At 41.1% G+C, this 72,089-nt stretch overlaps 1 protein-coding gene across 1 annotated transcript; it reads right to left on the bottom strand.

The window, feature by feature from the left end:
- Positions 1-38,082: 38,082 nt before the first annotated feature.
- wnt3a (wingless-type MMTV integration site family, member 3A) lies at positions 38,083-58,389 on the bottom strand. The gene is made up of 4 exons (XM_056265023.1): positions 57,968-58,389; positions 45,300-45,541; positions 39,944-40,209; positions 38,083-39,580 (listed from the first exon to the last, which is right to left on the bottom strand). The coding sequence occupies exons 1-4, from the start codon at positions 58,039-58,041 to the stop codon at positions 39,101-39,103; spliced, it is 1,062 nt and encodes a 353-aa protein (XP_056120998.1). The 5' UTR covers positions 58,042-58,389; the 3' UTR covers positions 38,083-39,100.
- Between the last annotated feature and the right edge of the window lie 13,700 nt (positions 58,390-72,089).

The raw sequence follows: 72,089 nt of genomic DNA, 5'->3' as shown, positions 1-72,089 counted from the left end.
CAACAGAACAGCTAGCCTGACTTTCTATCAGATTTTAGGCCTCACCCGGCCTCCCTGAAGGTGAGTTCCCAAGTAGGTGCACTATGTAGCCAGCCTACCGGTTATCAGTTAGTAGGCCTCACCAGAACTCCCTGTAAGTGGTTTCCCAGTGATACTGGGTTCTGGCAGCTAGTGGCCGCTTGCTATCAGTTCAGCTGGCCTTAGCAGGCAGCTTCTGAAGGCGAGCTTGCACCCTAGCATGATTAAAGTGTTCACTTTCTGCTACTGGTTCCCTCTCGGAATCTCTTTTTTAGCCTACAGCCTGGTTTGCCTATCAGGCAGGCCATGTGCTCCCCTCACTGAGGGTCACTATGAGTACTCGGCCTCCTGAGTCTGCTCAGACGGTCGTAGGCCTCTTGTGATGCCTGCCAGTTATATCAGTCCTTAGGCCTTTTCAGGCCTCCTCAGTGCTTTGAAATAAAAGCGCTGGGTAGATCTGTGGATTGAGCACAGAAACTTCCCTCGCTGGCAAGGGTTGTAAGCGCTATGCTGAGTCATGCTCTCCTGGATACCCCGTCTCTGAGATCCGGGCCGAGTGGTTCACTGTCAGCTCGGGTTGGATGCCTTATCTAAAGGCAAGTGTCCAAAGGCTCTGTCTTCGGACAGACAGGAAGTTGGCCAGACTGAAATATCCAATGTAAGTGACACCAGCCCAGGCCTTACTGGTGGCATTTCGGGTGAGTATGTTACCCTGAATAGTGATTGGCTGGCGCTCCTTCGGGTTCCCTAGCCACATTCCCTAGAAGGGACCCCTTCTAATTTGAAGCTGTGGTGGTCCTAGGCCCTTGAGCAGGCCTTTCATTAAACAAAGTTCATGGAGGTTTTCCTGTGAAGCGTATAGCTTGGACTATGACCATAGGGAATGCTGACACTGACATCCCAGTGTGACCTGAGGGTGGTTCTGACAGTTGTCACTGCCAATGGACATGCACTTCCCCTTTCGAAAGGGAACGTCTCAAGGTTACAACTGTAACCTTTGAGAACAGGGAACGAGACACTGCGTCTTTCTGCCATGCCTCTGGGCCTGGCTGCCAAACAGTTCCTTCAGACGATAAGGTGAATGTCATGTTTGCAAGGCGCCCTTATATACTTCCAGGGCGCACGTTGATGGTTCATGAGCTGTCGCCGGTCAAAAGGATTGCCGTGATTTGATAGTAATTTCAGACACCCGTCACGCCTGAGGCGTTCCCCCAATGTGTCAATCGACGCAGTGTCTTGTTCCCTGTTATCAGGGAACAAAGGTTACAGTCGTAACCTGAGACGTTTTCTGTTAGAACGGTGTCGTGTGGGTTTTCCGGTTCCGCTAGCGAGAGGATGGCAGCCTAATTTGGTAGCTCCCGATGATGTCTTAAGATATACCCCTAAGTTACTCTTTTTGTTAATACCTGGGAATTTTTGTCAAAATGGAAAAGGGGGTTTCTACCAGAAGTAGGAAAACCGCAATTTTGGTCGAGGACGAGACCACTTCGAGCCATGGTGACCGAGGCTACCCCCCGGAGCTAAGCCCTCAGAGCGGCGACACACCTGAGCCCAGCATGCAACGTATTCTGGACGAACTACGTGAATTTAGAAAAGATAATAACGTGCAGCTGGCGGACATTAAACAAAAAATACAAGGCGTGAACGACAGATTGGATGAAGCGGAAGGAAGAATAGAGGAAACAGAGACGGTGCTACAAGCGGCATCAACGCTAATTAAGAGGCTATCCCAACGTCAAGCTAAGCTGGAAGCTAGGCTGATAGACCAGGAGGGTCGTGCTCGTAGGGAGAATCTGAGGATCTACGGGATACCTGAGGATAAGGAAGGGGCCGATATGGTTCCTTTTCTGGATAATTTGTTTAAAAAAGCGCTAGACCTTCCTGACGACCGGGATTTGCGGATTGAACGAGTACATCGAGCACTGTCTCAAAAGCCGGACAGCGCGCAGGGGAAGCCCCGCTCTATCGTGGTAAAGTTTGGGAGTTACCGTATAAAAGAGGAGGTTCTCCGGAAAGCATGGCAGAAAAAAGAAGTATTCTGTGATGAAACGTCTCCCCATGTGTTTCTGATTAACCACGCCCCCTTGTTATCTTGTTTAGCTTGTTTGTCTGTGTATTTAAACCCCTGTGTTTCAGTTGTTGGCTGTCGGTTATTGTTTGATGTTGCGAGGTTCCTAGTTCTGTGTACCTTGTTCTCTGTATTTACCCTGGATTACTCATTTGTTGGAACATTAAAGTGCTTGCGATTGGATTCACTCTCTGCTTCATTCCTGCCTGATCACAACAGAATAACCGACCAAAGATGAACCCAGCAGCACAGATCCGTGAGTTCGCTGGACAGGTCGCGGCCTTGGCCCTAGATAGCCAAGACCTGTTTCAGTTCACCTGGGGGTTTGCTTCAGTTGCTGCCTCTTGCTCCCTGGGGGACGAGGAGATAAAACTTTGTTACCGGCTGGGGGCTAAGGAGGTCAGCCCGAGGGAACTCCCCGATTTAGCCGGTCTGAACTGGAGAGAGGCCCTCTCCATTTGTGAGGAGAGCTTCCTTCCGTGGTACGCCAGGTCATCACCTGATCTCCACATCCAGCCAGAGACCGTCCAGCCAGAGCTTCACGTCCAGCCAGAGACCGTCCAGCCAGAGCTTCACGTCCAGCCAGAGACCGTCCAGCCAGAGCTTCACGTCAGCCACGTCCAGCCAGAGCTTCACGTCAGCCACGTCCAGCCAGAGCTTCACGTCACTTCTGCCGATCCAGAGACTGAGCTTCACGTCACTTCTGCCGATCCAGAGACTGAGCTTCACGTCACTTCTGCCGATCCAGAGACTGAGCTTCATGTCACTTCTGCCGATCCAGAGACTGAGCTTCACGTCACTTCTGCCGATCCAGAGACTGAGCTTCACGTCACGTCTGCCCAGCCAGAGACTGAGCTTCACGTCACGTCTGCCCAGCCAGAGACTGTTCACGTCACGTCTGCCCAGCCAGAGACTGTTCACGTCACGTCTGCCCAGCCAGAGACTGTTCACGTCACGTCGGCCCAGCCAGAGACTGTTCACGTCACGTCGGCCCAGCCAGAGACTGTTCACGTCACGTCGGCCCAGCCAGAGACTGTTCACGTCACGTCTGCACAGCCAGAGACCGTTCACGTCACGTCTGCCCAGCCAGAGACTGATCACGCCACGCATGCGCCGCCTGAACCCTCAGTGACCGCAACACTGGCCATTATGGCCACAGCCATGTGGTGTGTGTGGGCTACGCACACACTTGAGTCGGAGCCCGCTGATCCTGCGCCGGAGCCCGCTGATCCTGCGCCGGAGCCCGCTGATCCTGCGCCGGAGCCCGCTGATCCTGCGCCGGAGCCCGCTGATCCTGTGCCGGTGTCTGTTCCTGCTGATGACCCCATGGCTGCCCCTAAGAAAATTTTGGGGGGGGGGCAGTAGGACCCTGGATGGGATTGTGAAGGCCGCACCGCCATGGCCGCCCGAGGGGTCTTCACCGCCGTGGCCCCCCGAAGGGTCTTCGCCGCCCTGGACCCCCGAAGGGTCTTCTCCGCCCTGGCCCCCCGAAGGGTCTTCGCCGCCCTGGACCCCCGAAGGGTCTTCTCCGCCCTGGCCGCCCGAGGGGTCTTCTCCGCCCTGGCCGCCCGAGGGGTCTTCTCCGCCCTGGCCGCCCGAGGGGTCTTCTCCGCCCTGGCCGCCCGAGGGGTCTTCTCCGCCGTGGCCGCCCGAAGGCTCTTCTCCACCGTGGCCACCTGAACTGCCTGCTCCACCCTGGTCGCCTGCACGACCTGGTCCGCCCACGCTTCATGGCCCAGGTCCACCATGACTATGTCCTGGTCCCGTTCCCCTGTGCGGGCCTGGCCCTCCATCCCTCCCCCAGACCGCCTCCGCTTCACCACCCTCCTGAACTATTGTTTTTTGTTTTTATGGGCGTCGGGAGCCGCCCATAGGGGAGGGGCTATGTCACGGTGTGGGTTTTGTGTTTTGTTCCTTGTTCTTGTCTGTCATGTGATTCCCTGTTTGTCATGTTATCCTGCCATGTGTCTTGTTTCATGTTCAGCTGTTCCCCGTTTTGTTGATTAGTCTCCCCATGTGTTTCTGATTAACCACGCCCCCTTGTTATCTTGTTTAGCTTGTTTGTCTGTGTATTTAAACCCCTGTGTTTCAGTTGTTGGCTGTCGGTTATTGTTTGATGTTGCGAGGTTCCTAGTTCTGTGTACCTTGTTCTCTGTATTTACCCTGGATTACTCATTTGTTGGAACATTAAAGTGCTTGCGATTGGATTCACTCTCTGCTTCATTCCTGCCTGATCACAACAGCGACGAGGTGGGTCGTCTCCCTATTGGGACCTAGACCATTCAAGGCCTTGCAGGGCTCTCTTGATACGAGCCTCAACCTTGGAAACACAGATTTTATTTTGGTTTCTTCATGATGATGATGTCATTGTTTACTTTGTTCGTTTTTGTTTAATACATGTTCTTTGGGAGAGATTTTGTTGGTGCATAAGCTTTATAAAACTGGATATGGTGTATGGGGAGGCCTTATACGGGTTCATCAGATAAGAAAAGTATGAATATACAGGACCTTAAGATAGTATCACTTAATGTGAAGGGCATTTCAAACCCAGTTAAGAGAAGTAAAATCTTATCAAAAATGAAGCGGGAAAAGGCTCAGATTGTTCTCTTACAAGAGACACATCTATCTTTAACAGAACATGAAAAAATGAGAAGAATGGGATACACAAGGACGTATTATTCATCCTATAAATCTGGTCGAAGAAGAGGGGTAATAATATTAATCTCACAAAAAATACCTTTTGAGTACATATCAGAGTTATCTGATAAGGAAGGGAGGTATATAATGGTTACTGGAAAGATAAATAATGTAATAATTACAATATGTAATGTTTATGTTCCTCCTGGAAGCAGTTTTGGTCTGTATAGGAACATGTTTGATTTAATGGTGAAAGCAACAGGACTTGTAATCTGCGGGGGTGACTGGAACCTTCGCCTCAACCCGGAATTAGATACATCCAAAAATGTACCTACTACATCATTACATAAGAAAGTTAACAATCTCATGGTGGAATTGGGCATACTAGACCTTTGGAGAGACTTCAATCCACTTAGACGTGACTACACTTTTTATTCATTCCCCCATAATACATATTCTAGAATAGATTACTTTTTTGTGTTTAAGAGAGATCGCTCCAAAATAAGTTCTTGTGATATCGGCTCTACGGATCTGTCTGATCATGCATCTGTCTCTTGTGGAGTCCATATCAGTGATAATCCACGTAAAACATTGTGGAGATTGAACACAAGTGCTTTAAATAATCCACAATTTGTGGCTCAGATGAGAAAGGAAATAAAACAGTTTCTGGAGGAAAACGATAAGGGAGAGGTTGATGCGGTAATAGTGTGGGATGCCTTAAAAGCAGTTATTCGTGGGAAAATTATATCTTGGAGTGCTTACAATAGAAAAAACAAACAATTGAGACTTACAGATCTTAACAAAGAATTAAAAAACCTTGAAGTGCAACACAAAAGGGCACCAACCTCTAATTTGCTGACCAAAATTAAGAAAATCAGAAATGAAATTGACTTATTATACACCCAAGAAATAGAAAAAAAGATGATTTTTGCTAAACAAAAATACTATGAATCCGGACCTAGATCGGCTAAAATTCTAGCAAGGAGGTTACAAAAACAAAGAGCAGATAATACTATATACAAAATAAAGCATCCAACTTCCAATAATTTACAGTATAAACAAGAAGAGCTACAAAATTCTTTTGAGAAATACTACAAAATGTTGTACTCACAACCGCCGTTGGAGAATGAACAACAAATTGAAGCCTTTCTTAAATCTCTTAACTTACCGACTGTCCTAGAAGAACATAATACAATTTTGACTGCTGCAATAACTGAAATCGAACTAAGTAGAGCCATCTCTAGGTTGAAGGCAAATAAGTCACCTGGCCCAGATGGCTTCCCTCCAGATTGGTATAAAGCATTTCGAACTGAGCTGTTACCTAGCCTTCTTAGGGCCTGCAATACTGTTCTTAAGGATTCAAAGATGCCTCCCACCTGGAGGGAAGCAGTCATCTCTATTATTCCTAAAGAGGGAAAGGATCTTTCAGACTGTGGATCATACAGACCTATTTCGGTGCTAAATGTTGATTATAAGTTATTCACGGCCATTTTTGCAAAAAGATTAGAAAAAATACTACCTCACCTCATACATACTGATCAAGCCGGTTTTATTTTACAAAGACAGACGCAGGATAATATTAAACGCTCATTGCATATTATGGATCATATAGAACAGAATAAGTTAACAGCCCTTTTGGTAAGCCTCGATGCGGGAAAAGCCTTTGACTCAGTCAGTTGGGCTTTCTTATACAAAGTTCTGGAACGATTTGGTTTTCTTTCAAACTTTTCTAATGTCATACGGACACTCTATGACAAACCATCTGCTCAAATAAAAATTAATGGCAATATTTCAAACACTATTACATTACACCGCGGCTCGCGACAAGGGTGCCCCATCTCCCCTTTACTTTTCGCTCTCTATATCGAACCCCTTGCACAATGGCTGAGACAGACAGAAAGTATCAGGGGAGTTAATATAAAAGGGGAGGATCATAAGGTAGCTCTATACGCAGATGATATCTTGATATATTTAAGCGACCCTTCTAATACATTTCCTAATTTAATGAACCTCTTACAAAAATTTGGTAGTTATTCTGGTTATAAATTGAATGTACAAAAGACTCAATTGTTGGCTTTTAATTACTCTCCCCCAACATGTCTTACTGATAAATTTAAGCTAAACTGGGATAATCTTTCACTGAAATATTTAGGTATACACCTACCAAATAATGTTTCACGGCTTGGGGAGATGAACTATGACCCCCTTTGGATAAAAATTAGAGAAGATATCAAAAGGTGGAACTCTGTTTCCTTTCTTAGTCTAAGTCATAGAATTGATTACGTGAAAATGAATATCCTTCCACGATATCTTTTTTTATTTCAAGCCCCTCCTGTAGAAATCTCCTTAAAAGAATTTTCAGAACGGTGTCGTGTAAGCGGCCCCTAAGTTAATAACTAATGATCTCTGCAACGGAAGTGAATCAATCAAAACTAACTTTAGCTGGACAATATAGCTGTGCAATATATGCAATATAGCTGTGCTGTGCATATAGCCCTTCACATGTGTTTTTTTAATATGCTTTAAGACAAACCATATGCAAATTTATTGCTGAGTATTTTCTCATTAAAACTGCAGTGAACCAAAGTCAGTACAAAAACCTAGGTTTGAAATCGCCATTGTTCTTAACGTCACAAATATGTTGTAATCAATCACGTCAACATGCGGGTCGCACATCATTAACTGCTGCGAAGCAGGGGAGTCTTAGGGGACTTAACAAATAAAATAAAATAGTTTTGCTATTACATTACTCATTACTTCAGTAATATTGATGTTACCACCTTGTCATTAAGAAATGTAGTAAAACGAATAACTTTCCTGAAAAAAGGGGTTTCACGCTATTCTAAGGTGTCACTGTTTCAGTGTAATTATAGATTTAAATACCAAGTAATATTAATTAACTACATGTACTCACAGGGTTAGAGTTAGTATTAGGTTTGGTTTAGTTCCATGTAACTATGCTTAATTTAAAGTTATTACTATAGTAACTACATGTAAAATGTAACAAGGACACTGTAAAATTAATTGTTTCAAAAATGGTATGAGGGAAATATATAAGTGGAATAATTGACTGAATTATTGAAAATGAATGCAATTTCCAATCATTTATTAGTCCATAATCAATTATTCCTTACTAAGCACATTCTCCAACACATATTTAACAGGCATCTTAAACAGACAGTTGACAGTAAGCCTTTAATTTCAATAGTAGGAAAAAAAAAATACTATGGAAGCCGATGGCTACTGTCAACTGTCTGGTTATCGACATTCTTCAAAATACTGTAAATTATTTTGTGTTCAGCATAAGAATGAAACTCATACAGGTTTGGAACAACATGAGGCTGAGTAAATGATGACAGAATTTAAATTTTTGGGTGAACTATCCCTTTAACAGATTCATTAGCATTGGAGAGCAACACAAACTTAAGATAAAGGGTAAATATGTAGAACAGCAAATCATTCTGTACAGGCTCATCAATCTGTAGCTACTGCTGGTTTTATTTATAGGGTCACTCACCACAAAAAGAAGATAATCCCCTTAGATTTGTGTATTGGTAGCATGGAGCGCCGCTTCAATGGAGGAAGACCGCCAAGGGACAAAACGGGCCTCTCAGTAGGAAATGGGGCTTGCATCTCAGTAGGGTACAACCACGTTCCCCTCTGAGACGGGGCCTGGAGAGCAGAATATTGCACAGTGTGAGAACAGTGTGTTCTTCAAAGGGATTGTGGGAGAATGTGTGTGCATTGAGATGAGTTTGGGGCATCAAATACGAGCCGTGCTGGCTTTGTCAATTGAAAATTGGGCGAAGCAATTCGCTCCTGGTGTGCTAGGCGTGTCTGTCATAATAATAACGTGAATAACGACAATAGCAAAAGTGCATCACTATTTGTTCTCATTGTAAAGAACTGACCAGGGACAGGAACAACGAGACTTGCTTAATTTCTCAATGGGAAGCGAGCTAGCGTGTAGCTTTTTGACAAAGACTGACAGACGTGGAAGCACCCCTCTGTTCTCAGACGCCCAAGAGATTGTGCTACAAAAGAACCTAAAGACGTCCAGGTTAGGAAACAAACAACATTATGACCACACCTCCCCTTCCCTTCCCTCGCTGGCTCCCAGTGTTGGCAGCAGGAGTCGTTGGGCACTCTACCCCACGCCTCGCACAGTAGGGGTCAACGTTGAGAGGGGCTGGGTTCAGCGCGAATAAATGCGCCTCTCAGTGTCGGCTGCCAATCACCTTTGTGTGCTGATTACTGATAGCCTGAAAGGTCGTTAAGGGGATTTACATCGCATTTTGCACCACTTCCGCAGTCCCGTCGAGAAACGTGCGCAGCCTTCGCAACATTTCACTGTCATCGAGTTGAGTTTCCACCCACAGCTCGAACACTACTCTTTGGACTGCATAACGAATTGCAGTTAGAGCACAAGGCTTAAAGAAGTACTGGGCCCATAAAATGTTTCCCTTGAAGGATATAGCATTGTGAAAAACATCTTGATAAGCATCAACTTTCAGAACTCCAAACTTCCTCTCAAATCCAAGACTTTTCTTTGAAACTAACGGAAAAAAATGGCTTTTTGCAACCATGACATCACAAACATTAATACATTAACAGTGCTCACATTTGCATGACACCTATTTGGTGTTCAGCCACTTGGCCCATGCAGTCGTGGTGAGGTAATATCCAGGAAGTAAGGCATGTGAGGGAAGTTTATTGAATGTATTTCCTAAGTGTAAGTGTAGCCCATGTTTTATTTTCTACCAGGGTCCCTGAACAGTCTTTGGAAATTGTCATGATGTCTGGTTTACTTGGCAGATTGAAGGCAAGCCATGGTGGAATGACACGAGGATGTTTAAATATTGACATAATTTTCATTTTGAAGTGAACATGTTTAATATTTACATTTTTATAAGCAGTGTAGGTACTTGACTAAAAAAATCGACATGGCCTTTAGTGTCGCCTTGTTGGGCATGCTTTGTAAAATGTTTAGCTTGTTGAAACAAACCTGAGACCAAAACAATTCCACTTGGCACAGTGTGCCACATTTTCATTTTGATCTGTAAGCCACCCTTGCCTCACAGGTTTTTGTCCTCTCAGGATGAAGGCTAAGAGATGGCAGTCGAATTCCCCTAATGGGGTTAAAGGGAGTTTAACCATGTAAAGAACCTCTCAAACCGTCAGAGATCTCATCGCTCTAAGGTGGTCCAGGCGTGTCTCCTCAGTGCTTTTCACATCACACCAGTGTCTCTTTTGATATGATCAAATCCCCATAGACAGGCTTTTCTCCTTGATGGGCATAATTTCTGTAATTATATTTAATCCTGCACTTGTGGCAGAGTCAGTATATTGATTGCGAAGTATGAATCACTTTTGACACTTAAGAATGCTGTAATGTTGTCAGCATTTCCTCCATGTCACAAAGAGACTTAGAGCCTCCTGTTGTGTTTATCGGAATCAAAAGACAGCACAAATAAAATGAGGACGCATAAAAATGCTCCTTGATAATGGAAAGATTCATTTTTACGTTAATCTTGTCTGTGCGCCAACACCTGTAGCGGCTTCCAACTAGAAGACCTTTGGCATTCCCTCTCTCGTGCTATTGCAGAGCACACCTGTCCTCCTCAGGGCTAAATAAAATACCTCAGTACCTGGCAGGCGGCAACAACCACTCATTGCCGACTGACATGGCGGTGTGGTAACGTCTCTGGAGACTTGTCATTTTGCTTTATGAAGCCCCACTGACAGGCTGTTTGACACTGTGTGTGGGGTCAAAGGTGTCAGGCCACTGTGAGTGAGATGTGGGTTATACTGATTACTGCACAAATTACAGCTGAGGAGAGCCGAGAAATTGAGCTTCATAATTACAAGGGATGCTTTCACCATGAAAGGCCTCTTGAGAGACTTTATCTACATGTGTGTGTGCGTTTGATCTGTGGGGTGGAATGTCAGTCCAGGGAGTATTTGAAAGATCTACAAGCACATCTGTACGAAATGCACCATGCATGATGTTCGAGTGCAGTATAAACGTTTGGAGCTTTACTGGAATTTTTATGCATGCCGTAACTGATTTGAAATTGGGTCTTTGCACACGGTATCCCAGTGTTAATCTTCAGTTTTAACTTGTCCTTCAGTCATACGCAGGTCTTTCTTAAAGGGTTAGTTCACCCAAAAATGTCATCATTTACTCTCTCATGTTGTTCCACATCCATAAGACTCGTTCATTTTTGGAACACAAATGAAGATATTTTAATGAAATCTGAAATATTTCTGTACCTCCATTGAAAGTCTATCAGAGGGAGTGAAATGGTGCATATAATGGCCAAAAAGGATCGCCAAACAGGCACGTTTAACGGTGACAGGTCCCGAGGATGATGTATTTAATGGTAATTAATCACCAGGTAAGCGAATATAACGGTGACGGATCAGTGGCAGGTGCTTTTTACGGTGACGGGTCAAGTGGCACTGACCCGGCATCAAGAAAGATTTTACCCCAGTTCATATCTTTTCATCCAAAACTCAAACCGGTCATAAAGACATTGTACATGAAATCCACATGAATCGAGCGGTTAAATCAAAGTTTTCTGAAGAGATAGGATCACTTTATATGATGAACATACTTAATTTAGGCGTTTATTAACATTTAAACATTGATCTGCAAACAATGTTTGCAACATTCAAATTTGTTCAAGGAAGCTGTTCCGGCTTCGTACCCAGGAAGCTAAACAGTTCTAATCAATATTATGTCTTGACACCAGGAAGTCGTCATGCAGATGATTTAATAAGTAAAATTTGAAAAACTGTAAAATTAAATATAAAGATTCTATAAATAAACTGTTACATGAACATTTTTGAGTCCAATTATGTTCAACATGAGATAATCATGCAAATTGTTTACACTATATAAATATACTGAGAGATATGTTTTTCCAAACCTGTATGAGTTTCTTTCTTCTGTTGAGCACAAAAGAAGATATGTTAAAGAATATTTGTAACCAGACAGTTGACGGAACGGAAGCCACTGATTCCGTAGTATTTATGGTATTACTAGGAAGTCAATGGCTACTGTCCAATGGCAACCGTCACCTGTCTGGTTACCAACATTCTTTAACATTCGCTGTTCTTCAAAACTTAACCCCGGAGAGGGAATAATATAAATTTAAGCAGTAGAATATAAAATGACCAGTAGGGGGAGCAGAAACTATAGTTCTGTTTTGTCAGAACCAGAACAAGAAGGTCAAGCATACATGATAGCATACAAGAAGCAATGAGGTTCATTCTCGTGTGTCACATACGCTAATTTGTATTCGCTTATCAATGTTTATATGTGATCAAAATTAAATGAAATCTGTTCATCATATAAAGCAGATTAAAATGCTCGATTCACGTGGATTTTACGATCTCTTTATGAACGTTTTGATGCGTGGGAGTTTGGGGTAAATAGACTTTCAATGGAGGGACAGAAATCTCCCAGATATCATTAAAAATATCTTAATTTGTGATATACAAAAGTCTTATGGATCTGGAACGACATGCGATGAGTAATTGATGACAGAATTTTCTGTCTTTACTAAGGTTTTTCCATAGCTGAAGTTATAAAACAAATCTTGACAAACTTTTTTCATCTAGTTATTCACTTCTATCCTTAGCTATTTGTGTGTTGGTAATGATGAATGATACTTCAAATCATGTGGTTTGTTGAGGAGTAGTGTCTTAATAAATAAAATTAAATCTTTCTTTGGGGACCCAAGTCAAATGGGACAAGAATATCATAGAGACTTGGAGTGGGCTATTTTGATTTGGGCAAGTAATGAACCCTAGCAACAAGTTAACAACTCAGAACACTTTAGCAAGTGGATTGCCGGTGTGGGATGTTATGGGTGTCTGTGTGGTCAGAAAAAATGTGCCAACATTCTACCTTTAGGGGTACATCACTTTGTCACTGGTGTACCCCTAAAGGTACCTTTTTTTTTGAGAGTGTGGCAACCACCACCAGTCACCAGTCATTTAGTGACTGTTCAGAAAATATAAAAAATTCAGATCCACAATATAGGATGTAGTTTGATCTATGCTCCTCACATCTGTGCAATTACTCTGTGCATGACCACTCTTAGTACCAAAAAAGACACAAATGTCCTCTACTGTGTTAAATAACTTGCCATTCCAAACTTCATTGACTTTATTGAATGTAATTTATTTTGAATTATTACATTTAAGCTATAACATCCCAACTATGTTGAGAACATTCGCATTGTGCTCAGCACTCAAAAATTATTATTCCCTTTTCCCGTTTACTCATTGACACAATATAATACAAAAAAATGTCAATTTTGGATCATTACAAATTGCACAGCCATGCTCTATAAAAACTCTACAAAGAGTTGTGAGGTCCAAAATCCTGGTTAAGACTCTCCATTTTAAGCTAAAATGGATAACACCAAGAATCTTTTATCCTTTTATCCTGTTCAGATCCCTTAATCCTGTGTCCATTTCAGTTTTCTGCAGTTATTTCTATTCAATGCAAACAACACTTGCTTGGTTGTCCAGCTCTGGAATGTATCGAATTAGAAGCAGGGACTCAAGAAGAACAGCTCAATGGTGCCAAGAACAAAATTAGATCTCTTTTAGTATTTTAATGAGATGAACTTCAGCATCCACATTTGAACAAACCTCTAAAAATGGTTAAAACGGTCATTGATTCAGGGGTACACTGTAAAAAGACCTCATATGCAATTATTAACTCAAGGTTCTGTTTCTGCTAGATTTAACAACAGATTTAACCTAATGTAATATACATTTTTTTTTTTCATATAAATAACACAAATTATTTTAGATTGTCACATGAAGCCCATTTTAGATTACCTGACAAAACATCTTTAAAAGATGTTATATACAATAACTTTTGTTATATACAACATGTTGAAAACCACAAAATTGTAATATCTATTTATTTAGTGTTCTATCTATAAACAGTGTTGCAGACATTGTACAATTTTAGAAAGTCAATTCTTTTAAAGGGATCGTTCACGCAAAAATGAAAATTCTGTCATTAATTACTCACCCGCAAGTCGTTCCAATCCCTTAAGTTCGTCTTCGAAACACAAATGAAGATTTTTGATTAAATCTGAGTGCTTTCTCCCTCCATTGACTGCTACGCAACTACCAATTTGACTCTTCAAAAAGTTCAGAAAGACATCATAAAACTAACTCATATGAATTGAGCGGTTTATGAATTGAGCAGAATTGTGTTTCGAAGCCGAACGGAAGTCTTACATGAGGATGAGGGTGAGTAATTAATGACAGAATTTAAATTTTTGGGTGAACTATACCTTTAAAAGAATTGACTTTATGAAATTGCACAATGTCTGCAACACTGTTTATAGATAGAAAATTTAATAAATATTACAATTTTGTGGTTTAGTTTTCATTTTTGGGTAAACTATCCCTTTAATGTCCCTTTTTTAAAATATAAATCCTTAATTAACCCCTAATTTAAACCGCCCAATAAACAAATTATTTACTCTCTATTTACCCTGTGTTCAATGGCATCCCTAGTGTTCAGTGGTCAGACCGGGGGGCTGGGCAAGCCGGCACCAATAAAAACGGCACTAAAATGCAATTACAGTGCCTGAAGAATGGCCAAGCTTAGCAATTTGCCTGGGTTTAAGCAAGGAGATTGCAAGTCTGAGGCCACTTGGAATTCTGTGCCTGCCCTGTGTGGGAAAAACAGTGGGATGGCAAAAACCACCCTTTGTGAAGTAATTACTGGAACTAGTCGTGAACAGCAGCAGCAGGCTTCACTGATAATAACCCCTTTCCTCTACCCCCTAGTCACCTTGTCATTGATATACTTACGCTGATATAAGCACACTTCACCGCAGGGTGGGGTTCACACAATGGATCTGAGCTCAAAAAGTGAATTAGTTTTCTGCTCATCACTGTTGTTTGTAGGTAAACCAATCCATAACCATCAGATTTGACCCTTAATGCATCACCCACAAAAAGACAGAGTGCTAAGTAATGGAACATTTTAGTGTAACATTCAAAGACAACACAGCTTTTCAGTTCATCAGTCATTATATTGCAGAATATTAACCATCACAGACTACTATATGCAAAGCAAAAAGGGTCAAATATCTTAACACAGTTATTAAGTTCAATTTTACTATATTTTCCACACATGGAATCTTTTGGTTAGGCCACATGTTTGATATAGCTTCGATAAAAAAAAAGAATTATGAAGAATTATGTTATTTAGCATATACAATGAAAACACTGCTAAAATGTGACACCTCATTTCAAACTGCTAAATGCTTCTCATCTCAAACTGACCATTTACCTCGACCAAGAGGGTGAATGTGATGTCATCAAGACCAACCTGGATCAACATCTTTGACATTCCAATCAACCAATCAGATTTAAGGGACTTAAAAGTTTACAATTTATGTCAAGTTTAGGCTTACAATCAGGGTTAGGTGCTTCTACATCGTGTTATTCACCTATCATTTTGGGACTGATTTTAGGGATAAGGAATGGATGGGTTAGTTTTTGGAGTTGGGATAGGGTAAGGACTAAACTTTCGAACAGGAATGTTGTTCTAGGGTCAACAAAATATGTTGATCTAGGAGCATGTCTTACTTGGCAAAATCACAGTGACCCTTCTAAGAGCTATTTTTATGTGCTCTTTTTTATTACTTTTTTATTATTATTTGCTTGACTGATACACGGAACACTGACCACATTCAATAACTTTGTTAAGTATCGCTCAAACTGTAATTGACAAAAACAAGATTTATGAGCTGTATGACAAATAAAGCAGAAAGACATACCATTGATAAATAATAGCCATAAATCTTTATCTAAATAGAAATGTATATCAACATATATAAATAGTCTCTAGCATCTTCAAAATAGACCCTATGACCCTCAAGCATCCTCTTACGATGTTACCAACGAGTCATCGAATCGCAGTTGGAGAATTTTAACGGCTATTCATGTTTTGCTTTAAATTATTTAAACTTATTCTCTTAAAGCTAATGTTTGTAGTGTTTTGATTGTTAAAATAAATTGTTTAAATTAAAATAATTTGGGTAAAGGAATAGGCACACTATTCTTAGCTTCCATTTTTGTGCACTCATGTTGTATATTGCACTCATAAGACGAATGAAAATATTTTTAATGAAACTTGAGGGATTTCTTAGCCTGGGAAAACCCAGACAACTTCCGGCAAATTTAGATTTGCTCTGAAAGTTAGTCTGGCAAAGAGCTCATTCAAGCCCATTTCCAATCCGTCGAAATCGCGGCACCAATCAGAAACATTGGGGCGGGCTTTACACGATGACGACAGCGCTGGGATTTTGAAGCAGATTTTGTAGCCTACATTACAAAGATGGATGCCGCCGTCGAACATCACTCGTTCCAATCAGCTATCGCGTCTGTTTTAAGCGATGAGAACGTTTCCTTTTTGTTAAAAACCGAGCAAAGAACAACACTCGGAGATGTTTCTTCGCCGCTCTGCATACGTCATCTCCTTCATCGCTCTGATTGGTTTAGGTCTATCCGCGACGTCCGTTGGTGACGCCCCTCTGGAAATGATTTGTCTATGACGCTTTGCCAGACCATAACTCAGTTACAACTGAGAATGGTCTGGTTTTAACCAGGCTAGGGATTTCTGCCCCTTAATTGAAAAATCCATTCTCCCAAAACGCTTTAAAAAGTTCATAAAGAGAATAGGATGAATCAAGCAAGTCTTTTGAAGAATCACGATTGCTTCATGTAATCAACATATTTAATTTAGGCTGATTTTGGTAGGTGGATTTAAACTCATCAATAACTAATCACTGTTCTGTGTGTGTGTGTGTGTGTGTGTGTGTGTGTGTGTGTGTGGGTGTGTGTGTGTGTGTGTGTGTGTGTGTACACAGTCATTCACTGCTCCTAATGTGTGTGCACTAACTTGGGTTAAATGTAGAGGACAAATTCCGAGTATGGGTTAGCATACTTGGCCTTCACTTCACTTCACTTCACTTCACTTCACTTCACTTCACGGCACGTCACTAAGGGCATTCTCTGCTGGACACCCAGAAAGATGCCAACTGGATTTTGTTTCTGGTGTTCTTGACCTCCAGCCCACAAACCTCAATGACAGAAGACAGGTCAGTTACAAAAATGCTCTCTAAACTCAAAGAAACAGTTTCAAATGCAATAACAATTGCAGCATCATTGCAATAACATAAACGAAAATATCTGAAAGCAGCAACTAACGTGTTTCAAGCGTTTTAAGACCTCTATGCCATCTATGCTGTTAGGGTCTTGGGCGACCCGAAATGTAGGGCTGACACCATAAAATATGCACAAAAATGAATACGCTAAAACACACAGAAAAGAAAGGCTTAAACAATAATATTTAATACACAATAAGAATGCTTAAACACACATGTACAAACATATTGTTGTAGTAGATACAGATATTTGGAATAAATGATGGACAACAAAATCTTTACTGCAAGTCTCCTCTGTATAACACCATTTTCAGGTTTCACTACTCATTATATGGCACATGTGATATGTGATTGTGTTATAATAATGATTTTATAATGTCTAAATGTCTAAATACGAATGCAAAAGCAAACCCTGTGAAAAGAACTTTATTAGTGAGTAGAATGACAAATTTACGATTATAACCAGCATGGTATGGCAGATGGCAGCAGAGGACCATCGGCTCATCGGCTCACTCTCATGTTAACTCCATTAAGCATTACACACACACACACACACACACACACACACACACACACACACACACACACACACACACACACACACACACACACACACACACACACACACACACACACACACCAATATGTCTTCAATGTTATTGGGATATATTGTGAAAATATCTTTCAATGGTCTATTGAAATCTAATCTAATGATATAAAACTGTTTTACCAGTGCATCATAATAAAAATGGTTTTAAGCATTTATTTATCAGTCAATGCTGGAAACTGTTAGAAAGATTTGAAAAAATATGGTTGAGCCAGTATTACAGCCTTCATCTTTCAGTTGAAATGGCTGATAGTTTAGAATGTACTATGAGCCCTCTGACTCGCTGCACCTGCACTCCCTCATCAACACACCCTTTATAAGCCCCGTTCACCTTTCACTCCTTGTCTGGTCTCGTTGCAGTATACACTGCTTTATGTCAGACTCCTTACCAATCTACTCACCTGAGATCGTCTCGTCCTATATCCAGTCTTCCGTCCGTCATCCTGATCCAGATCTCCTGTCTTCGTGTTCACTCATCACCTGCACACAGAATCCACTTCATTCATCGCCGGCTAAGTCACCATCATCATTCTACAAGTCACCATCCTCTCACCATCATTTGGTTCCCGTTGTTCCACCACAACTCTGCTTTTAATAAACACTGTGCACACAACATATAGACATGTTGCATAATGGGCCATACAAGACAAAATTTGTATCTGCTGAACGGTTTAATAGATCAAAATTCATTTGATAACTTTTTCCCATGAGGGTCTCTAGATGATGCATGTCAAGTTGAGCAAATCGGACAAATGGCCTACAAGGCTTTTTTTTATATAATCTCAAATATTTAATTAATGATTTGATTGACAGCAGTGGTTCTTGAGGCAAAGTCATGATGCGATTTAACATTTGATATAAATATTGTGTATATGTGTGATACGTTGCTTGATACTTAGGGTCTAAAATGTGATAGCGCCACCTGTGGACGTTTTCTTTCAAACCTCGCACAGAACTCTAGGACCATGAGTCGAACAGGCCCACCGAGTTTCGTTCTGATTTGCCTCCAATAACCTGGTCTAATAGGTGCTCAAAGTTTATTGGCCAATGGCAGCCATGTTTTTCACGAGACACAAATGTCCTCATAACATATACAATAAAGTATAAAGTAAAGTAAAGTAAAGTAAATAAATCATCGTGGCAACTTGGACAAAGACACTGAATGACAATTTTCAAGTCAATCGGACCGACGGTTGCATATTTATAGCTGTTTTTAGGTTTTTCGTATTATAGCACCACCAAGTGTTGAATCGCCACAGATATTTTTGTGTGACCACAGAATGAGCTCATACATGAGTATAACAAGTTAGGTGAAAATATCTCATTGCATTCAAGACTTATAGCCATTTCAGTGAAAGTGGCCCTGTCTACTTCAAACAATCTGGCGTCTCATCGTGAGCGTGAATCACAGATCTAAATTATTTTAAAGACCCCTTTAAAACACACTGAAGTGAAAATCAAGTTTTAAATGTTGTTTATATGTCTATGTGGTGTTTTTAATATGCTTTCAGACAAACCATGTGTAAATTCATGTCAACACCATATTTTCTGCTTAAAACTCCAGTGAACCAAAGACAGTCTCAAAAACACGGTTTGATATCGCTGGTATTTCTGACGTCACAAACTACCTTGTAACCAATCAGATCGACATGTGGCCGGTTTAAGCATATCATCAAAACTATGCTGCGAAGCAGGGGAGTCTCAAAGAGAAGCCAGATTATCCAGGTATATTTTTCTGTTGATATGAAAAATCTGGTAAATTTTGCAATATAGCGGGTGAATTTTGTATATTAGGTATATTACAATGCTATCATATGTGATGAACTATATGCCTTTCTCCACTGACGTTCCTAGTTGTTTAAAGCGTTTCTAAGGATGCTGGTTTTTAGAAGGCAGCTGTCTGACTCTGAGAGGGCGGGAACATGGTTTGTTTAACATTAGGCAAGGCAAGGCAATTGTATTTATATAGCACGTTTCAGCAGAAGTGCAATCCAAGGTGCTTTACAAAAAACATAAAATATAAAAGCAACATTTAAAAACAGATTAAATACAAAAATAAAAGTTACAATACAGTACAATGAATAAATGAATTAAAAATAAGCAACATTAAAAAGATAGGTCTTCAACCTTGATTTAAAAGAACTTAGAGTTGTTGCAAACTTACAGTTATCAGGGAGTTTGTTCCAGATCCATCCTCCTGGTCCCTGTAAGGACCCGAGCAGCGGCATTTTGAATTAGCTGCAACTGTCTGATAGATTTTTTCGGGAGGCCTGTAAAAACACTGTTAAAATAGTCCAGTCTACTAAAAATAAAGGCATGGACAACTTTTTCCAAATCCTGTTGGCACATAAGTCCTTTAACCCTTGATATATTTTTAAGGTGGTAGTAAGCAGACTTTGTTACAGCCTTAACATGATGAGTAAAATTCAGGTCTGGGTCCATAGTTGTTTTTAGCATTGTTGTTGTTTGGAGATAAGTGCTGACTTTTAGGCGTTCGTACCTCAGTTTTTTCCTCATTTAATTTTAGAAAATTCTGGCACATCCAATAATTAATTTGTTCAATGCATCTAGCCAAATCTTGTATTGGCCTGTAGTCCCCGGGTGACAAGGTTATATAGACTTGCGTGTCGTCCGCATAACTATGATAGCTAATGTTGTTGTCTTCCATAATTTTAGCTAGAGGAAGCATGTAGATATTGAACAGTAGAGGTCCCAGGATGGAACCTTGAGGAACTCCACACGTCATACTTGTATGTTCAGATGCAAAACTACCTATGGACACATAATAGTTTCTATTCTTTAAGTAGGATTCAAACCACTTTAGTACTGAGCCGGAAAGGCCTATCCAATTTTCCAATCCTTTTAGTTGTATGTCATGGTCGACCGTATCAAAAGACCGAACACATTAACTGTTTGATAACATAGTCAAACAAAAGGCTAATCATATTAATTACTGTTATGTGTCCGATGTTGTAGAGAGCGATACATAAAATGCATTAACATTCTGATACATCGACTTGTAGACGGGCCTGTATGAGTGAGTGGAGGCGGAGCTCATTTGCATATTCATCAATCCGCATATACTAAATCAAGCAAGGGTGTAGAGTTGCATTTAAGCTATTTTAAGGCATGAATAGATTTTTTTTTCACAGAAAAAAGTTTAAATATACAATTTTGGTGATTAAAGGATAAAATTGACTACAGGGGGACTTTAACTACTTTTTGCCACACACACACACGCACACACACACACACACACACACACACACACACACACACACACACACACACACACACACACACACACACACACACACACACACACACACACCATATCTATGTATGTGTAGTGGTCACAATAGGAGCTACAATAACAACAACAACACCTTTAATGATACTGTACATTCAGGGGGTTTAAGCTCAGGTTCCTTTCGGGTGAATCCAAATGGAGCAGGCGGTCAAAACATGACATGTTACTGGAACAACTGTGAGTGTCAGTTGCCAACGTACTCATTACATACTGTTCATAGTCATTCATCTAGCAATCCAGAAAGGCTTGCTGAAACCTTCCATAACACCAGCATACTAAACCCCGAAAAGCACTTCTTAGTTGCTCCAGTAAATGCTCCAGTATTGCAAGTGGTCTAGATGCACTAGATCTGCTGGCCCATTGCTTAAAACAAATATTGAATATGATTTTTCAAGTCAAGGCACTTTTCACAATACACATTGTTTAAAAGAAGCTTTACAGAAAATCATGATGTTAACGTTTATAATATCTTAATATCTTTATGTCTTGTATTCGCATTTAGAAAATTAGAGCTCTGTGATAATATAATTGACATTTTGTGACGATACAAGCAGTCAAGCAGTTGAGATTTCCCATAGCATATATTACCCTATGTGAGTACATTGTATGTACAGTATGCAGTTAAAGTTTCTATATTTTTGGCTCAATAACCAGTCAAAAGAGCCCACCTTTGAGACATGTGTCATTCATCGTTGTAGCACAGATGGTGAGGGATTCCATGATATAGAGTATTCCATTCTGCACTTTTTAATGAAAAAAATAATAATTCTAGAGTATACCGTATACACAATACATCCAGATATTTTAATCAGATCCGCAAATTCATTTGAAGAACCAAATTAGCAAGAGATCAATTATCCCGATTAAAAGATCTGGCATCTGTCAAATCATCTGATGTATTAAGCGAGGCATGAATAACTGACCCCAGGCCTCTGAGGATAACATAAGAATTGTTTTCTTGAACACATCCATTTTTTCTTCCTCAACATAACTAAAAGAATCGTTCAGGGGTGCATTTCCCAATAGCATTATTGGCCAACTATGTTCGCAAGTTCCATCGTTACCAGCATAGTTCAAATGAACATTTGCAGACAGAATTGCAAAATTGTGTGGTTGGAAGTAAAGCTCTCGACCTGTGGTTAGAAGCACATATGGTTAGACATAGATACTGCTCTTGAGGAAAATAAGCAAGCAACAAGTAGTATTCAATATCTTTTATTCCAAATACATACAAATTCCATTCTACGTCTTTTAGTTTGTCAAGAGAATTGAAGTGCTGTTTTTGAAGCGTGTGCGTGTGTGTACGTGCTCTAGTACGCCAGGGGAACCCCAGAGTGATGTAAGAGGGAACCTGCAATTGAATGAAACTTGGAGAACAAAAATAGGGAAGTAGTGTTCAGATGCCATGTTCGTTATTTACAGTAATAATCTGATTATTAATTCGATCTAGATCTGATTAATTAGTAGACATTATTATTACTCCACCAACTGTGTGTTTTCGTAAACTATTATTATTGAACCAACGTGGTTCGAACGACGGATTTGCGACAAAGTTAGTCTACTATGTCAGGAAACAGTTGAGTCTATCTAATTAGTTTCTCCCAAGATGCATCGTGGTTAAGCAGTGAGTTATGTCATTGTAAAGGAAACACACCCCTGAACCATGGAACCAAAATAAATAGGTGGAATCAGAATGATAATGATTTTATGCACTAAAAAAAGCAAACATTTAAACTATTTTGCAGGCGAGTTTTAGAGGAATTCACAAAATGCAACAAGCCCGTACACATAGTAAAATATAGAGATATTGTTTACCATTTCTGTGTTTTAATTATCAGTTTGTATTTTTGTTGCAAGGATATGATGGAGAAGTTACTTGGCAGGTGCTAAACCTTACTCCCTTTTATTGTACATCATTACTGACCTCTCACATATCACTAGCACCTACTCCTCCACATTTTGTTGTCCTTCAGAGACCAGCTGAAAATCCCTTGCTCTTTTAACGGCAAAGTAATTTCACTGCAAATACCTCAGACATCAAAAGACTGTCAGGTGTGAAACAAGAACCGTTTGAACAGAGGTGTGACTTTTGTGTTGCTCCACCTAACCTTACTACGTTCACCCAAGAGAACATCTATCCATCAACTTGTGTTGGACCTCAATGCATACGAGAGGCCCTGCATTCAGATGCATTGAAATGCCATTGTAAAAGTCTGCTGAACTCCAGGTCATTAGAACAACAGTGAGTGAAATGTAGGAACATAAAGACAGTAGAGCTGGAGGACACTGATTGCAATTAGGTCCATTGTCTTCTATTTATATGGTTATTGGGTGGTACCACTTTGACTGTGTCAAAGTTCTCACACTCGTTGAGTGAAGTCTCCCGCACTGGAGCTGCCAAGTCCTCCAAAGGCAATTACCTGTTAACTAGGTTGCTCTCACCTTGGTGACAAGCTTGTTAGGTGGGTTTCTGCTCTGTGAAAGCAGACAATTTCCCTCAGCCTGAGGGTGAGGTGCTCAGCTACCGGTCTCTTCCGGCTCAGATTTTTCCTTTTTTTCCCTGGTTTCTATCTGGCTGATGGGAGTTGGGATCTGGGGCCAGATATACGAAAATCTTCTTAAGAAATAAATTAAGACATTTTTTAAGACACATTCTAAGAACAAAAACCCTCATCGTATCTCATCTCATCTCATCTCATCTGATCTGATCTGATCTCATCTTATTGTATCTTTTTTTTCCTGTTGGAAGAATTTCCCGGCTTTGGTGTTATCTGATTGAATGTATTATTTTTGGCGTTAGACTCGATGAAAAACACCTAAAAGATTGTCTTTTTGCACTATCTGCAGGTTACAGTGGCTATCGGAATTGATTTTTTGACATGCGCACACTGCACAAATATACAGAGTTTCCTAATGGATTAGGATACATGGATACATGCAACCAAATAATCCATTAGGAAACTCTGTATATTTGTGCAGTGTGCGCATGTCAAAAAATCAATTCCGATTTGAAGCTTGTGACATATAAACGTTAACATCAATACGATCACTTGTTTAGCGTTCATGTAAACACTACATTCAGATTCATTAATCGGAATGAATTATCACAATTATCACAGTGATAATCACAATAAGTGCACAAGACTGTTTTCGTTGAGACTGGCTTGATGGGAGTTCATCACCAGGTGTCACATTTTTTAATGCGCCATGTATTTTAAATAGTTTTTTAAGAGCCTGTCTCAAGATGGAGCTGTATGGTCCATGTTTGGTTGTTATGGTCCATGAGACAGTAGTGCACATGAAATGTGCCTTTTGGAACAGGGCCTATCTCTCATATCTCTCATATGTGCTGAATGATGCTGAGAATTATATGAAGTTCCTAAACGTAAGTTAGGGAGGAGCGAGCCCATCCAATCTTTCAATCAACAAACAGAGTATATAAGCAGCCGCTTACCTCTCCCTAGTATCAGCTGTTCCAGTATGCATTACTGCCGCAAGGAATAATGTCCGACATCCCGGAAATCCAACTCTTTCCTTCAGACGACGAACTGACAAGCATTCCTGGGTGTCACACGGGGTGTCACAGCCAGTCACACCCCGCGTGAGATCGAATCTTACGGATCATCTTCATGAGCGTTCTGATCGAGAAATCCAGCGCTCATATAAACCACTTTCCAAAAGGCAACGCTCTCCTCCATCTTCAAGATCACCAGTTTTAACTGAGCCTCGTCCATCTTCTCTCCATTCTTCCGCTGCTAATACACCGATTCCACCCATTTCAAAATGTTCAGTCAACAGCCTACGTCAAGTCCTCTCCAGCTCCGGAATCCATTTCTCCTGCAGATCAACAAAAGCTCAACTCTACGATATTTTCATCAGTTCTTACAGTTCCAGCATTCCATCAAACACTTCAACATCTTATAAAAGCAAGACTCGCACCTCTTTTACCTCCGTTTCTCTCCCGGTTCGGCGTTCTGAACCCACACAATCCCAACGCGCCGATCCAAAGGCCGCCGGCGCCGCCGCGGCTCACACTTCCTTGTCCGCCGGTATTTCCACCCGGCCAGCAACAGCGGCCGCAAAAAACAGTTCCGCTTCTTCTCCAGCTCTCACAAACTTCATGCAGTCAGCCCCACTCCCCAGGCAAGAACCAAACTCACAAACACATTCCTCCGACTTCCCTCTGCTTCTCCAGTTCTCTCTAAACTTCTTTATAATAACCCTTGTGCCAGGTCACCCTCGCACACAGTTACATTTTCTCTCACCCTCAAACCAACCTACTCAAAGAGCGGATCCTAGCGCGAGGTTGCCTTCGCTAGCCATCTTCCCTCTTTCCTTCCATTCCAATTCGCCTCACCCCTTTTTCCCCTTCTATCTTCCAATTGTCTCCTAATATTCTTTCCAGTTCACATCAGAGCGTGAGGTTGCCTCATCAACTGATTTCTACACTTTTCCACACAAACCTCCACTTCCTCTCACTTCAGGCCATGCCAGCCATCTTGGACACCAGCAGTGTTCTTCTGCTTCGTCTTTTACTGGCGACTTGCAACCAATTGGAGCATTATTGCCACCTACTGTATCTTATTTACTTTTGCTTAAATCCTTAGGTTTAGTCCAGTTTGTTGTAGATAAGATGATATGATTTTAAGCACCATCTTTCTGGATTTATTTGAGAAGATATTTGTAATGTTCATTTGTTTGATTCCTTCATGTTCCAGTCCATTCCTTAAATCCATTCTTTGATTTGAGTATTTAATACACTCAAACAGCACATGTTCCACAGTTTCCACCAGCAGTGTTGGGGAGTAAAGGAATATATGTACTGGCGTTACGTATTCAGAATACAAATTATGTGTAGGCCCATCTGTATTCCGTTACAATTTAAATAGTTGGTATTTAGAATACAGTTACATTGTTGAAATCATTGGATTACATTACAATACTTCTGTTTCATGAGTTTAGTCACTCTCTAAATAAATTAAGGCAACTCAGCATTTCCCAGAAGCCCCAATGTGAAAACGAAAAATGCGCGGTTTGCGTGATCAGTCACAATGAGTCGGAAGAGGAGCAGCGGGAGCTAGAATAGAGATGTAGCCGGAACTACAACAGAGACAGGGCAAGAATGCGTTTCGATCTCGGAAATTCAAACAGCATTTCACATTAAAGAAAGAGAAGGGAGAACGAAATATAGCCTAACTGTGCAGTGCAACCTCTGCTTGCCAGCAACCAACCTCGTTTCAGCGTCCAAAGCAAGGGGGTAATCCATCAGCCGGAAGTTGAAGCTGCCTCCGGGGGCCGCCATTGTAGCTGGCTATCACCTGCTGTTAGCATCCCATTGACTCCCATTCATTTTGGCGTCACTTTGACAGCGAATAACTTTACATCTGAGGCGTCCAAAGACTCCATTTGTCCATTATTTATTTCTAAAGAAACACGACAATGTATAAAAGACTCCATTACTTTGTATCCGTAGAAGCCATTCTTGTAAAAATAGGCTAACGATTGCGTCATAACCACGGGACGCTCTGTCGCACAGTAGAGAAATTACCGTGTAGACAGAAGTAGAAGCTTGTAGGCAATCGTTTACTGTCTATGAGGCAATCGGGTGGACATGGAGGCATAAAGTCAAGGGAGAAGCCCATAGATAGAGAGTTCATAAAAACAACGGGACACAATATTTCAACAACAGATTTGTTTCAGATTTCAATTCAGATTTGTCCCGGCACAGCTACTAGAAGGTCAGATTTGTCCCGGCACAGCTACTAGAAGGTCAGATTTGTCCCGGCACAGCTACTAGAAGGTCAGATCGTCGTCAAGCTCAGTTTGAGCCTGCGCAGTGCGCTTGGCTATCAGGAAGTGAGTGCCCATGTTGGGCTTCAACTCTCTCTGTTGAAATCAACAGGGTCGCTGTGTCCATTTCTTTTACTGTCTATGGTCCAAAGACTCCACCTCCAACCTGAAGAAGCATCTTAAAGTACAATCCGCTTGCCAGCCCATTCACTCTCAACAGCAGTCCATCTTCCAGCTCCTAACAATGCAATCGCCATGGAACCACTACCAGTCCCAGCCCATCTCCGTTCCCTAATTCTCTCAGGTGCAACTATCGATCTTCCTTCTCTACTGACTTTCGTCCCTGTCAATGAATCCCACCGCTCGTTTGACTTAAATCGTTGATCTTACAAATTCTGTACAACCTTCAAAACGAGTTCTCACACTTTCAGAATTCTGCGTTGCTTTTGCCAGATACACAGAAGTAATTTGCTCTTCATTTCCAGCCAGACGCAAGGAATTAAATGACTACCTCTCTACCATAGCAGAGCTCAGTCTCTCTTTCGGAGGTAGTAATTTTTATACATACCATAAGCTTTTTCCAGCTAAATGCGCCGCCCGCGTCACACCCTGGAACCAGTGTCCTTACTGGGGAGCCTTGGACCTCGAACTATATAACAGGGTCTTCTTAGGCGTTCGAAGCCCTTCTTGCGCCATCTGCAGGTCTATCATTCATTCTACTTCAGAATGTCCCCAAACCAACTCAGATCTTTCGAACCATTCAGCTCCTTTCCAAGAAAAATCCACTTCATATGTCCCTCAATCAAGGAATGACCGTAACCAGATTTTTACCTCAGTTCCAGGCAGACAAGTGTGCAACAGCCTTAATTCATCATGTTGCAACCGACAACGATGCCACTTCCTCCATGTCTGTAATTTCTGTGGCGGAGCTCACGCCCGTTCTATGTGCCCTGTGCGCCGCTCCTCAGCTAACTTTAACCGTCGACATTCTTAGCGCCTGCCTAACCACTCTCCGCTCAGGTCTTGTTCTCCTAACAAAACAAAATGCTAGGTCGATGGTCGTCCCTCGCCTTCGAAACATACGTTCGTTCAGATCTGCATAACATTAGACAAGCACAGCAAACACTAGCATCCCTAGCATAAGTCTGGACCGCTTCTCCCTACTATTTTGCATTTCCCCGCTTACCTAGCCCCGCAGGGCGTGTATTCATCTGGTTGCAGTGAGAGCTCTCCCTTTTCAGATGTGCGTGACCTACCACTCCTGGAGTGGGGTCTCCCATCTGAATCGCTGTGTGGGCTCTTCCGTTCAGATGCATCATAGGCTCTCCCGTTCGACTTGCTGTGTGGGCTCTCCCGTTTTGATCGCCGAGTGAACTCCCTATTTATACATATGGGGGGGCTCTCTCCTTCGAAACGCAGCGGGAGCTCTCCCGGTCGAATTGCAGTGTGAGCTTTCCGTTCGGGCGCCGTGGGGGCTCTCCCTTTCCGAATCGCTGTGTGATCCTTCATGTTTTTAACCATGGAGGCTCTCCCGTTCGGATCGCAGTGTGGGCCCTCCTATCCGAAAAAATCAGGACTGGAGGTACCAAGGATCGTACGTCCCTCGAACGCGACGGGCCATTATGTCTTTATGTGATCTTCGCCCCCTGCGTCAGAAGGATGGTAGTTCTGCATTTCCTATGTATACCGTAGGCTCCCTCTTGCTGCGTAGGGAGTTTCGCTTCAGACACCGGTGGCCCGTTCGCCTTTAGGGACGAGGACCTTCTTCCCCATTTGTGACATCTGGAAGCCCCATGTGCTCTAACTCCATGGGGCTCCATGTCATGGATGTGGCAGGGCGTTCTCCAACCTCGTACTCAAACCTCCAGTCCCAAGATACTCCCGCAGGAGTCATTTCTGAAAGTCACTGCCGCAGCAGTGCAGCGGTGAGATGTACCCCAGTCAAATTTCCACAAGCCCATGTCGTTTCACTCCACAACGAACGCAGGCACACTCTTTAAAACACAGCTCCCGCCGGAGCTCCACTCATAGCCCCACATGGTGGGCATAGTAGGGAGACGCAGTTCCAGCCAGGAGCCCCATTAAACATATCACTGCCGCAGCAGCGTCCATCCATGCTCCATACAGCTTTAAATTTCCACTCTTTTTGGGGGGTAACATACTTTAAGCTCTTAGGCATCCTGTATTTGATCACGTTATTCTAACTTGCTGTCCCAAATATTCATTCAACACTTTTGGGGGGTATATCAGAGCTCGAGTTGAAGCTGCTTCATCGAGCCCCTCTCCAGCGGACAGCAAGCCAAATAAGTTTAACCTAATATCTTAAAGATTTTATGGGCAAACGAACTCGTTAAATGAAGTTCCTAAACGTAAGTTAGGGAGGAGCGAGCCCATCCAATCTTTCAATCAACAAACAGAGTATATAAGCAGCCGCTTACCTCTCCCTAGTATCAGCTGTTCCAGTATCCCTCCACCTCCCCAAACTCCACCTTCATCTTAGGTACCTTGCCCTTTAATTAACAGGTCCTACATTTAGCCACTGGGGGGTATATCAGAGCTCGAGTTGAAGCTGCTTCATCGAGCCCCTCTCCAGCGGACAGCAAGACAAATAAGTTTAACCTAATATCTTAAAGATTTTATGGGCAAACGAACTCGTTAAATCCTAATTATACAATTAAAAACGATGTCCCTATTGGAGTCATTTTTATACAATTGTTACTGAATTTCAAATACAGCAAAAAGTCACATCAGGCATAATCATGACAGATTATTCTTTACATTATGGATCAATGGTGTCAAGAATGATGTTATTAAGATGTTATTTATGATGATATTTCACTGATGATTCAACATTTTCAAAGTTTTGTCTCTAGTCTTCTTTAGACAAGACCATGAAGAAATACAAACTATTTTTTACTTTATTCTTAAGCTAGAAGCAGTTGAGAAGAATTGTATTATTGTATTATTAATGTTTTGTGAATCCAGCCCCTGGTATCAACAGATTCATATATTTAAATGAAATTAATCTTTATCTGGGGTGCATTACCCAAAGCCAACTGGTCGCAAGTTCCATCATTACCAACACAATTCAAAGGAACTTGCGACCATAGTTGGCTAATGATGCTTTTGGGAAACGCACCCCTGAAAAGTATAACTGTTTTTGACTATATGTATTTGCAAAATGGCACACTATGTTTTATTGAAAGAAAGTAGTGTAGTATGTGTATTGCACATGTTATGTACATTTTCTGTAGGCTCTACTTTCTATGAATATGCTACCTTACTACCTATACTAATTTGGTGTCCTCTGAAATACCTGAAAGAATTAATAAGAATAAAGTAGGTTTAAACACACCAGATTGCTGGATTACTCTGTGTAAACCTATTTTTGATTATTTAATTTTAATTACCAATTGATTATTTATTTTAATAAAAAAATGCATCTATTAAACATCCATTTTGCTGTACGATTTCAAATGGAGCATTCCACAAAATGTTTAGAGAAATAATATTATTTGTGCCCTTTCTACAGCATGGCAGGAAGACAAGTAAATAATCTCAATTCCTTTTTGTCAATTTATACCCAAATTTTACACCCATTCTGGACCTAAAACTGGATGCCATTCACTAAATAAGAAATGCAATCTAGAAAGGTCGTTTCACAGGCGTAGAATCTATGGAACTTTTTTTTTTAAAGGCCATACTTTGCAGTATGATATAATCAATATGCTAGCATTCCATTCTAAACATTGCTTTAAATTAGCTATATAGACATGAGGGGTCCATGTATGTCAATATTTTTTGGGATAGTGGGATAAGGCGATACTAAGACCTAGCTTCTGGCAGGGACATTGTGAGAGGAAGAATGAGTTATCAGGGGTCCTCTATTAGCCCCTAGTATTGGTGGGCTCTATTCACTTTGGCCTATAATCTGCTTCAGGGGCTGATCAGCGATGCAGTCCTGTCCCTACAGAGAATTTTTGCCCTTATTGTCCCCCAGAGAACTAAGCTGGCTCCTGAGCTTTCTCAAAGGAATCAAGTTATTATCAAGGGATTTTTCCCCTTCCTTTCTCTCACACAGAAATCAAGAAAGAATGATGGTATTGTGTCCTGTTTGTTCCCAGATCCTAATTGTGGACAAGACTGACAACTATCCCAAGTTTTAATCTGGTCTATTTATTGGATGGTTTGCTCTTCAGTGAGTCAGTGGGGGACAGATTCCATATAGACAGATGTTATAATGACCTCTACGCTCTATAAAGGCCTGTGCATGGTTTTAGCTTTTTCAGTTTCAGCTAATTCAGTTGATATTTTTCACTCCTGTTCCTGATCTTTTTCTTAATTTGGACAGAATGGCACTTGCATCTGCCAGGTTTGCCATAAGGTGCTCCCAAGAGCAGAATATTACTGAAGTGAAACATTATTGAGTTCGAAGTGAAAACAACAAAAATCAGGCTGGTCACTGAGTCCCTTACTAGCTCAAAACAGCAGGGAAAAGGATGAAATGGTAGTCCTACTCAGGCAAAGGTCAGCATCGAGAGATCAGTCTCAATCCATCAAAAGTACCAAAGGTGAGGCAGAGAAAAAGTCAATGACAGGAAAAGTTCAGTACCATAGCCCAGTTCATGATAGCAAACAATCCAGAGGGTAGATCACAGACCAGAGTCAGACTGAAGTACATGCTCGGAACCTGATCGACAAGCAGGGTGAGCAGATCAATAAACAGGAGCAATCTAGTGAACTAGAGAGACAGCATGAGAACAGACCAACAGGAAACAATATCCCGATCCATCAAAAACTGGAATCTCCATCCACATTGCCTGAACCAACAATCCTTCTAACGATGCACCATCACCGGACCGATCACTGTAGTGATAAGTAATGACCCGATGAACCAGGGAGCCAACTTACGTGCAGTAACCCAAATAGGCCATCCTTGGTGGAGAGATACACCCTTTGTCCAAAGATGGTACAGGTCACCCAACGCATTCTCATCCTAGAGCGTCATATTCGTCATATTTTGACATTTCATCTACATCCAACGCACATGGCACCCTTTAGCGTCAATATGAGGCGCAGATAGATATGGGTAGGTTTAGGTCTGGGGTAGGGTTAGGGTTAGACCGCTAGGAGGCGCCTTCTGGCCCATATCTATCTGCGTCTCATATTGACGCTAAACGGTGCCATGTGCGTTGGATGTAGACGAAATGTCAAAAGCGTCAGTATATGACGCCTTGGGATGAGAACGGGCTGGGTCACCACAGTCCAACATTGGTCAGCCATTTTTTCACGTGTTCCTCGATCTGTAGCAACGTCTCACTGTACCTGATCCATGTGCAGCAGCAGCATTAGATGAATACCTGGACTGAAGGAATAGCAGGCATTAGGAAGGAAACATTTGTACATTTGGTCATTTATCTGGGGACTGAATCCTGATGACAGACTAGTGGGAGCACCAATCTGCCAACATAACTCCCTCCAAAAGTGAGAGATGAACTGGAGTCCCCTATCGGAGACCCTGCCGTCTAGAAGACCACAAAATTACTTATTTTGAACACAGACTGAGTTGCACCCACAACCTGAAGGACATCCTCTGCCGTGGCTGGCCACAAAAAACGGAGACTGGTGGCTGCCTGTGACCTCCTCACTCCCAGGTGGCAGACCAGTTTGGAGTAATGACAATTCCCGGGCATCTCGACTCCGCTCAAGTCCGGCCTTCCATGACCCTCGATACCCCAGGCAATGGCCCCCCATCAAGATGGTTTTAGGATAGAGAACATCGCCTGAAGCAATGAAGCATCGCAACAAGGTATCTGGCTTGCCGTTCTTCGAGCCAGTCTTTTAGCAAATGCACCCCAGATTCCTCTGTTTGGTCCAATCCACAAATCCAATGGAAGGCCGGTGACAGCCAGTGACACCACCCCCTCAAAGTCAGCCGCACTACCAGCAGATCCCGGTTGCTGATGTCGATGTTCTAAGAGATGTTGTTCACTATCACAGTGACAGAAAGCAGAGTGCGAGAGTTGAGTCAATAATAATCGTTGAAGGTCAAAGCTTTGTTCCAGGCTAATGATGAGAGCGAGGATCAAAATCTTGCTCAAAACCCAAGAGCAGAGGAATACTGAACTGAAACTTTGAGTTTGCCGAAACAACAAAAATCTGACTGGTTGCCGAGTTCCTAATCAGCTTGAGACAACAGGGCAGATGATTAAAGGGAAGTCAGAGTCAGACAAAGGTCAGCTCCGAGAAATCAGTCCAATCCAACAAAAGTACCAGGGGTGAAGCAGAGACAAAGTCAATGACAGGCAGGGTTTAGTACCATAGACCAGTCTTTAATAGCAAACAATCGAGAGGGTAGATCACAGACCGGAGATAGGATGATCAGACAGATGTACAGGAGCTATCCACCAGATTGACACAGCAGGAGAACAGACCAACAGGAAACAAGACCGACAGGATAACCAGAGTGCATGCAGATAAAGAGCGAGTAATCGGCAGAAATAATATATAATTATATAAAATGATATAGAATATAATTTACATCATTGCAGCACCTGATTTCACCATCTCTATGAAAGCTCTGTTTTAGTTTCGGTTTCTTTAAAACCCGCCTTCGTAAAAGCCTAGTTATTCTGATTGGTCAGTTGTCCCCAGTCTGTTGTGATTGGTCTACTGCTGTATCGGCGAATATGAGCTCTGGAGGCTGCTCGAGACTCGGCAAATACTACTGTAACTACGTCAACTATGGTGTCAGTTTTGCTGTATCAGTTTGAGCCTGAGTCTGATAATGAAAATCATGATAGTGACCTTTGCAAGCACAACTTGTGTAGGATGTTACACAGTATAATCCTTTATTTTATTTCAGATGTGATGTTATAACTGTTTAATTTCTCTACATCACAATAAAAACTCACTGACCTGCATTGAAAAGAAGCATAATAGGTCCCCTTTAACACAATTATGCTTAGGTGTACTTGGCTTAAACTGACAAGTTTACAGAAAAGTATATTTGGCCTTTAGATACACTAAAGAAAAGTATAATTAAGTATTGTAAGTATACGTGCCTTGTAATTGTGTTTATTCTTTTAATAGATAAACTTATTTAATATATATATTATTTATTTATTTATTTATTTTACACATAATTGCTTCTTTGTGGTAATACTCCAGCATATGTTTTACATATAAATTCACATGCTCACATTTATAGTAAGTCAGCCTTGGGGAGGGGTAGCGTAGAGTTAAACCAAACCTGATTTATTTGTACACAGTGCTATTAACCCACACAGAAACAGATAAACATTTGGATGAATTTATTGACAATTCTTCCAAGGTGAGATTATTATAACCGGCTTGATTCACAATGGCTTCTATTTTAAGCTGTTACCAGAATAAATCATACGATGAGAAAACTTGAACTATTAAACTAGTAGTTTTCTAAGAGTATCAAATTCTTTTAATTTAATGCTTTCATAAACTAAAATGTAGGCCAGAAGTAGCCTATATAGCTAATAAACTAAAAGTCAATACATATAAAATTATTTGAAGTAGGCTATAGTTAAAGTAGTTATAGTCAAATTGCAACACAAAAGTAATTACAGTTAAACTTAAAATTATACTTGAATGAATTACTTTAAATGAACATACAGTACACACATTTATACAAGCAAGAGTTTGTTTGTCAGTCGCCAGCAGCACACACTCAAAACCAATGTTACTCGTATGGAGCAGAAACAACACAACCTCGTTGTGCAACGCATCCGTTTTCAGGTCTTCCCACTTAGGTCTCTCCGGCGCTGGAAAGCTTTTCTAATATTAACACAGGTCCTAAAGCTCTTGCCTGATAATAACCCTTCTTTTCCCAGTGATATTCCTCTGACCTTTTCTCTTTTGTAATGTCTCTCAGCCATCTCTCTTTCTACAGTTTTTCAAATCTCCCTCTTGCTCACTCTCTCTCCTCCCATCATGAGTGGACATGACTCCTACTGCTGATTGGCCACAAGTTTGTTGTGGTGCTCGGTTCGATCCACTTTCAAAAGCGTTTTTTTTTTTTTTTTTGAAATCCCCCCCCCCCCCCCCCCCCCAATAGCGTCACCCCTGGTAGTGACTATATAGGACATCAAGAAAAACGTAGTTACACTGAGGGTGCTTCTTAATACTCAAATTGATGCTTCCTCGTTTTCTCGCTCCTTTGTCCACCAGCCTGTGACCCGGAAACCGATCGAACTCAGCCATCTTGAAGGACATTTCAATTCTCTAATTGTACCAAAAGGAGCGAGGAAGCTTCCTGAGGAGTCATGAGTGAGGATACACAGATGTATCCTTCCCTTGCATCCTAAGGGGGTGGAGCTAAGACGCAAGGAAAGGAAGTGAGGCTGCACATAAGAAATGAGAAGCTCCCTGTGTGTACTCATTGTCCCTTCCTGTTATCCTCATGTTAAAGGAGAACTCCGGCGCAAAATGAACCTTTGGTCTAATTACACATTGTTACCTAGTCAACCGTTATCTGAGATTTGTTTTCATGATTATCGAATGTAAATAGTTTTATCTCTAAAAACAGTTTAGCCTATAAAGCTAGTATAACGCTAGTATATTGGGCATCGAGTAATGACAAATAAAAATCGCTTGTTAATACCACTAACAAGGCTCAAAATAGCCCCACACTAGCACGGTAGCATAATGAGGGTCCCTACCTTCAAACCGAAGCATTGAGAACTTTGTCAGTGTCCAGACAGTTTAATAAGAAGATATTTAATACATACAGTCAACTTCGCGTATACAAGCAGAAGCCATCTTTGAAAAGCAGTCTCTACCAGTCGATCTACGAACGCCTACAAGCTTTAATACAAAGCTTGATCATGACATGAGTTGAAAGCTATAGTTATAGTCCAGCCCGTTCTCATCCTTTGGCGTCATACATGTGACGCTTTGTACATTTCGTCGAAATCTTACGTACATGGCATCCTTTAGCATCAATATGAGACGCAGAAGCCAAGGCGTCATACAGGTGACGCTCGTCTAAATCCGACGCACATGGCATCGTTTAGCGTCAATATGAGACGCAGATCCCAAGGCGTCATAACCGTACCCTACCCCAGACCTAAACCTACCCATAACAGTGCGTGTTATATTGACGCTAAAGGATGCCATGTGCGTAAGATTTCGACGAAATGTCAAATGGCGTCACCTATATGACGCCAAAGGATGAGAATGCGTTGTTATAGTCATAGTTGCATATTTTAAATAAATTTTGCTCTTGCAAAATATTTCAAACAGGACTATACTGTTACTCATTTTTAGTTTTACTCTAACCCCTAAATCGAAATATTAAACTTTGACATGTAACTTGTCTAATGTCTAATGTCAAATCTGGTTCGATGAAACAAAAACACATTTGAATAAAAAAATCAATGACAAAAAAGGAGAATTTGCTTGTAATTTTTATTTAATTTGGTTATAACATTAACAGCTAGAATTCTAATAGCAGAGAGCAGGACATACAGTGCATCCTATGTGGTCAGTGAAAAAAGCAGCAACAACAGTTTCTGGTTGCTGGTAAAACTGTTACACAAAACAACATTTTTTCCACACAAGTAATAATCTTTTGTCAGCAAATATATACTCTTACTAATATATACATTACAGTAAAATAAATAATCATAAAAAAATCCTCCGACTTTAGAAATCCATAAACACAGAACTAGTCTGTACAAAACTTTGGAATTTAAGACCGTGTTTAGAATACAAATTGAACTGTGTGGAAGCAAACAATCGAAATTTAGATGCAGTGATGTACACATAAAAACAAGAAGTATTGATTTTGTAGTTAGGGGCGGATCATAATGTTAAATAAAGCTTTGTGCTGAATAGGGCATGTGCTTTGAAATGATCCCTGATTGATGAGAGATTAAATCAGTGTGAGATGGGCAAGAGAAAACTTGAGTTCATTCATCTTTGAGGAAAGATCTGTGAAAAGAACTTCTGCCAAAGAATTTTACAAGCCGGGGTTTTATCTCTGCCTTCTCACATCATTTCCCTGCGATATTAGACTGACTTATAGTTAATATATTGCAGGGTATGGTTACTAGATACAAATAGATACAGATACTTACACACAGGACCATAGGTATGATCACAAAATATTCTTCAGAAAGTTGGTTGTATATAATTTTTCATTGCTACTCTGTCAAAATATACCGTGGCTTTTAATAACACCATATTCAATGCATCTCAGATTTCATACAGTACATACATTTTACAAGCTATTGTTCAAAAGGAAACGCAAAAGTGTTAGAATATCTCTATTTGGTTAACGAATACAAACTCTATCAAGATTCCATTAGTAGAAAACTTCACATTTTAGTTGTTAACTATGCTTACACAGTGTCTTTCACAGAAAGAAGAAAACAAAGAGTCATGCACATATACAGACACATTTACATACAAACATCAAGACACTTACAGTAGATTTACACAGAGAAAAACAAATCCACAAGCACATAATCACACATAAATATAACAACAAACCTGTAAATAGTTAGCAGCATTATAAATGAAAGTAGTTCATTTAGTTTCTGCACTGCTGCTAACATTCAAACTGGGTAGGTAAAGTCACAATAATAAAAACATTAATTTTGGTCATGGATTCACATATAATGGCTATTAAAGACAGATGTGAAAATACTTGAGTATTACAATTGTGAATAAAAACTAAATAATTCATTTTGTCATAGCAGAAACAAAACCTATAATCAAGGTCCAAAATTAACCTTTTACCAAACTAAAATGATAATGACAATAAAACTTTTCACCACCTGTCAAAGGTGGGTGGATTAACAAAAAGATCTTCTGTTTAGCATTAGTTTCTTTTGAAAATAATAAAAATTATTATTATTATTTACCCGCATTTGACACTTTTGATTGTTAATTTTGGACCCTGCATGTAATGTTTCAGCTAGTGAATAAAGGCACAATTACCTTGTATATTCATTCTGAAATGTCATAAACCTCTCTGTCTGTGAAATATTAATAATACTGTCACATACAAACAGGGCAAATGAATATCATGCTCCATTTCAAGATAGAAGTGCTGACATCTTTTTGTTTTCGCTTTTAATAGAGTATTGATCTTTGGGGAAAACTGGGTGTTTTCACACTAGCACTTTTGGAGCACACCCGGATTAGTTTGACGTCAGAGTTCGGTTTGTTTGGATGAGTTGGACGATGAGAACGCTGATTTCCGAACTCAGATGCGCACTCATGAACCCAAACTCGAGTCCACTTTATAGTCTGTGGTGTGATGTGAACACAATTGTCCTAAATCATTGAAGTCAAGTGAATTGATGGTGTGTCATTCTGTGTTGATGGTTTGGAAACAAAACCAAAGATGTACAAAACTGAGCCTGGCTGTCCATTTTGCAGCCTTCTCCCGTGTAGTTGTTAACTAGCAACAGGGGTAAACAGCTGCTGCATTGATGACGCAAACATACCATGGTTCGGATTCAAAAATACAGTGTGAACACAATCCAGCAAGGTCAGGGAAAAAGGGGGAGCAAGTGAACTCTGGTTTGGACCAAGCAATCGAAACAAGTGTGAAAGCAGCCTAAACGACATTAGTTAGAAGACGACTTGATATGTGCAATGAGTTCTAAAATCATATCAAGAAAACAATGACATACAATGTATAGACATTCACTCGGGGACAAGTGCATTCATAACCTAATGTTAGTAACTTACTATAAACTCAACCTAATAAGTTCAATGTTTGGTCTTACACACAGAAACAACATGAAGTTAATTATATGTTGTAAAGGAATTTGTTAATTGGATGTTTGCTGGTATTCAGGTATGTTGGAATGCACTTTAAAATATGTATTGAAATAAGACACAAATAGCTTCTTTAATGGTGTTAGTAGTAAGGCTATTGTTAAAACGCAACTATAAACATATTTCAGAGGCGCTTGTGGGCAAACCCTGGTATTCGGTTTATGCTGCATTTGTTTTTTCAGAGTTCTCCCATCTGAGTTTGCTGCCACGTGCCGACAAAACCTCTCCCTTTTAAAGATTTTCTGTTCTTTTCTTGGAGACACAATTGGTCAAGGTCCCAAGGGCCTGAGTCTCTAGTAATCTGATCCATCACTTATCCCCTCCCATATCAGACTGGAAACGATTAGTCACTTCCAAAGCTGAGCCACAGGCCCGTGTTTGTCCTCAACAATGGTCCAGGTGGAGAATAAAGGATTTATGGGTTTATCTTTTTGTCTGTTAAAACAGCATTCTTATCGAAGGTCTTTTAGAATTACTTTACTGTCCACTGTATCTTTTTTGTGATTGTCTTATTAGTGAAACCACAAACTCAATTCAACTCAGCCCACAAGTTTCGGAGAAAGGCCCTCGAATGTTCACAACCCCAAATGTCTAATCTGGTCCAATCTGGTTTTGGTTTGGTTTGGTGCTTACTTGCAGGTGTGGACATCATAAACTCGCGTACACTCCTGGCAACTCACGTAGCAGCACCAGTGGAAAATGCAGTGGCATTTCTCCTTGCGTTTCTCAGTTCGAGTGTTGTGGCCTCGGCCGCAACAGAGCAAGTCGCAGCCATCGATGCCGTGTGATGTCAGGTTACACATACGGTCACGGGTGCCAAAGGAGCCGGTTTCTGGGTTGGGTTCACAGAAGTTAGGTGAGCTTTCATAGTAGACAAGGTCAGTTTCAATAGGGGGCTTGAAGAAGGTGTACTTTGGCCGTAAGGTCTCGACCCAGCCTCGTGATTCCCGATGTTTCTCCACCACCATTTCTGATGCGCTGTCATACTTATCCTTCATGTAGTCGCCTATCACCCGGAAGTCAGGCTGCGACCACCAGCAAGTTTTCACCTCACAGCTGCCCGAAAGTCCGTGACACTTGCATTTCAGGTACATGTGGTCAGTGATTGACTAGGGAAAAATAGGAAAACAGAATATAGATCTTAGGACTGGATTGCATGCTATATGTTTACCATAGAAGCATTTCAATTTGCAATTTTAAGCTACTGGGGAAACAACTGCATTTTGTATGCTAGTCCCTTGGTTTCCTGACCAGGCATTTGTAAATTATTCGAACTGACTTGTTTTCAGAAAGGATATGCTTATTCACCAGCAAGCAGCATAAACTAACCTAAGCATATACTAAACCTGAGCATAAACTAACCCACCAGAAAGGTGAATAAACTAATCTGAACCAAAGAGAAAAAGCATTTTGGTCTTTTCAGCAGGGTTTTGTTAGGACCAGGCCAGCATAACCAGGAAAAAAGTGCTCACCACACGTCCAGCTTCGTTGTTGTGACGATTCATAGCAGATCGAGCATCTGGACGATTCTCACGAGCATCTGCAAACTCTCGTGATACCATGCTGCCAAAATCCACATCCTCACTGCAGCCACCCCACTTCCAGCCCTCGCCTGGTGGTCCTTTCCTCCGCGTGTCACAGCCGCAGATGGTGGCAGAGCCCTCGGAGCAAGCCCGCGTCACAGCGAATGCTACCCCCGCTGAGGCAATTGCATGGACAAATGCTGACTCTCTGGTGGCTATGGAAATGTACAGAGAAAACAAGCAATGTTACATGAGTTACACCTCAGGACGTTATAGAGAAGTTACGGTTAATTGGGAGATTCAATTCTTTGTCCTGACATTATTGTTCCCATAAAAATACTCAATTCAATGAAACATCTTATGAGCATGTGGTTAAATTTGTAGGTAAAGGCAGTTCACGCGGGTCTCTTTGTGCACAAGATGAGGCATTACTGAGGCATGAGTCAGGGAAGACCAAGCATATCCTTTCAGATAAGGTAAATACAAGGCTGACAAGTCTATAATTAGAAAGACTCAATTAAGCAACTCTGAGGTGGAGAAATAGACCCGTATTACTCATAGCTAAGACTCACTGTCGAATTGTGGTAACAAGACCCAGCGCGTTACTTTCAGAATTAATTTGAAGAATGAACAATGCAAGTTTTTGGTTGATTATAATCTCAAAGATGATCCAACATTCTGTCTAACAGGGGATTTTATGACAATTCTTGCTGACGAGGGCCCCATACAAACTTAAAAGCATTTTCCAAGAGACAGCTAATGAGGTTGGTAATTTTGATAAATACTCTGTGGTCTTGTGCAGTCTTGCACTTGCTGGAGAGAGGAAACGGCTACGGAGATGTGAATCAAGTCTTCCTTTGTTGCAGGTTTCAACTGGTTGGAGAAATCAAGGCTAGAGATAATGATGTTGCAAAACTGGCCACAAGTCTTTCTTATTCCTTAATGCTAATTATAATGACAAAGAGATTTGGTGCCTTTGAATGTTTCGATTGAAATTACCACCCAAAACAACGTTTCTTTGTTCTTAACTACAAAAATATTAAAACCTATATCAGTTTTTTTTTTTTTTATCTGTACCACAGATGCCTTTGATTTCTCTTGCGCAAACTAGCAACTTCTGCTTCCATATCCATCACCTAAATCATACAGTGACTGGGGGCCAATAGCCAGGCCTGAAAGGGCCATTAAATTACAATTTAAAACGAACTGAGTGGCCTATGTTTTATGATCAGGAAGCCAATAAAATGTGGGTCAAATACGGCTGTCTGACAATGAAATGGCAGACTGATCGGGGGAATAAAGGAGAGACAGCATTGGGGGAAAGAGGGGGCGGATTAATATCCAGAGGAACAATGGATAAAAAATGGATAAATAGGAGACATAAAGACACTTTAGAGTGGTAGGGAGTCTTTACCTGAGAAAAGAATGCAGGTGAAGCCCGATTAGACTGATTATTTGTGACAACAGTTGGCCCCTTCTGCCCACCTTCTGGCTAACTTTGCTGGACGCTCACATGGCAAGTGGTCCCTGTTACCTGCTGGGATCCTGAATCCCCCATTCTGCTGCCACTGTCATGGTGAATTACACACACAAAAGCCCCCCGATATTTTATATGAAATTTGCCCTTGCCAGTGATTAGTGGGGACCAAGTTAAGTCATAGCAACAGAGAACTATGCATTGGCTGGACCCCACTTGTCGGCAGACGGGGAAATCCCCATTGAAACGGTTTAATAAAACAATCTAAAGGGCGTGTGAATTGTGAAAGGAGCTTTCTCTCTGGCTTAATCTTATGGTCGCCTAGATATTGTGTGGTGAGTTGGGCCCAGCAGGAGGCGGGGCTAAGGTCCCACCATCAACTCAGTTTGCCACACCCCATTCTTTCTTTCTTGGGCAGAGTTAATGATATGCCGGTGAGCAGACCTCCCCCATGCACAGTTAAACATGCATTTGATGAAAGGCATGGTGCTATCAGTACATCCTAAATTGTAACAGTTTCTCCTCCTGAGGGCAGAGGTCATAACCCGGGTAGCCTGACCTCATGCAAAGTTGGTTTAGATGAGGGTGTTAGCATTAAGAGTCATGGGATTCCTTTACTTTACTTTGTTGTGGTGGCCAACGCGGTGATGCCCCTTAAGGAATTCCAATGAAAAGGGGTTTCATTGACACCCAGATGCAATTTTATTGCTTGTTAAAAGTCTGAGGAAATTGCAAAGAAAAGCTATTTTGACAATATAGAGGTACATGTACGTAAAATGCCACTAGGCCACAAAGTTATTTGTGTGTAAATAACCACTTGTTACCACGTCTGCTTTCAGTAACAACAGAAATCTCAAGTGACAGTAAAAACACGTTAATTCTGGTGTCCAATTACAGCTCGCATGCGACTGGCAACGTTATCTGCTAAAGGTGCGTTCATCACACTCTTCAAGAACACCTGCGCTGACTCTCCTTTCATCGCGAGCGGATTCCAGTGGGCCATGTTTTGACACTTTGGTTAATGTAAATTAATGAGCGCTGATGCAGACGTAGCCCGGGGCAACACTGTAAAATAGAGAGGTGAGGCTGAGATTGGAGAGGCAGTTTATCTTTGCAAAACAATGCAATACAGTAGGCGTACAAAAACAAGCAAAGCTTTGTAGCAAAACAGACCGATTTTCCATGCATAAGTTAGTGACTAGGTAACCAAAGAAAGCTGACAAATGGTATGCATCAGTAATCAAGTATCAAAAATAAAGGCCTTTGAATGAGAAGTGTGCACTTTCTACTCCTGTGTTCCCACTGAAATTTGGCAAAACAACACTTTTTTCCAGACAGGTTTCCAGAAAACTCCCCTCATCTGCCAAAGGACAAGCAAACAGATGCCGCCCTAATTCTTGTCATAAGTTGAGCCAGTGACTGGGATGCTTAAACAAACATTTTCTGATAGCCATACAGGGCCAGACTGTCACTTCATAGGAGTAAGTACATTTCTCTGCTATCACCTCAAATGCTGCAGAAACATGTCTGCTGAAAGTACCAGATCTCAGACAGTTCTGTGATTGTCAGTAACAAGCCACTGAAGACCTATTAAAGATCAGCGCTCCATTCAGCCCAGCACAAAACAGAGGAGGAAACCGGCACATATCCGTCTGCACCGCAGACATTAACACCACCACACAATAGCACCAGCTCCGCAAAAGTGACAGCGTTAGTCACAAAGGAGCGAAAGTGAGAGGTGCTCTTCTTTAAGCTCTATGAAAAGCTTCTGAGCTTCGACGCGGTCCTTAAACCGCCCCCAACAAAGCACTTAATCTGCCCGCTTTGACCTCTCACATTATTAAGAGCTTCAGAAGCTTTAATCCAATCAAAATGATTTACTAAAGCCACCCCTGGACCCCGATGACTGACCTGGTTTAAACCTCCATCACCCCTGTCCCAGACCAATCTCCCCTTCAATTTAGACCGGAGGAGGGGGAACTGCAGGGGATATAGAGTGGCTATTAACACTACAATGGAGAAGACCTGAGCAGTCCTCCCATCATCAGTGACCCGCTTGGGCTCAAGCCCTCTCCATCAATGTAACAATTGCTTGAGAGTTTATTAAAAGCAATTGGCTCGGCTGACACCGCCTTCCACCGTAGCCGGTTCATCCCAACTGCGGCTCCTCGATGGGCTTTGGCCCCTTGTACCCTGACCCCTCGTTTCTCCAGGACAATGAGAGGGGAACTGATACAACAGTTGGGAATAAAAGCAGCAACAGGTAGCCAAAAGCCTATTAAACACATCTCTACTTTTTTCAAAATCTAGATATTCCAGAGCAATTTAATTGAAATTACGAATTGAAGACCTAACTATATTCTTACAGTAGCTCAGCTGTTTAAAAAACCACAAGCTACTTCAACAAAGTGTAATGGTGTTATGTGACAAAATATTGCATCGCTATTTTGTAATATGGTATTTCACACACAGCTTTAAGCCAAGTGAACAGGTAATAAAATAAAACCCCAAACTGGCCTAAAATACCCCTTTTCTCACTGGGAAGTCTGATTGGCTTAAGTGAAGCAGTTTGTTTTTAAACCAGTTCAATCCATTTTACTGAAACATTTTGTGTCTGTTTTTTGTAGTGGTAAAATCAAATATTCCTATTGTACAATCATTTTAATAGCAATGTTATATTTACTTAAATGTGGCTATTTATCACTGATTTCAACTAAGTTATTTAAAAAAAATGAATAAATAAATCACTTAATAGTTATGTATTTAAAAAATATTAACCTCAAACAGCTCAAAAACCTCAATAGATGTAGTTTACTACAATATTTACGAGTACCTTGTCAATTCAATAGCATAGCAATAATGCTTACCTTAGCAAAATAGTTGATTTGGGACTTTTGCTGAAAATGCCACCTCAAATCTACATAACCCTAAACTATGTGTTATGCACAGACTTGTGTCTCAGACAAGAATCCCAACTGATTAAAGACCAAAACAACACATTCATAACTTCACCTTAGACAAACACACACGCTGGCAATGTAATCCATTTGAGCGGTGAAGTATGTCTGTTAATGTGTGCGTGTTACACACACAGTGAGATACTTCTGAAGTGCCTTTAAGGAGCGTCAGTGTGTTGCTGCTGGGAGATGCATTACTTTTACTGTGCCGGGACAAACGCAATGAGAAATGTGGGGATTCCCTTCGACAGAAACAAACAAAACATGTCCCACCCACTTTACACGCGTACATCACTACATCTGTACAAACGGTCATAGTCCAGTGCACCTGACTAATGCCTATTGAGAGTGGGATTAGAGAGCAGCAAATAAATAATGTGCACAGAACAACAGAGTAATCTCAGCAATCAGAGCTGTGTGCAAACAGGGACTTTTGTTGTAATTGAGAAGCCATAATGTTACATAGCCACTGAATACAAAGAAACACAGTGTGAAATATGATTTTCAGCTAGCTTTCATTATGGGTTGAATAAAGGCTGATCACATTCCTGCTCTTAAAAATGTAGAAATTGTGGCTTTTTGAAATTCATAAGTGATTTTTTTTTTTTTTTTTACATCTATAAGAATCAGCCAAAACATTTAAAATCAGCATATGTATATTTGGAACCATCTGATTTATAATTAATATTGCATAGTATAGACTGATTAATAAACCCATATCGGTTGACCACCATTGCAAAACAGTGATAACGTCCTGTATATATTTGGGTGTGGTTGTTACCAGTGGCAATTCCTCTTCTGTTCCCAACTATCTTCTTCAACTATCTCTAATTCCCATTAATGCCCATGGATTCTCTTATCGTATTCCTACCTTTATCCAACACTGGTCCGAAGATGGCCAGGTTATCATTGATAGTAGTGCAATTCCATCTGCGGCCACGGAACTGATGCTGACACTCTTGGATGCCGATTTTCACCCCCTCTGCCACACTAGGCATGATTTCCACATAGTTGCGGCAGAAGCGGAGCTGTTTGGGCACCAGACCAGGAATTGAGCTACACATGATGGGCTGGGTACCCAAAGAAGTGTACTGGTGTCCCACCGCCAAAGACCTGCCGAGGAAAACATGGAGGTGAGCAACTGACTAGTACAAACCAGATTTGGGTTAGAACTTAATTTTACAGTCCTGTTATGTGCATACTATACTTACTATAATAATTATAATAACGGCGTAATAACTTAGCACTAACCATGACTCCAAACCTCTTCGGAAAATTCAGTGCAACTGTCTTTTTTCTTGCTTTCTCTTGCTTTTTTCTTTGCTAAACTTCATCGCTATCTAATTTATGAATGTTGTCTTGATTACCGATAAAATGCGTAGATTTGAAACAAATCTAATAGCTTCTGTGTATCTAGAGATAAAGTGCAGAATGAATGAATATCCCTACTGAAAAGACCAATAGAACAGAACGGCTAGTCCGCCTCTTAATGTTGTTTTGCTGATGGACGGACCTGTTTAGCACGGATGTGTCTGGTTGAGATGGATTACCCACGTATTCTCTCTGGTTTGGCTAGTTAAGTAGCCTGTCAGTACACTAGCATTCTATGCTGGGGTCCTACATCCAAACCGAAACATTTGATGCTCATATTTCAGATGGAATTTAATTTAAAATTAGCTTAAAACACAGACCCTTCTTTACTAACTACACATGCTTACAGCATTATAACGGGTGTATCATTTACAAGGTTGGCTGAAATAGCCAAAACAGTGTAATTAGAACAATTATAAGATCAAAGTGTAACGTGTGTGGACTCAAGGTCCCAGAAGGAGGAGATCAATTGGCATTGACACTTTGCGTTGTATATGTGCCACAGCAGTTCAAAAATTTTGCAGTAAGAACTACTGAGGCTTGTATTGTTTGAACCTGTCATAGGCATTGAAGATCTTTTGCTTTGTGGGCGGGGTTCAGATAAAGCCATAACACATTGCTAAGTGGTAAACAAACATAAAAGAGCCAGCTGAGACAGGAGTAGTATACTGATTAAGGATTCACAGTGCGCGACAGGTACCTTGTCATTAAGGGCCACCGACATCCTTAAACTGTCCAAAAGTGAAATAGGTCTGTGGCTTCCTGTAATGACACAGTGTGCACTGGTCTGGCTGAGCATCAGAGGATAGGTTGAACTCGACCATTCTTTGATGACACACGGCTCAGATGTGACATGTGCTGACATGTTTTTCACTTACAAATCAGAGTTTCCATTGCAATGTTGTGGAAAGTTTGTCAGCTGTCGGTACTATTGGTGCATTGCTACTGTTTCCAACATTATCTGAGAACTGAACTGAGCTGGACGATGACATCACGGTTTTCTCCAGAGCGGCTATATATATATAAATGAACTAAATTAATAACTATTTTACAACAAAAATGAACCATCACTGAACTTACTTAAGCTGGACTATGACGCTATTTTTTTCTAGAAACAAACTTTGTTGCGTTATTTTCCTGTAATCACTGTGAAGCTGCTTTGAAACAATCTGTATTGTAAAAAGCGCTACTGTATATAAATAAAGGTGACTTGACTTGACTGTTTCCAGGTTATGTCATCAATTTCAAATATAACAATGTACCCTAATTATGAAAAAATAAAATAAAAAAAAATACACAATTTTACTTGAAGTACTGCATTTGATGTGCTAACAACTCATGTTAAGAACAAGACTCATTACAACACTTTTGAAGATTTCAGAAATCAGAAAATCACTTTAAAACAAGCCGTATCCAACAGTTGTCTCTAACTATAGAATAAACAAATGTAATTTCTACATGAATAATTTAGTTCAGGCAAGAATAAAAAAAATAAAAAAAGTAGATTCTATATTAGTACTTAATTAAAGTGTAAATATCAATGTTGTAAAATTAAGTAAAACCTACCCAACTTTTTGATACCAGTGTGTTCCCATCATGCACTGGGGAATGAATAATTAAGGGATAATTCACCCCCAAATTTTTATTTTGTCATTAATGCCTCATGAGACACAATCGCTTTATATGATAAACGGATTGAATTTAGACTTTCTTGTGTGTTACGCAGCACGTCTGAGCTTCAGCAAGACCAATGAGGTTAATTCTTGTGTTACACAGTACATTTGAGTGTCCACAAGAACCAATGAGGTTCATTCTTGTGTTACACAGTACGTTTGAGTGTTCGCAAGAACCAATGAGGTTCATTCTTGTGTTACACAGTACGTTTGAGTGTCCACAAGAACCAATGAGGTTCATTCTTGTGTTACACAGTACGTTTGAGTGTCCACAAGAACCAATGAGGTTCATTCTTGTGTTACACAGTACGTTTGAGTGTCCGCAAGAACCAATGAGGTTCATTCTCATGTTACGCAGCACGTTTGAGCTTCTGCAAGAGGTTTGCTCTTGTGCGTTAAGCAGGTTCAGTTGAGCTTCTATTTATGTTCGCTGATCATTGTTTAAATGTGAACAAAAGCCTAAATTAAATCTGTTAATTTAAACCAAACCGCTCAATTCATATGGATTAGTTTTGGGATCTCTTAAATCTGCCGTCCGGCATTTTTCCTCTTTGTCGCCATCTCTGTTCGAAATCTGCAATTGCAGTCATACGTGGAATTATCAACTTTACGTGAGTTGTACTTCAACACCCTCGACACGGCACAGCGCGGATGAACACAATGTTTGAGGAGAATGTGAGGCTGTCAGTCACCGCGCCGGTGTGGATACTGGCATTCAGAATCACAGATTATTCTTTTTGGAAGTATGACCAACATAAGAATTTTCACTGGAAAATGTCATCTGAACTAGTAAGAAACATCCACCTTTGTTCTGGTTCTGACATTGCATAAATCACGCTGATTAAATCTAACAATCGCTCATAAGTTATCATATCACGCAAAACCGTGCAAATTATACTTTGTTCTCAAATTATTAATGTTAACAACGTAAGCAAGCATTGCGTGACTACATGTAATGTCCTTCCGATATGTATCCTTATTTTCGCATGGGCCGGTTGCAGTCTCTTTTTTTCTGTAAGTCACTCCGATGTCCGAACGAAGTCTTTTGCATTTTACAGCGGGTGAATCTCTAGTTGTCACTGGTGATTGTCGTTTGAACCGTTCTGGATCCGCCATCAAATTGATGTCTAATTATATCAAGTGCTGTGAGAAAAGGCTATAAATCTCCACCTCCAGCATCCTCACTCGCAATATAGCCTACTAGCCGAGACTCTTCTTTATGTGTACAGATGTGACGTAATGACGCAAAGACATGCTCGAATCTCCCGCGGAAATCCACCAGTACCACTGGAATTAAAAACATTATTACAAGCTTATCGAGCTAAGGCAAGCTTATTTGAATCGAGCTAAGGCAAGCAGAGAGTTTTGAACACTGGCTGGTTATGTATTTTCTCAAATATGTATTTTGGATAATTTTTAACCCCAAAAAAGCTACGGACTGCAGCTTTAATGAACGTTTTGAAGCGTCAAAGTGGAGATGTCTATAGAGTGTACAAAAAGTTATCCGATTTCATAAAAAAGATCTTCATTTGTGTTCAGACGATGAACCAAAGTCTTATGGGTTTGGAACGACACGAGGGTGAGTAATTAATGAGATAATTTTCATTTTTGGGTGAACTATGACTTTAATAAGGTTGCATTTTTCACTGTTTTTCAGCTGTATTTACATGGCTTTCTTATTGCTTTTGTTGTTAAGTTTAGTAACTTGCTGTTTTATGACATCTGGAGTTAATTTTCGAGTACTAAAAATGACACATTCATACTCAAAAATGATCCATGTTATATGTTTGGGAACAGCTCTTCTAACCCTAACTGATGGAGTGTGTAGCTTTTCATTTCTTAAACAACCATGTATGAAGACACATCATGGCCATATTCCAGGATGAAAATGTCAAGATTCGTCAGGCTCAAACAGTGAAAGAATGGTTGTGAGGAGCATGAAGAATCATTTTCACACATGAATCTACTCCTCTGAGTCCAGACCCTAAATTCATTGAAAGTCTTTGGGAAAGTCTTTGATGGAGGAGACTTTTCAGAGTGCTTGACTCTTGCATTGCCAATACAAGATATTGACCAAATATTGATGTAGCCTGGTCCTACCAGACTCTCGTACACATTTCATTTGTACAGAGAGTCTGTCCTCGCTCCATTGACAAGCGTTAACTTCCTTGTAGGCGGGTCCTTTGTTGAAGTTTAAAACTATTGGATCTGCCCAGAGCCACTCTGGATCTGCCATAACCAATCGCTAACGTTTGGTCGTGACATATGTCTACAACTCAAACTAGCGCACCTCAACGTCATTGTTCTCAGCTACTCCCTCTGTTCGCTGATTGGACCGGTAAAAAATTGATCGAAGTACGTATACGTATAGGAGGGCGGAGCCAGGCTAATATTGATGCACCTCTTGATCGAAATAAATATGATGTGGATAAATTTTTACAACTCTTAAGCATTTGTTTATTTAAATCCAAATCGCAACTTTTTTTTTTTTTTTTTGGGCCTGGCCTGGCCTGGCAATGTAGTTTGGACACACATCCGGTTAAAGCACCACCCACCCCTTGGTTTTTTTCCGCATACAGAAACAGATGTTTTCTTTGAAACAGAAACAGATGTTTACTTTGCTGAACACCTCCACAAAAATGACAAATGACAAAAAAGTATGCTAAACATTTATGTTTAAACATTTTGGATATTAAATATGAACATATTTATTTGTTCAAATGCTTGACAAATGAAATTTGAAAAATGCTTGACAAATGAAAGGGACCTGTCTGTAAAGGTGTAAGCAGTCTCAATTAGCTGTGTGTGTTGACCTGTGTTATGAGCTGATTACTAATCACAACAAGTGGTCCCCTCAGTGACCCCTGACCTGTAGTGATTAGACCTGAAGGGCTCTCTCAATGACAAAGACTACGCCACTCCCTCATCAGCTGATGTGCCACCAACCAGTTCCTATACCTGCTGCATTCCACATCACTTCCTCTCATCCATTGTTCTGGGGGGAAGTTATGGATCTCTGGCTGTAAAGGAAATGCATGGTGACTTTGATAAATCATGTTGGCCTAAAACAAATCACTAATTTCATTGTATGTCACTGTAGTTCATTAATTGGAACTTTGTAAAAGAGTACAACAAGTACTTGTGCAATCATGCTCGAGAAATGTGAACTAAAGAAGTACACATACTAGTCATTGCTAGGCAGCTAACAACTTCCTTGTTATTCTGCGGCATGGTGTACTCTTTGATGTCATTTCTACCGCTCTAGTCTAAACTGACTTCAATAGGTTATGCTTTGTATAAGTTGATCCCTAGCATTATTTTACTATGAGTCAGGCATTTTTACATCTTTCTTAGAGAGGAGCTTAATCTGAATTTTACTTTAAAGACTAAGAGAGCACAAAACAAGAGGGAACTTGAATGAAACTGGCTCGAGAGAAGATCCTAACCTCATCTAGCAGGGTGTAGCGAAACTATGAGGATTTGTTCACTAAGTAACTCCTATTACAATTTGACCTTTTTTTAGCCTTTGTCAGTCCTCCGCCTCAGGGGCCAAGTAGCCTCTCAAACCAATGGCATGGGACGTTTACGTCCCCCCGCCCACCCTGTCTGTCTCACACTCTTACATGCATTTCTTTTACATGCATACAAATACACAACCAACCTCAGAGCTACCCAAGGGCAGAACTAGGGGGCCACCATTGAACAAAGCTTGGCCACACCAACACATCTGCCATTTCTGTCTCTTTTTCTTGGCAAGAATGGAGTTTATTTAGATCTAGAACAATCTTTTTTTAACCATAAAACACGAGAGACCTTTCAGGCGCGTGCACCAACTTCACAGTGCCAGGAGCAAGTCAAGCGAACACGGAAATAAGCACAGGTGCCAAAGGAGCTTCAGAAGATGAACGGTGAACAGCAAACAGTAGTTGTACAAAAGGAGAAGTTGGGTTAATATTACATGATTAAAAGGAGGAAATTATTAAAGCAGTGTCAAAACTTTGCATGCATGTATGTAATTGTTTATATATGTATTGTATTTCTGTAGCTCAAACAGTAGAGCATCGCTGAGATTGGTTTGATTTCCGGGGAATGCGTGAATTGATCTAATGTACACCTTGAATGCAATAAAATCAGTGGATCCAATTTGGATAAAAGTGCTGCTAAATGCATATATGTAAATATTTAAGAACATGTCTCTATAATAAAATAAAAGGCTATGTGAGATCACAATATCGTCATGGTGATCTCACATAGCCTTTTTACATGGTGTGTAAAAAGGCCTTGCAGTGTGTAAACGAAGACGAAAGAGATTCAAAACAATCTCTTTTAATGACGACACTCGGGAGATATCCAAACGACACACAACGTAACATAAACGAGAACGGTGGAGTGATGGGTACTGAAGCTGGAGGCAGAGCTAGGGAATCTTCTGGACTAGGCGGAGCTGGTGGCCTGAAGTCCTGTGGCAGATCCACACAATACTGTGCTGGAGATGAAGCGGGACTGACGAGTACCAGAGGTGGGGCTGAGGAACCGACAGTTAAAGGAAGAGGGAGAGGGAGGCTGGGAGGGATCACAGGAGATTCAGGACTGGATGGAACCAGCGGGGAAATAGGCAGTTCAGGGCTTGGTGGAACCAGCCACCAGCCATGTTGGTGGAACATTATTTTTGTAACAATTAAGCACATTCCACACCCCTTCCCCTAATTCTTCTTATTATGAATGCATTTTACTTTACTTTTTTTTCTACTGTATTTTTTACATGAAAATGGAGAAACAGGGGAGTAATATTCACGCCTCCAACAGTCTGAAAAATGTTCCAACAACCATAGCGAACACATCCACCACGAGCCCTCGAACTCCACTTACGCCCCCTCAGCAGCACACGATATTGCGGGCTCACACAACTGGTCAGACACACTACTGTGTCACATTGGTTGAGCCAATTGATGTACAACAGGTGAATATAATGACTAAATAATTTATTAAAGTAATCAATTTATGATAAGTATAAGGCACACATTTATATGTCATTTTTAACTGTAATTTAATGCACAAATAAATGCGCGCACTGTGCATTCAAAAATAGGTGCCGATTTTAGTTGGTAAAGTACACATAAAAATGTAATACATTTAAATGTGCATAAAATTTCTAAATTTACATTCTGGCATTTATGTCCTGTCGGCTGCTGACTTTGTCATATTCCCTTTCTTCCACATGGGGATTTTATCCCACTGTATATTAACTGTCTTTAGCTATGTACTAACATTTAGATTATTCATTTGATATCAACATACATGAATGTAATTACATCTGTAATTAATTTCTATGATTACACTGTTGACCCTTCCCTTACACCTTAACCCACCCTTAAACCTACCTATACCACCACACCTGTTTCTAGCCTTACCCATATCTCACCGCAATAGCAGCAAAAGTGTTTTGCAATACAATATGAACACAAATAAGTACATTGTACCAAACTATTTTTTTAATGTAAGTACATAGTAAAGACACCTAATATAAAGTGTGATCCATATTTTTTCCTTCTCTTGGACTGAGAATGTTAAATGTTGAATGTTTTATTTTTCAGTTTCATGTGTTTGAAACAGACCCTACAGTCTAACCCAGAGTTATTGAAGAGTTCATTGACTATATATTCTTCAATAAAGGCTGACTAATTTTTTAACTATGTTGCTATCTGCATCTCATCCATGAGGATGTGGGCTTATGTGGGTGTTGAGAACCAGAACCAAGCTGACTGAGCAAGATGAGCTTTAACTGTAGTATGAGCTTCTTTTCTATTAATATGCCTGGAGGTGAAGTCAAGTCACCTTTATTTCTATAGCGCTTTATACAATTGTTTCAAAGCAGCTTTACAGTGATAACAGGAAAATTCGAAAATTATGTATTTCGGCTGTTGTTCAGCTAAAGTCAGTTCAGTGTTGATTCAGTTCTGTTGTAAAGAAAATCAATTATTAAATTATTTCATCTATATAGCAGTTCTGCAATAAAACAAAAATGGTCGAATGGACACATTATTATTTAATATATTCCATCACTATCTCAATTACAATCAAGTACAATGAATTGTGTTCAGTTGAGTTGTAGGCACTAAAACAGACAAGTGCTTTATAGTTAAATTTATTTTAATATTGAATTGGTGTTGACATTTCTGTGCCACCCCTAAGAAAATATCCTGGCTCTGCCAAATTACTGCAAAAGACTAGAACAATAGGATAAATTGCACAAAAATATCCCTTGGTTGCATTTAACCACAAAAAAAAATCAAAATAAATAAATTCCCTCATTTAAAATCCCTCATTTTTTGCATTGTTTTACAATGCAAACGTGCCATTATTTTTGTAGCAATTAAGCACATTTCACACCCCTTCCCCTAATTAGTCTTATTATAAATGCATTCTACTTTTGAGGGTTTTTGTACTTTTTTTAACTGTATTGTACATGAATAATAAAAAAAACTACATTGTAATCCACGATGTTTTATTTAAATCAGCATAAGTTATATATACAACAAATCATGATGATGTTGTAATGTAGTGCAACAAATCATTACAACAAATCGTTGTTTTTTTCACTGTAATCAGAAAGAGATTTACAGTTTCAAATGAGCTGAGTATTTGATGAGTATTTCTGGACATATTCTTGAGAGGTTTTGTTACAAAGGCAAAAAGAGGCTGTTACAATCATTTCACCACAGGTAAGTCTTGATTAAGCGTTTCCTTAACCAATGAAAAGTGACTGAGAGTAATATTAGATCATTAGGCTAACTGTTGCCAAGCAACTTATAGAGTTCAATGTGATGCCACAGGTGTGCATGCACTGACAGTTTCAATAATGGATCATCCAATCATTTTTACAGCTAGAACTATCTTCTTCTCTTTTTTTTTTAAGCTGGCAAACAGTTTGTGGGTTCCATCAAGCGTGGACAGCCCTCAGGTATACTGCAGTCAAGACTAAAGTGATAATTAATAGGCTCTGTTGACGGCTAGAATCACCACCTCATACTTTGTTATTGCACTTTGCCAGAAGCTGATAAATTTGAGACGTCACCGACGCTGAGTGAAGTGAACAGGTGTTTCAATGACATGTCCTCATGCTCAGCTGTCTTGGGCGTGTGTCTGCCTCGGTCATCTGTTGTAGCTCATGATATTGAGATCATCATTTAGTAGGAACGAAGAACTCAAACCAACACAACAGAGATCGGAGTATCTTAGCACACTGGGCAAACCGGATTCATTGTTAATGTATCGCTGCACTGAGATTGGATTGCTGATATTTCTTTAACTATATCTGTAGATATTATCAATCAAATGCAACACAAGCATTTATGAGGCTGTCCTAATTTGCATCAGGTGTGTGGAACTCATAGCATTCTTTGAACTATGTGCTTGTGCAAAGATGTCATATCTTTTTTGTGATATCCCAAATGAAAGTATGACCGAACTGACATCCTGCCTCTACCCCGGAAGAACAGTATTGTCTTTTACATCCCCCAAATCTAGGTAATTAAAAGACAAAAGGACAGAAATGAACATTTCCATTTGCTCTGGAGTCTTAGATATATTTGCTCACTTTTCATCTGAAGTGTATTCAGTCTAGGTTTTAATGCATATTTCAGCAAGCCCAAGCAAGTGCACCTCTGAATTACCACTTTACTTGTAGGCCCCGGGGCCACAGAGCCGACTTTGACATCAAGAGAGAAGTGTTTGGGAGAAGGAATGTGCGGCAAGCTTTCACCTCCAGGTATTTATCTTTTAAGGTGGAGTGCGGGGGGTGGTGTTTAGGGTGCAGTCAGGCAACACCATCTCATAAGGAGAAGAAGGAAGCCATGAACCTGGTCTCTATACCTGATCCACGTCAAAAACCTCCTTCATAGTGGCCGAAGCAAAAATCTAACATTAGGTTATGGGTTAGATGTTATTAGCTGGTATAAGTATAGATTATAAGTATTAGCTGGTTATTAGATACGCTTGTGTATACCAATACCCTGCATGGACATGGGCAGTCCTGCGGCAGGTTATCATATCACATATGCGTAACTCTCTCAGCTGGAGAACCGCAGGCCACCCTGCTGAGGTAACTTGCCCAGCGATTTCAGCATGTTTTCACACATGTCCCTTCTGTTACGGGACACCGAAACTCTGTGACGTATTGCACTTGATTCTTAAAGAACAATCTGTCCACATAAAATCCGACAAACTTCAATGTCTTTATTCATACCTTATTTATGTCCGAAGGTGATTGTTTTAACCAAGAGAAATGGGCTCACATTAAAAAACAAAAAAAACAGCATAGAATGATCTAGGTTAAACTAGACACTTTTCTGACAGGCCTACTTCTAAATTCTCACATTTTAATATATATTATAATATTGATTGGTTTAGATAGCTTTATACCTCAGTGTTTTTATAGCTTCTTGTATATCTTCTTTCATTAGACAATTTTAAACCTTGATGGTGAGTGCAGCATAAGTTTCCTTGTGAAAAAGAAGTGCATTTTTGCATATTTTTCAAACATTCTTATTATGGAAATAATACATTTAAATGCTAAATGTGCTGTTTTTGGAGACCTAATTTTATGTTATTTACAATCAATGAAAATGTATTAAAATTAAAATGTATATTTAATGCAATAAAAAAAAATAAAAAAGAGTGTTTTGACCCACTTGAGTATAGGACTTAAGTACACAATTGTATTGCTTTTATTACAACGCTTTGAGAAGCTGCTTTTAAAGGCGCTTTATAAAATTAAGTTCATTATTATTATTATTACACCTTTATGTAATTTCATAATTACTTCTATTGTCTTTGAAATATGGTCAAAGTGTAAAAGAGTTGAATGGACAAGCATTTATGCTTTAATGTCATTTCTGTTAAAACTTGTATAACTTGAAATGTAATCTCCAATAACTAAAGTTATTTGATAACCACACAACAGTTAACATTATAAGAAAGTGCTTTACATGTGATTTAGCATGTTAGTAAACACAATGAAATAAGTGTAGATTATTAAAACAACAAGTTCTTTAAAGTAAAACTTTTCATTTGACTTTAATACAAAGTGCACTTTTTAAAAGTGAATTGTGTTCAGAAACTCTATTTAAGTCCACCTAAGTGACCTTATTTCATTAATATTATATTATGTGCAAGTGCAGTAAGAAAAAAAAGATACTTTCAAGTTTTGAAATAGAAGACAAGTGCACTTTCAATACAATGAAGTGTACTTCTTTTTCACAAGGGTTGGCTACTCATTATAAGCAACAGAAGTTTCTGGATGCCATTCTCTGAATTGGCATTGTGAATGAGAAGGAAAGCACGGCTTTTAAAATCTCAAGAGGGTCAGACAGACAACAATTAACAAAAAAGAGTGGCCTGGACTGTGACTAATGACCTACTCAATTACAGCTTTTACAACCACTGAGAAAACTCAGCTTTATTGTCTCGCCTCCCTGAAACAATGATCTTTTAGGCGTACCAGTGAAATCTGTTCAAGAGAACACCTTGAATGTTTCTGCCAGGTATGAAGTTATGACTTGTGTGAAATTTTTGTGCAAGCATTTAGTTATATTTCATGGCAAATACCTTCTGTTAAATTCTTTTAAATATAGTCTCAAATGATTATGCAATTCTGCATATTCTTAATAAATAATTTTCCAGCCTCCTCAGTTACAATTGCCTATTTATTTTATTATTACTACAGGTGTTTTATTTAAATTACAACAACTAAGCGTTCAATGGCCAATGAAATAATGTTAATAAAAATACAACAACTAAAATCCAATGTTGAAAATGGTATAGGCCTAATTTAAATGCAGATTAAGTTGACCTCTGATTAACGAAACAAATTGAACAGCTACAATAACAGCATTGATATTTTACAACTACACTCGCTTATGTTTAATTTAAAGACAACGCGCTTTTAAGTCCTCTATTGGAGAAATTCCAGCCTGTCATAAAATATATTAGTGACAAACAGACGACATCTGAATCACTGAGAAAAATGTTACTTTTTTTTTTTTTTACTTTTTAATAGTTGACAACTAATTAGCCTATAGGCTACTCACTCTTTTAATAAATCAATTGCACATTTTAACGAACAAATTAAACATGAGTTGTTACACATATCTTATAGGTCAATGTTGATTAAAGTTGATCCAACAATTTACTTACGGTAGCTTAACTTTTAACAGGTGCACGACAGACAGATAGACAGACAGAAAGATAGATAGATAGATAGATAGATAGATAGATAGATAGATAGATAGATAGATAGATAGATAGATAGATAGATAGATAGATAGATAGATAGACATCGCGTAATCTATCATCATATCATCACCAGTTCAGCTGACGTCATGGACATTTTCAATCCCCAAATCATTGTCAAGTTGAAAGCTTGTCATTTACCCTTTCTAGACTAGCAAACTCATTGTATTTCACATAGAAAGGTTAAAAAGGTAATAAAACTTACCACCATATCGGGTAGCTTGCCATGACACGCGTGAGCCCACAAAAAAGAAACAGGAAATATCCAAAATATATCATCCTTTAAAAAGTTAGGCTTAAACAGACACGCACGCACACACGCACGCACGCACACACACACACACACACGCACACACACATACATACACACACACACACGCACGCATACACTCGCCCGCGTGTGTCAATAAGAGAACACGAGATGATTATGAGCGATATTTCTCTCCGATAATCCTACAGCCTTCTTCTGTGCGCGTTCATGAGGCACATATTAAAGTTGAGAACAGCTTTTCATTCGGACCCAATCACAGGCTTTTGCCACGGGCGAAATTCTGATGATAGAGTCACTCAGTCAGCCTGAACCGCAATGCTCAGGACACTCACTGTTTTAATAGTTATTGGGACATGCAAGGCTTTCTGTGTTATATATATAAGGTTGTCTACGGGTGGGTGGGGGGACCCCTGTGGATTGGGTAGCTATAACAACCTGTCCGGATTTCACCCCCCGATTTAAAGCCCCTCATATGCAAAAATGAAAACGTGTGAATTGCTCGCTTGCCTCGTGTTCGTTTTTCTTGCAGTAGCATATTGATTGTTTCGCTCTGTTCAAATTATTCGATTTTCTATTTTCTTATTTAAAAAATAAATCAAATAAATAATTTTATAAATGTTTATTGTAGCTATATATAAATGCTACATCTACTATACATCAAATACCCAGCTGAAGTAACTACGCCGTAAATAGGCTATATCAGGTGTTTTGTTTCCAATTCGAATATCAAACCCAATTAAAACATTTAAAGAATGGAAAATAATACTCGGGATAAAACTAAAAACTGTACATTTCCCTTATACTAAGATCATGGAATTGTTAAAGTTTTTAACAATTGTTAATCGTAATAATGATAATATGAAGGGGGAAAGGCCTGCCTATATTATGCTATAGCCTAATAGGGCATTTTTTTAATGTCGCATTTCCCAAATCGGAAACTTTCTTTTAAGCGGTTGCAGTATTTCTTTCACGTGTTGTCTTTACGACTGGAAGTGTATTGATATTCATTGATCCTACACACCGGATCAAATGCGGTTTGTGGTGGAACAGGTCCTTTACAGAGACTATAGATCTAAAGGATAAGCTCAAATCAAGTAGAGTAGGCTATATAGGAAATGTTGACGAATGAATTAATGAATTAATGAATCTTTCGTTCTCCCTCATCATAAAGTCTTAAAATATAATAACTAACTTGCAGATCTAATCAGAGAATTCTTTCCGACTATTAACTGTTAAATAACTATAGATCAACTGTTACATAAACCTGCACATTTCTCTTGTAACATAATAAGAACTACAATAACGAAATAACAAATAACCATATGGGCCCAAATTTCCTCAAAGGTCGTATAAACTTATATCATTGTCATGTTATATCATTGTCATTGTCATGCTGTATCGACCTGCCTTTGATCTATACAGTCATGAGACTTTAAATTCCAAATTAATTCATTCGGCTATTTCGTGTTCACAATATATTGATAAAAAAAACACTATAATTATGCCATCTTGATCTTCACATTAGATTCTGTTCAAACATTTATTAATTTTACTCGTGTTTTTTATTTGAATAATAGGCTATCTCCATTCATTCTTTTTTTCATGCGCTCTTTACAGGACTGAAACCGGATTGGAATTTCTGTTTCACATGTCTCCATCTAGTGGCAATGAGCAGCAGTAAACTCGATGGTGGCAAACACAATCACACTTCATTCATGTTGCTCAGCAGAGTATTTAAAGAGAAGCAAATGTTTTTGTTTCAGTTTCTAAACTATAACTATATTAGGGGTCTATTTAGAGGACTGCTGAACCTCAGAGCCAGTGAAAATTATGTCTAAGCTTTCAGTCCTGTCAAGTCTGTCACTCCTCTGTGTTTCTGTGAACATCTGACCTTACCAACCTATGCCCTCTGGTGGCCATAGACTCTGAAGTGACTTCAGCTGAATAAAGAATCTATAGCTGATTGCATTTTCCTGTTTCTGTAAAGCTGATTTGAATCAACCTGTATAGTGTAAAGCTCCACATAAACAACGGTGATTTGAATAGTGAAACAAGATCTACATATCCCTGATGCTTACCCAAAGATTGCTTTATTGTGATTTGCGAATTACTAGAATTAATAAACAATAGAATCATTTTTGTAATGAAGAAATCTGTGTTGCCTTGTTAAATGCATTTTGAAAGATCTCTTCTTTACAAATCAGCTTCCTGGAATGATAGACATTTATTGCTGTTAAGTCAGAAACTAGTGTGTTTTGGAAGTTATTGAATGCCTCTGTGTTGTAATATGTGACTCACCTGTATTGAATGAGAATATTAACTTTTGGATTAGATATTCATTAAAGTAATCTCTCACACACAAATAATCTGTATTGATTCATGTTGCTCCAATGACATCTATTTGACTTTCTTTCTTTTCTGTTTCTTCTGTTCTGTTTTTTCTATTTGGTAAAAAAATAATAAATATAAAAATTAGAAATAAAAAGGTAAGAAAAAAGCATGCAAAAAGAGCATTTTTTGGGTGAACTGAATAATTCGTGTTTAGCAGATATTAATGATTGATTCTGAAGAGATTCAAGTTTCGATGCAAAACATAATAAAAAGACAAAAATTATCAAAAGACTGCATTTCTTTATTTAAACAATCTATTAATCCATGTTCACTTTTTTTTGTCATAAAATACTCTTTTTACATCCCAACACGTTTTCATGTCGTGTTGGGAGGTGTTTTGTAGAGCGAAAATAAGTTCTGTGCAGTGTTTTTTTTACTTTTTTTCTTTCTTTCTGGAGAAGAGACAGCAGAGGTGTGAGTCGAGGCACTTTTTCCGCCCGTTGTAATCATGACCTCACAGGCAGAGTCAACACTCAAAACATACTCAAATGACATGAACAACGTCAGCTGCAATCCTGTCCACAATATCACTGGTGCAGAAATATGAAACAGACAAAAATGTTTGAGGTTCTGCTTCAGAGTCCAGCTAACAGAGCTTGAAGAGGGTGAGGTGTTGTTTAGTCATGGGTTACAGTATACGAGCAAAGTGTCAAGCTCTATTATTCCAGCCATGAGAATGGAATATGATTAATATTGCCCCCAGGTAACTATGAACTCAATGAACCTTCACACTTTTTCCTCCTTACTCAACGTGACTACCAGATCATGTTGACAACGTTTCTCTAAAACTTTTGTCTAACCCCTTTTCCTGACATTTACATGTAGGCTGCATAAGATACTGTAAAGTCATGAATTGATTTGTTTTCACTTTTAATGTTGTTAATTTTTGTTGTTGTTGCTTTTACATCAAAAACACGTATAATTTAAAAGTAAATTGCCATTTTCTACCCTTTTTTTACCCTCGGGTTCAAGGATAGGAAACTCCGGTCCTAGAGGGCCACTATCATGCAGAGTTTAGCATCATCCCTAGTCAAACTGTGTCCCAATTCAGAGGCTGAATCCTTTGAAACCTGTGAAGTCGAACCAAGTCTTGTTAAATGGGATGGTTCCTTCGAGATTTTCCTATGGGGTTTTATAATGGTGTTTTTTGATTTATGTGTAGAATAAAGCATGTGGTAATCCCAACTTGACTAATACTTTGACATTTTGTTCTGCAACGTAAATTACACACCCATAGTGACAATGCGAATTTTGAAGCAGTTATTTTCATTTTTGATAATGTACATTTTTAATAAGTAACTAGATAGGACTGCTTTTTCCGAGGATATGTCACCAACCATTAAAGCACTACATTTAAGAGAAAATGCATCCCAGGTATTATCCAGTGAATACAGCGAAAACGTTTTGGTTACTGTTGTAACCCTCGTTCCGCGAAGGAGGGAACAGAGATGTTACATCGACAGACTGACATTTTGGGATATCACTTGGGAGCTCAATCTCCTTCAAGTGGTAACAAAACAAGCCAATGGACATTGGTGAGGGAGATTTGCATGGCAAGCCACTCCCCCCGACCCACGGGTATATAAGCTTGCTTGCAACTCACTCATTCAGGTTTTTTTGAAGAGCCGAGATATTCCCAGCCATTCACCAAGCCGTCTCCATATAAGTCGAATAGACCTCCGTACCTGGTGAGACGGAAGGACAGAACTTTCCAAGGGGAAGGTCGATAGCTGCTGTTCCTTTCACTTTTACACTATACAACCACAACTGGTTTGGATAACACTGGGGTAGCGTGCTGAGTCCAGATGGAAAGGGATACTACGGAGACCATATTCTGCCCATATGGAGGTAACGTGGAAATACACAGATGGACTGACCTGTGGGGCAGTGCTAGATATGAAAGATCTATGTGGTAGTTCCTGGCTAGACAGGGATGAAACCATTACCAATGCAGCAACAGGGCAGAGTGGAATCTGCCCAGGGAAAGACACAGATTTACCGACAGGGAAACCATACTGTGAAAAAAATACACAAATGGGATTACCAGGAAGGAAACACAACATATGGGGAATCTAGCACAGTACACGAAACCAGCTCAACCCGTGTTAGGTGTCGCTCAGCCCGCAGTTCTGCAGATGTATGCCAGAGAGGCGCCGCATGCCAACGCCCAGGAGGTGGCAACACTTTGAGTTAAGTGAGCCCTCACCCCAAGGGCTCACTCAAAGACTGGTACGTAAAGACAATGGCATCCACTATCCAGGGTGCCAACCTTTGTTTAGAGCTAGCCTGTCCCTTCTGCTGACCTCCAAAGCAGACAAAGAGCTGCTCTGAGCTTCTAAAGTTCACCACCTGGTCCCGGAAAGGAGTAGTGGGAACTTTAGCCATATCCGGGCAAGGGTCTTCGCTTGCAAGTTCACCACCTGGTCCCGGAAAGGAGTGGTGGGAACTTTAGTCGCATATCTGGGTCAGTGTCTCAGGACTACGTGAGAGTCAGCTGGTCCAAATTCCAGGCATGTTTCGCTGACCGAAAATGCCTGCAGGCACCCCACCCTCTTAATAGATGTGAGCGCAGTCAGGAGCACTGTCTTGATTGATTGATTGATTGATTGATGAATACTTTATTAGTCCCTTTCGGGAAATTCAAGCACCCAGTAGCTCACACAACACATAACAATTACAAACAGTAAAATCACGTTTTACTGAAAACACCCAACTCTAATAATAAATAAATCAGCCACAAAAACCAAATTAGAAAGCTATACAGTAAGGAACATAAACATGTGTAAAAGGCACATAGTCCTAAGAATAATTAACTCAAATTATTATACAGGCTAAAATATTGTGCATGGTCCATAAAAAACAACAATAAAAATGAATTGCTCAATAATAATAATAATAATAATAATAATAAAACAGAATATTGATTCAGCATGTCCAGTATTTTGTAAAGTTGTAATGATAAGAGAGGGGTGTGGGAGATAAAGAACTGTTAAACAGCCTAATGGCTGTAGGAATGAAAGATCTTCTAAATCTCTCGTCTCTGCAAAACAGTGCAATGAGTCATCTGCTACAACTGCTCCTCTGGTTGATCACGATGTTATAAGGAGGATGATTGGCATTGTCCAGTATTGCCTGAAAATTTCTCCTCATGCCTCTCTCAACTTCCAGTCCTACACAATCTAGACTCTTGCCAAGCACCAAGCTGGATTTTTCCACCAGCTTGTCCAATCACCTGTTGTTCCTATCCGTCATATTGCCTCCCCAACAAACTGCAGCATAGAAGACGACACTGGCCACAGCTGACTGATAGAACATGCACAATATTGCACTGCGGACATCAAAGGACCTGAGCCTCCAGAGGCAAAAGAGGCGGCTCTGCCCTTTTTTGTATAGGGCATCCATGTATAGGGACCTGTCCAGCTTATTATCCAGGTACACGCCAATACACTTATAAGATTGCACCACCTATATAGGCTACCCACGTATACAATCTGCAAATGTGTCCTGGATCTACAAAAGTCCACCACCACCTCCTTGGTCTTTATGGTGTTCAGAAGGAGGCAGTTCTTATTACTCCAGTCACTGAAGGCCCTCACAAGGTCCATGTACTCCTCTTCCTGTCCATCCCTGATACATGCAACAATAGCTGTATCATCTGAATATTTCTATACATGGCAGGATTCAGAGTTGTATTTAAAGTCCGATGTAAACAGAGTGAACAAGAACTGAGATAGGGCAGTCCCCTGTGGTGCCCCAACGCTGCTCAACACTTTCTCAGAGACACAGTTCCCCAGCCTGACAAACTGTGGCCGTCCTGTCAGATAGTCAGTTATCCAGGTAGTAAAGGAAGGATCTACCCCCATGCACTCGAGTTTATCTGTCAAGATGGGTGGCCTGATGGTGAATGCACTAGAAAAGTTAAAAAACAGCATCCTCATGTAACAGCCAGGTTCATCCAGATAGGAATAGGCCCGATGCAGCATGTACAGGACTGCATCATCCACTCCAATACGTTCCTGAAAAGCAAACTGAAGGGAATCCTGCACCAGTGCAGTTTCTGCTATAAAGAGGTGCAGAAGTAGCTGCTCCATGGTTTTCATAATGTGCAAAGTGAGTGCAATTGGTCTAAAATCATCTCCTTCAAGCGCCCTGTTTTAGGTACTGGTACCAGACATGTTGTTTTCCACAGCAGCGGCACCTTCCCTGTCTGTAGACTGAGATAAACAATCCTCTGAAAAGGAACAAATAGTTGAGCTGCAATGTCAGGGAGGGGGGATCCAGGTTTGTAGGGAGTTGCACCTACAACACTAGTAGTGGAGGATATTGACCGGGAAATTTGTAGCTGCTACAGAGGGGGAACAACCGCATGGAGAAATATATCCTGCAGAGGATGGGCAAACACTATCCGCTCAATCAAACCGGTTAAAAAACAGGTTAAATTCATTGGCCCTGTTCAAATCACCCCCTATTATCTGGCTGTTCTTCTTACAGCCAGTAATATTCCTCATGCCTCTCCACACCTCTCTGATGTTATTATGCTGCAACTTCCTCTCTACTTTCTTTTTATAATCCAACTTTGCCTGCTTTAAACTCTTCTTCAGCTCATGTTGAACACATCTGATCTTATCCTGCCTTTTCTGATTGTGCAGTGCCATAATGTAACTAGTGATCCAAGGGTTATTGTTAGGAAAACAGTGTACAGTCCTTACTGGCATGACAGTGCTCCAACAGAAATTGATATAGTCAGTAACACTGCTTATGTCCATGTTTTCCTGTGACTCCAACAATACCATTCAGTGCATTCAAAACAGTCATTAAGTGACACACTGGCCTCCAATGTCCACTTTCTAAAAGTACGGGTTGTAACAGGCAATTTCCTTAGACAGGGTTTATAAGTGGATTGAAGGAAGACCAGGTTGTGGTCTGATTTTCCAAGTGGTGGTAGGCTTTAGCACTTTAAGTATCCTTGGCATTTGCATATACCAGATCTGATGTCTTATTTTCTCTTGTGTGACAGTCAACATACTGTATAAAAATCTGTCAGATGGGAGGTGAGAATGACAAGATTAAAATCCCCCGATATTGCAATAAAAGCCTCTGGATGTTGAGTTTGAATTCTCGTGACAGGTTCATGAATGACGTCACATGCCATCTCCACAAAACACATAAGGCTACACTCACGGTACAGTTGCTGTTTCATCACAAGTAAATCCAGCTTATCGCCCTTAAGAATTATCATTCCCCATAAGTATCTATGACAGTAACGGCTTATGTCTCCACTTCTTGGCTTTTTGTTTTTGCGTTCGCTTACCCCCATCTCTGCAGCCGCGGTAAGGCTTCCACAGCTCAGTCGGTATCAAATGTTTAGCCCCTTATCTTTTTTAAGCGTCAGAAGATCATCCCGCATATACATCAGTCTAACTGCCACTCCACTCATAATAAAAAAAAGAAAGAAAAAAACCCCACACGAATGCAGACAAAAAAAACACCCCAATGAGAAGAGCTACTTGGACATGCTGCCACTCAGTACAGCGCAAGTGCATGTATGCAGGTCCGGACGGACAACACAGGAGAGTCAGGATCTTAAGCTCGACTGACTGTAGCGACTCAAAGGGCATTCTTTGTAGGGCTTTAAGTACCACAGAGAGGTCCCAAGAGGGGATGAGGCGTGGTCGAGGAGGATTTAGTCTCCTAGCGTTTCTCAGGAACCTGATGATCAGGTCTTGCTTTCACAAAGACCTACCATCTACTACATCATGACGTGCCACAATGGCAGCAACATACAATTTCAAGGTGGAGGGAGACAGTTTTCGCTCCAACCTCTCTTGCAGGAAAGAAAGTACAGAGCTGATAAGGCATTTATGGTGGTCTTCCTTACAGGAAGAACACCAACCAAGACTCCACTTCAAGGCATAAGCTTGCCTAGTGGAGGGAACTCTGGCTTGAGTGATAGCGTCTTTCACTGCTGGCCGTAGGCCACTTAAGTCTGCCACTGAGATCTGAATGTGGGTGCCACAGGGTCCTTCCTTAGGGGAATCTGCAAGGGAGGGGCTGTTGTGAGGACCATCAGGTCCGAGAACCAGGTCCAGGTGGGCCATTAAGGTGCATCCATCAAGACCTGCTCCTTGTCCTCCCTGATCTTGCAAAGTTTAAAATAAATAAAGGTTAACTAAATAAAGGTTAACTAACAGTGTCTTTGTGAGCAGGCTCACTGGGGGAAACACATATTTGCATAGGTCCCGGGGCCAGCTGTGTGCCATTGTATCTGTGCTGAGGGTCTACCCGGTCAGGGAATAAAACCGCTGGCAAAGGGAAGACTCCGGAGAGGCAAACAGGTCTACCTGCACATCTCTCCCCATATAAGGAGTCAAGATGGAGTCTCCATTTTCCCGGGAGCGTGAGCGGTTGTGAGGGCGCCTCAGCTGCACGATTGAGCTCGATTGATGTATGCCACAGTCTCTGTGTTGTCCATTCGGACCAGCAAGTGGTTGCTCTGCAACAGCAGTCGAAACCAGCACATGACCAGCAGTTCTGCAAGCAACTCAAGGCAGTCGATGTGCCACTGCAGTCAAGGTCCTGTCCAGGAGCCGGAAGCTGGACGCCCGTTGTATAAAGCACCCCACCTATCCTGGAGGCATCTGTTTTAACAACAACGTGCCTGGACACTTGTTCTAAGGGCACTTCGGCCATTAGAAAGGCAAGGTTCAACCACGGCTGAAAGTGTGGCGACAGATTGGTGTGATGTGTGCCATGGCGCCATGTCCATCTCAGGACTCGGCAGTGTAGCCAGTGCTAAAGAGGGCTCATATGCTTCAATCCGAGCGGCGTGACTGCAGCTGCGGATGCCATATGCCCCAAGGGGGCTTCTGAAATAGTTTCAGTGGAACCGCTGTTTCCCCCCTGAATGAATTCAGGCAGTTCAATTGTGCGCTGTCATTTTGACAGAGTCCAACTCCATACCAATAAAAGAGATACTCTGCACAGGGGAGAGTTTGCTCCTTTCCCAGTTGACCTAAAGCCCCAGATGGCTGAGGTGTCTGAGCAACAAATCTCGAGAGTCAGCAAGGTGAGCCAGTCATCGAGATAGTTGAGAATGCAAACTGCCACTTTCTTTGGCGGGGTAAGGGCAGCCTCCACGACTGTCAGGGACAGCCCAAGGAGGTACATACCTGACCCTCGAAAGCAAACCGTAGGAGCGGTCTGTGTCAATACAAAATTGAAACATGGAAGTACACGTCACTGAGGCGGCAGTGGCTCAGTGGTTCATGTAGGTTGTCTACAAACCAGAAGGTTGGTGGTTCAATCCCCGGTTCCACCTGACCAAGTGTCGAGGTGTCCATGAGCAAGACACCTAACCCCAGCTGCTCCCGATGAGCTGGATGGCGCCTTGTATGGCTGACACCGCCGTCGGTGTATGAATGAGTGAGTGAATGGGTGAATGTGAGGCAAAATGTAAAGCGCTTTTGTGGCCATTGGGTCTGTGAAAGCGCTATATAAATGCAGTCCATTTACCATTTTTTACCATTTACGTCCTTCAGGTCGATCGCTGCAAACCAATTTTGGGGGCGAACGCACTTGAGGATGCATTGAATTCTACATTAGCATCTTGACCTGGAGCTTGCGAGGGGGTCGATGGACCACAATCTCCGCACGCAGGACAGGGGCATCCTTGTCTGCCACTGAGTTAAACAGGATGCCGCTAAACCTGGAAGGACGCTGGGCAAATTGAATCGCTTATCCGAGTCTGATCGTCCAAATACGGCAACGAGACAGGCTGGGAAGCACTAGCCAGGCCTCCAGACACCGAATAGACCTTCACCACTGTCCCCGAAAGGGGCAGCACTGCCGAGTCTTCATCCACAGAGGTGCTGGGTCCCCAATGAGAAGGACCCGCAGCCACCCCCGGAAACTTGCCTAGACACGTGAGGCAGTGATCATGGCTGTCAGGCGGAGCCAAGAAACGACCGCATCCAGAAAGACACGGGTGGAATGCCATCTTTAAAAAGACGCAACGTCACCAGTGCTTGATCTTTTAGGGAAACTGCAAACTCTTTTGTTTGTTTAAGTGCCCAGGGGTATGAAAGCTGAACTTATCAGTGCACGTTTCCTCTTTCTGCGAAAACCCACCACGAAATACGCCATCTCTACAACTCAGAATGTCTCCTTTTCTTTGTCAGCTCGAAGGCAGATTGGCTGAGCGCTGAAGATCAGCCACTCGGCTCCGAAGCAAAAAGCTGTATGAGTGAGTTGCAGGCGACCTTATATACTTGTGTGTCCAGGATGTGGCTTGTCATGAAAATCTCACTCGCCAATGTCCATTGGCTTGTTTTGTTACCACTTGAAGGTGATTGGGCTCCCAACTGAGATCCCACAACGTCAGTCTGTCGACTTAACATAAGAACGTGACTGACTGATAGGGAACTGCAAGTTAGTGTAGAACCTCTACTATTCAGGAAACGAAAATGTATTTTTTCAATAGAGTTAGTATTAAATAAAATAAAAAAGCTATGTAATATTAGTATAGTGGATATATGTATGGTCCTAAAAAAACTAGCATGAGTCATTATATTATTAACATTTTATCACAATCAAGCTCAAATAGAGTTTTTCAGATTTGCCGCATCTGCAGCAGTAAGTGCATCACATTACAATTAATTACAGATTACAAAGTTTATTTTAGCTATGTGGGTGCTCAGTTTTTCCTGTCGTTTAATACATTTGGTCAAAGTCTTGTGTTATAATAGATGAGGTGCTATGCACATGCTGTATTGCTATGTCTAGACGGCAAATACCAGACCAAGACACAATTCTCTGATCCTCATATAGGCCTACATAAAACAGCCTTTACAAAACAATTTTTAGTTTAGTTACCAAGCTGGAAGCTAGCAGAGGGCTGTTTTGTTCCTAAGGAAGAGGGTTCCTCCTCAATCGCCAAATGTAATCTCTCTACTGAGTGTGGAATGCAAGGTATTCTTTTCTGTGCTCGCAAAAAGACTGACCTCCTACATGATTTAACACTTCCATACAGAAAGGAGGTGTTCCAGGTTTTTCAGGGTGCCTGGAGCACACTTCAATTATCAGCCAATTGATCCGAGAGGCAAAGCAGAAGAAAAGTGACCTAACAGTCATCTGGTTAGACCTTGCAAATGCCTACGGATTAGTCCCACATGATCTCATTCAAGAAGGACTGGACCACTATTATATCCCGATGGCTATCCAGCTACCTGATCTCCAGCTACCTGGGAGGAATTAAGCTTAGATTTACAGCAGGGCAGTTTACAACCAACTGGCAAGACCTTCAAAAGGGGATTCCTACTGGGTGCACCATCTCGCCCATCTTGTTTGTCATGGGCATGAACCTTCTGATCGCAGCAGCAGAGGGAGTAACCAGCTGCCCCACGCTAGAGTCAGGCATCACCCAGCCAGTGCTCTGTGCATTCATGGACGATATCACAATAACAACTGGTACACACGTCCAAGCAAGATGGGTCTTGGAAACCCTTGGCACCGTAGCTACGTGGGCAAGGATGTCTTTCAAGGCCAGTAAGTCCAGGAGTTTGCTGATCAGGAAGGGCAAGCCCACAGGGAGGTTCAGTCTTCATGTTCAGGGTGAGGCTATTCCGTCAATTGAAGAGAACCCAGTAAAGTGGTTCGACGCGTCACTCTCAGATCGGGCCAACATCAATAACACGGTGGAGCAGACTGAGGAATGGCTAAAGAAGATCGACAAGTCCAGTCTCCCTGGTAAATTCAGGACCTGGTTGTACCAGTATGGTCTCCTGCCCAAGCTCCTTTGGCTCTTCACAATCTATGAGTTCCCCATGACGGCTGTGGAGGGCATTGAGAGGAAGACAAACAAGCATCTGCGAAGGTGGTTGGGGATTCCCCCAAGTTTTTCCTCAGTGGGCCTCTACATTCGGTCTGGTAGAATCCCCCTTGCGTGGGACGGAGAGGACTCGGCTCTGCACATTTCCAGCAATGGAGAAGCGCAGGTGTAAAGACCAGGCAGGGGATGGTTCAGGCTGAAGTGCGGGCCCGTGAGGAGGAAAGGCGGATGGCAAGGGCAGTGGAAAAAGGATCTCAGGGTGCATGGACAAAATGGGATCTTCCCAAGCGCAGGATCTCCTGGCAAGAGCTGTGGCGGCTGGAGCCCTACCGAATTTCCTTCCTCCTGCGATCTGTCTATGACACCCTTCCTTCACCAGCACATTTACATGTATGGGGGCTGAGGGAAGATCCTAACTGCAAGCTGTGTGGGCAAAAGGGAACACTGGCACATATACTGTCAGGGTGTAAAACAGCTCTCACCCAAGGTCATTATAGGTGACGTCATGACAAGGTGTTACTGTCCCTTGCTGACATATTGGAGAGGGAGAGATACAGGAAGAGGCCTGCCTGTACGGGCTTGAAAAGGGTGATCACCTTCGTCAAGGAGGGAGAAAGGCCATTTTCAACCAAATCATCAAAGCCCAATCTCCTTCAAAAGGCCAGGTCCTGGGAGATGAGGGTGGACGTGGGCAAAAGGCTGCAATTCCCGGAGATGGTGGTCACAGCCCTCCGTCCAAACATTGTCTTGTGGTCAACAGAGTGCAAGAAAATAATTCTGGTTGAGCTGACGGTGCCTTGGGAGGAGGGATGTGACGTTGCTCATGAGAGGAAGGCCTTGAAGTACCAGTCCCTTCTTCAGGACTGCAAGGACAAGGGATGGCAGGCATGGCTGTTCCCTGTGGAGGTCGGCTGTAGAGGTTTCCCCGCCAAATCAACCTGGCGGTTACTATCAGCTCTGGGCCTGGACGAAAAGACAAAAAAACAAGCAGCTCGTCGGATGGGGGAGGAGGCAGAACGTGCCTCCTGCTGGATATGGAATAGGCGGGAGGAGGAAAGCTGGAAGCCAGGAGCAGATGGGCAGTGACCTGGCCATCACTGCCGGCCCACCAACTGGAGGGTGTTGTGGTTGTGGGCCGAAACACCCAGTGAAGGTTGTGTACCACCTGATGACAACTACTCCTGGTTGAAGGCTACAGTTACCCACAAGGTAACTGAAGAATGCACCCACTAGGTGTATGTTGCAAGTTAAGTAAATGCTGTACATATTAAAAAAAAACAGTTCCCTTTCAGTGGAGTCAAACGTGACCGACGAATCAGGAATCACGCTAGACAGACCAATCTACTTTGAGTGTAACTAAATGAGCCAATGCACATTGGCATGCGAGACTTGCATCTGCCGCTCTGCCCCGCAGTGCGGGGTATAAATGGGCAGCAGGTGCATCACGCTTTGGGGTCGAGGGGTTTTACTGTTTCTGCTCTACGTTGAGAGAGTGTTCTTCGAGCCTCCTGTTCTTTTTGGAAAGAAGCCTCTGCTGTTGGTGTTGGTGTGAGGACACTTCAGCGGTGGTCGCGGTCTCATAAAGAGCTTAAAAAACAGCTGTTTGCACAGCTCTTTAAAGGGTGAGTGCACACAGCAGGCTGTACTGTCTCTACTTGTGTTGCTGCGCCTTCAATGACAGTGAGTGCACGCAGCAGGCTGCACTTAATCCCTGCTTGTGTTGCCGCGCCTTCAAAGAGTGTGAAAGCACACAGCGGGCTGCACTAAATTCCTGCTTGTCATGCCCCAGCCATTTCCCCTGTGCGTTTCAGCACCCAAGAGAGCTAATTTCCCTAAAAA

The sequence above is a fragment of the Rhinichthys klamathensis genome, unplaced genomic scaffold (genome assembly GCF_029890125.1).
Source record: "Rhinichthys klamathensis goyatoka isolate OS25496 unplaced genomic scaffold, OSU_Roscu_1.1 h1tg000011l_1, whole genome shotgun sequence".
Classification (NCBI taxonomy): Eukaryota; Metazoa; Chordata; class Actinopteri; order Cypriniformes; family Leuciscidae; genus Rhinichthys; species Rhinichthys klamathensis.
Note: the sequence above shows the minus strand (reverse complement) of the source record. Positions and strands in the feature narration are given on the sequence as shown.

Excerpts from the sequence above, each read along its gene's own strand:
- wnt3a (XM_056265023.1), bottom strand. The coding sequence starts at position 58,041 with ATGATATATTTTGGATATTTCCTGTTTCTTTTTTGTGGGCTCACGCGT. Across the intron at positions 45,542-57,967 it reads GCAAGCTACCCGATATGGTG|GTCTTTGGCGGTGGGACACC; the intron begins GTAAGTTTTATT and ends TTTCCTCGGCAG. Across the intron at positions 40,210-45,299 it reads CGGACCAGTGTTGGATAAAG|CCACCAGAGAGTCAGCATTT; the intron begins GTAGGAATACGA and ends ACATTTCCATAG.